The sequence below is a fragment of the Lynx rufus genome, unplaced genomic scaffold, assembly GCF_022079265.1.
Source record: "Lynx rufus isolate CCGP_SWC_20201006 ecotype Redwood Valley unplaced genomic scaffold, mLynRuf1.p SCAF_6, whole genome shotgun sequence".
Taxonomy (NCBI): Eukaryota; Metazoa; Chordata; class Mammalia; order Carnivora; family Felidae; genus Lynx; species Lynx rufus.
Genome location: NW_025814878.1, coordinates 134,427,010 through 134,499,098, shown reverse-complemented (window position 1 = coordinate 134,499,098; position 72,089 = coordinate 134,427,010). Strand labels below are relative to the sequence as shown.

At 43.5% G+C, this 72,089-nt stretch overlaps 1 protein-coding gene and 1 long non-coding RNA gene across 5 annotated transcripts; both read right to left on the bottom strand.

Annotated features, from left to right (window-relative positions):
• Positions 1-1,214: 1,214 nt before the first annotated feature.
• On the bottom strand, positions 1,215-14,183 carry LOC124528981 (uncharacterized). Its single transcript, XR_006966261.1, has 2 exons — positions 13,544-14,183; positions 1,215-1,465 (listed from the first exon to the last, which is right to left on the bottom strand). It is a non-coding gene; the product is annotated as an uncharacterized LOC124528981 (long non-coding RNA).
• A 2,092-nt stretch (positions 14,184-16,275) lies between these two features.
• Positions 16,276-46,535, bottom strand: STMND1 (stathmin domain containing 1). Of its 4 annotated transcripts, XM_047102913.1 has the most exons (5): positions 46,455-46,535; positions 34,693-34,873; positions 30,097-30,248; positions 21,786-21,917; positions 19,875-20,890 (listed from the first exon to the last, which is right to left on the bottom strand). In XM_047102913.1, the coding sequence occupies exons 1-5, from the start codon at positions 46,533-46,535 to the stop codon at positions 20,603-20,605; spliced, it is 834 nt and encodes a 277-aa protein (XP_046958869.1). In that variant the 3' UTR covers positions 19,875-20,602. The 4 variants fall into 4 exon arrangements, 1 of the variants encoding a protein (XP_046958869.1); XR_006966268.1 differs by lacking the exons at positions 19,875-20,890; positions 30,097-30,248; positions 34,693-34,873; positions 46,455-46,535 and adding an exon at positions 16,276-16,393 and having other exon boundaries at positions 21,786-23,326; XR_006966269.1 differs by lacking the exons at positions 19,875-20,890; positions 21,786-21,917; positions 30,097-30,248; positions 34,693-34,873; positions 46,455-46,535 and adding exons at positions 16,276-16,393; positions 18,958-19,383.
• Positions 46,536-72,089: the final 25,554 nt, after the last annotated feature.

Sequence of the window (72,089 nt, the reverse complement as noted above, 5' to 3'; positions counted from 1 at the left end):
TGCTTCGGGACGTCTCTCTCCCCTCGGCATCGCAGGCTCAGGCACAGCAAACATTTCCGTGTTCCGCCGCCCTGCCTGGTACTTTCACACGTTCAGGCTTTGCATATCCTTTCCTCTGCCTGAAGTCTTTCCCTCCTGCTTCTATATTCGGTGGACTCCCACTCATCAGTCAAGATTCTGCCTAAATGTCACTTTCTCCACGAAACCATCGCAGAGCCCGTCAGGAATACACTGCCTCTCCTCTCTCGTCTGTGCTCTGATTTGGAATCATCACCTCGCATTTTGATGATCTATTTGCACATCTCTCTAATGCCTTGTGAGCCCCTAGGAATAAAGCTCAATTTATTCTCTTTATCTTCATCTTAAGACCTAGCACAGCGGCCAGCACAAAATATACGCTAAGTGAACATTTGCCACAGGAAACGCTGACTAGTCAAAGACAAACTATATAGCAAAGAGGCGGGTGACTTTTCCCTTAAGGCCTAAAAATACTAAAAATGAAAAGACAGATTCACTCATGAGATGGGGGGGGGGGGTGGGCGTATCAGAAGGACCCGGAAAATGTTTTCAAGGCTGGACGTTATGGAAAACATGTAGAGTTCCTGAAAGAATTTCCTGAGACCATTGTCTTCTCTACCCGGGAATTAATGCCACTTTCCTTAATCCTTACTCCGCACTTCCAGAAAGGTGTTAGCATTTCAAGTCTCATCAGTACTAAAGAGAGTTTGGGTGTGGTCTCACTCTTCTGAGCAAATATAACTGCAATTATCTCAGTGACAAAAAGTGAGAGAAACGACTTGGTAACACCCTTCACATTTGAAATGTAGGACACACTGCCATTTGTAGGATAGAGATCCAAGGTTCTTCCTTTTATTAAGATTAATGCCAGTATCTTAGGGCTTAAAGACACTTAAGTGGCCACAGAAGAAATTTAGTGTCATTCAAACAAAATGAATTACAGTCATCTATTCTCAGGTTTCTAAAATACTGGCTGGGCTGCGGGGGGGTGGGGGGTGGGAACCCTGCATTTATAGATGATTGTAAGGATGAGGATATTTTTCTGTCGCTGGCTGGTATTTTATAAAACATGCCACTGTGTTCAGCTCTGCAGAATTTATGCCGTTAGGAGTTATGCCTTCAGACAATAGCTGGCCCCAGGAAAGGGAACTGTGGGCAGAGCATTTGTTGGGAAATGATTTACGAAGACATGTGAGTTGGTTTGTTCTGAGTTTTAATCTTTCCTTTCAGGAAAGCCTTGACCTTGAAAGGACTTGCAGATCCGCCTGAGCTTGTACTTCGGAAGGGCAAAGTACTGTCAGTCATGAGTGGTAGGTGGTATTTATTTGTGTGTCCAGACACATTCTGGGATTCGACCACTAATGTGATCCAGAATAATTATCTGTTCACTCGTCATTCAGCAAGCTTGTATGGAGGGCTGGTCCCGTGCCAGGTGCTCCTGTCGGCCCTGGGGAGACAACAGTGAACAAAGCAGACACAAGTCTCAGCCCACATGGACCTTACACTCTAGTTGGGGAGAGACAGGCAAGAAACCAGATGGGTATCTGTATGTGTATGGTGTGTGTGTGTGTGTGTGTGTGTGTGCTTAAATCATTATGGAGAAGAAGAAAGCTAGAAGCAGGCTAGAGAATTATGAGGGTAGCCAGCCTGTGATTTTCCACCACGGGTTCAGGGAAGACCTCATTGGTGGGGAGAGGGTGGCCGAGGGGCCCTGCCACTGCTGGGGGAGGATCCTTCTGGGCAGAGGAAACAGACACAACTGGTCTGAGATGGGACCAGGCCTGGGGTGCTGAAGAACTGAGAGGTGCTAGTGAGACTGGAGCAGAGTGAGTGGGGAACGTACTAGAAGATGAGGTCCAGAGAGCTTGGTGTAGGGTGGGGGCATCCTTGTATATGGCTTTGCAGGCCATTGTAATGACTTGGGCTTTTATTGGGTGTGAGATGGGAATTCTTGGCAATGTCAGTTAGGAAAAGGATGGGGGGGGGGTGATGTGCCTGGGTGGTCCGGTCTGTTAAGCGCCCAACTCGTGATTTCCTCTTGGGTCATGATCTCACAGTTCATGAGTTCGAGCCCACCTGGGGCTCTGTGCTGGCAGTGTAGAGCCTGCTTGGAATTCTCTGTCACCCTCTCTCTGTCCTACTTGTGTGTTCTCTCTCCCCAAAATAAATACACTTTATTAAAAAAAAGAAAAGAAAAAGGGTAGGATCTCTTTTATGTTTTAACAGAGTCACGCTGGCTGCTGTCTTCAGAATAGATGGGAAGGAGACAAGGCAGGGGCTGGGGGATGAATTGGAAGGTCATGACAGCCGTCCCCGTGAGAGGTGGCTCTGGCTTGGAGAGGGACGTGGTACACAGATGGTGAGAAGTGGTCATACCCTGGATATATTCTGAAAGAAGAGCCAACAGGATCCCATACAATATATTCTGTATGGGACAGAAAATGGGAGAGACAGAGAGAAGTCAAGCGTGACGTCAAGGTTTGGGGCCCAAGCCATGGAGGTGGAGATGCCATTCATTGAGAGGCGAAGGGCTGTGAGGGAAGCAGAGAGAAGCTCTTATTTGGAACATGTTAAGTTGAGATGCTGATGAGACACTCAGGTGGAGCCTGGTCTTAGAGAAGACATTGGTGTTGGATAGAAGGTCAACAGTCATCTGCATGTAAGTGGTATTTGAAGCCACTGGATTGGATATCACCAACCATGATGTAGGTAAGAAAGAAAAGAAGCCCAAAGGAAAACGTCCTAGGTTGTTAAAGGGAAGGGATCAAGGATACAAGGAAGTCAAGGAACTGAGAAGTCAAGATGTGGGAAGGGTATCCACGCAGATATTGAAATTGCCAAGAATTGGGGCAAAAAGAATGTTGGAAATCCAGGAGTGAAAGAGTCAAGGGATAGACTATCCAAGATTTTGATTATTATGCAATCAAGTAGAATAAGCCAAAATGCTCTAAAACCCAGTAGTTATTTAGGGTACTATTGAGAGGCATAATGGCTTCAATTAACTATCCTTCAGCGCCACCTGCTGGACACAGACCAAAGCAAATGGCTATAGGATGAAGCCTCTAAGGAAAGCCTTCCACGTGATTTTAATGTTTCATGACAGGTGCAGAAAAATGGAAAAGTCCTTCGGGCACTCTGATTAATTAGCTAATCACTTTGGCATTTCACCAGAGGTAATAAATTTCACAGAGTTTGGTTTCTGAAATATCTAGAGAAGAGATAAAAGAAAGAGGAAGGTCATACAAGGGAAGCCCAGGCACACAAAGGGATAAAAGAAAAGGAGGCAAGGATGAGACAGAAGTTGTCTATTCTACAATTTGGCCTTTGGGACGTGCAGTCGCCATTTTATTTTTTCACGTGTACATGTATTTCCCCCTACCCCACCCCACCCTAGTTTGTTAACATTTTCTGTAATCAGCAACCCCATTTTAAACATTACTGATGATATACCCACCCTGCCGTTGAGTCTAGTACAGGCCCAGGTGAAAAGTAAATGTTTAATATTCGCCAAAGATTGGAGTAAGTGGAACTCAAGAGTGAACATGCTTAACATATTAAGCTGTACCCTCAAAAATGTTGAGATAGTAAGGTTTATATTATGTGTGTGTGTTTACCACAATTAAAAATTTTAAAAATTAAGAGCAGTACAAAGGATGCTTGTGCTGACGGAAATATCCTCTATCTTGCCTGTATCAATGCCAATATTGTGGTTGTGCTAGCGTATAACAGTTTTGCAAGATACATCGATACATTTCTTTAGTGTTTAACATGGTGCTAGCTTGGATTTTTATAATTTTTAGTTGAAAGCATCCTAACTATGAAATGACTTGGCTAGGGGTTTACTCCAGGAGTGGGAGCATTGGTCGGTATTGGCAACGATGCTGGTATAGTTTGTTCCATTAGTAGGGCAGAGGAGAGAAACACCATATCCATTTTGGCATATATTAAAGAGGCGTTGGGGAAAAGTCAAACTACATTTGTGAGTGAGAGATTCTCTATCATCAAAGAATAAGAAAAAACGAATACAAAAATACAAGCTCTGTCAGAGGATGCAGAAACATTTGGGGAACAGAGCCACCTAACTGTGTTCATTTCTCTCCCTTTACTCCTACCCTCATGTCTATGGGTTTTCTAAGCCAAACAGCTATTGGAGTCTGTAGCAAGCTGGAGGAAGGCAAGGTCTTAGGTTTTGTTGGACTCTGGCAGAGAGAACTAGAATAAGACTGTCTCTCCCAAGGGCAGGACGATTGCCTGGAGACCAGGCATTTGACAGTGGTATATCCTGGGAAGGATGAAGCTTTTGGAGATAAAGGGAGCCAGTTGTGATGATCACCATCTGAGCTAAAAAGCATGCCTGGCTACTGGGGTTCTATAACGTTAAAAAGTTAATAGGATTATCTAATCCCTCTTTGCCCATGAGATTGGTAAGGTACACGGAGACCAGCATCAGGGAACTCTCCCCCATGTACATACAACATTGGGGGTTGTGGCCTGACTTGTATCCGTGAACTCCCTAGAATGGAAACTGGTTTTCTTCCCTCTTCCTGTCACTGCTGCCTCCCAGGGTATTTAAACAATCTTACCTGGGTGCTCCCATTGGACATCCAACAAGAGTGATGGCAACAACAAATCCCACCTAAGGATGGTCTGCAGTCAAAGACAGAATGACAAGTTGTAACAAATAGAATACATGCCCAAGGAAATGAAGCTGCTGGAGAAGACAGACAACAATTTAGTAGGGGGAAAATAACATCACATTGAGGGAATCATTCGCAACAGAGACAAGAAATGCTGAAGCTAAAAAAAAAACCCACATAATTTATCAATTAAGCAATTCTAAAGATAAATACAAACTTTCTGTTAAGACCCAAATTAGTGGCAAGTCCAAGAAATATCTCAATGACAAGGGGGAGGGGGATAGATAGATAGATAGATAGATAAGAGACTTGGAGGACAGGCCTAAACACCTAATTCTATAATGGAGCTCTAGAAAAAGAGGCAATACTTTAAAAAATAATAAAAGAACATTTCTGTAAGTTAAACAAATATTGGTGGCCTATAGACTGAAAGAGAATACTGATTTCTAGACTGTGTGTATGTAAAAAGACACACACCTAGCAAAATGCCAGTAAAATTCCTGAATTCAAAAAAGAAAGAAAATCATAAAATCTTCAGACAAAAAGACAAAATCACTTCCCAAAGGAAAAGAATCAGACTGGCCATGGACTTCTCATATGTCATGCTAGAAAATGAAAGACGGTAGGTTCAGATCTACAGACTTCTCAGAGAAAAGAACTACAAGCCACAATCCTATACCCGGCCAAGATATCCCATTTCACACATCAAAGAATCTTGAAGGTATGCATGAATTCAGAGACTGTATCACTTAAGTGGCCCCAAAGGAGGAATTTTCTCAAGCAAATGTTCTCATCAGATCACAAACCTAAAGAGACATGAAGGTAAGGCAAGAAGATGACAGGAAACCATCATGGGCAATGAAACTTGAGATATTTACATCTGTGATATATCTATATCTGAGAATCTGTATATAAGTATACAGATTCTGTATATTAAATCAAAAGTACTAAATTATCTCAAAACACACACACACACACACACACACACACACACAAAAAACAAAACAACCCTGGGAGTTAGAAGTGGTAACTAAAACCATTCTTAGACATTCAGCTTAAGAACAGATGAAGAACGGGAGAGGAGCCAAGATGGCGAAACAGCATGGAAGTTTTTTGTGTGTCTCACATCCATGAAATACAGCCAGACCAACACTAAACCATCCTACACACCTAGAAAGCTGATAGGAGGATTAACACAACAATCCGCACCACCTGAACCACAGAATTCAGCAGGTACGTGGCGCAGAGAGGTGAACTTGGGGAGCGAGAAGCCACGGAGGGCAGGGAGCTGCTTTTGCAGGCAGAGAGAGGATGGAGCCTGGGGGTGGGGGTAGAATACGGGAAAAGCACCCCTCCCCAAAAGCAGCTGGAGAGAAAGTGGAAAATTGGAAATAGCCGAAGGGACTAAACTAAAAAGGGAGAAAAGAGAAAGGAGAGGGTCTAAATTCCATTAAGACTGTAAACACGGAGAGCGCAAAGGCTGCAACTCCACAGCTCGATACCTGGCGGTGCTCTGGTGGGAAGAGCGAATCCCCAGGAACAGAGTGGGGTCCGGGAGGTTCTCAGGCCACACGGGGAAAAGCAATTCCACTGCTGGAAGGACATTTGGTAGAGACTGTTGAGGCCACCTGGTCCCAGCAGACCCCAGAAAAGAGCCACATTCGCTGGTGCTGGAACAAGGTCCTTAAGGGTGAAGCCTGGTGCCAGATGTGTGTTGTGATTTTCCATAATTCCTGAAAAGCTGCAGCTACACTATCTTGCAAACTTTTGCTGGGGCAGGCTGGCACCTGGCCGCAGTCTCGGGGCACCGGCTGCAGCAGGGTCCAGCAAGCGTTCCTGCATGCAGCCACCATTTGGCCATTGCTCGGTGAGACCCTCCCGCAGAGGGGCGGAACAGGTCAAAGCCGCAGGCCTTCAGAAGTAAGGGGCCGGAAAACAGCCCCATCTGAGACAAAACTCGGGAGAGAGGTGCTGCCCGGGGCCTGGTCACGGAGAGTGAGAAAGCGGGGAGTGGATGTGAGCTGAAGACAGAGGACGGGTGCGTGATTGCTGATCGGGGAGAACAGAGTTCCAATACTGGAGAGTGGGTAGCTGGGTGAACCCATTTTCACTGCTCCCGCCATGCACATACCCACCTATGAGCACCGCAACTATCCGCCCCAGTAGGCTAGTGGTGCCATCTAGTGGAGAATGGAGCCATTACACTGAACCCCGCCCAACTGGGCCAACCTCGCTCTTCAAGAACACAAGTCTCACCGCCAGCTTAGTTTATGGACTATAAAGCGCTACATAATCTGACTTCTAGGGGAAAACGAAGTAATTTCAGCCCTATTTCAATCTGTTAGCAGGTCCATCTATTCAATTTTCTTTCTTTTTTTCTTTTCTTTTACACTACTTTTCTTTTTCTTGAATACAGAAAGAGAAAACATTCATTTTTATTTTCAATTTTTATTAAAAATATTTTTATTTAATTTTTTACTATATTTTTTACTTTTGTGTAATTTTTTTTCAAATTCTTACTTCCATCATTTTATTTTAGTCTACTTCAGTGTATTCACATTTTCAAATTTTCAAACGATTTCTTTTTCTTTTTTCTCTTTTTCATTTCTTTTCTTTTGCTTGAATGCAGAAAGAGAAAAACTTCATTTTTACTTTCAATTTCTATTAAAATATTTTTATTTATTTTTTTCTATATTTTTTGCTTTTATGTAAATTTTTTCAAATTCTATTTTACTTCCATCATTTTATTTTAGTCTTCTACATTGTACTCACTTTTTCAAATTTTCAAGCGATTTCTTTTTTTTCTCTTTTTTTCTTTTTCATTTCTTTTCTTTTTCTTGAATACAGAAAGGGAAAACATCATTTTTATATTTAATTTTTATTAAAAATATTTTTCTTTAATTTTTTTCTACTATATTCTTTTGTGTAAATTTTCTCAAATTCTATTTTACTCCAATCATCTCATTTTAGTCTACTTCAGTGTATTCATTTTTTCAAATTCTCAAACAATTTCCTCCCCCCCTTTTTTTTTCTAATCTGTCAAGCCATTTTCAACACCCAGACCAGAAACACACCTAAGATCTAGCATCATTTATTAGATTTGTGTGTTTAATTTTTTAATTTTAATTTTTTAAAATTTTCATTCTTTTTTAATTTTAATTATTCTACCTCATCAATTCCTTTTCTCCCTTCAAAATAACAAAACGAAGGCGTTCACCCCAAAAGAAAGAGCACGAAGAAACGACAGCCAGGGATTTAAGCAACACAGATACAAGCAAGATGTCTGAACCAGAATTTAGAATCACAATAATAATACTAGCTCGAGTCGAAAATAGATTAGAATCCTTTTCTGCAGAGATAAAAGAAGGAAAAACTCGTCAGGGTGAATAAAAAATGCTCTAACTGAGCTGCAATCATGGATGGATGCAGTGGTGGCAAGGATGGATGAGGCAGAACAGAGAATCAGCGAGAGAGAGGACAAACTTATAGAGAATAATGAAGCGGAAAAAAAGAGGGAGATTAAGGCACAAGAGCATAATTTAAGAATTAGAGAAACCAGGGGCGCCTGAATGGCTCAGCCTGTTAAGCGTCCGACTTCAGCCCAGGTCACCACAATCTCATGGTTTGTGAGTTCAAGCCCTGAGTTTGAGCCCCGGGTCGGGGTCTGTGCCGACAGCTCAGAGCCTGGAGCCTGCTTTGGATTCTGTGTCTCCCTCTCTCTCTCTGCCCCTCCCCCACTCACGCTCTGTCTCTCTGTCAAAAATAAATAAACATTTAAAAAATTTAAGAATTAGAGAAATCAGTGACTCATTAAAAAGGAACAACATCAGAATCATAGGGGACCCAGAAGATAAAGAGAGAGAAAAAGGGGTAATAGGGTTATGTGGAAAACTTTCCTAACCCGGGGAAAGACAGAGACATCAAAATTCAGGAAGCACAGAGGACCCCCATTAGATTCAACAAAAACCGACCATCAACAAGGCATATCATAGTCAAATTCACAAAATACTCAAGCAAGGAGAGAATCATGAAAGCAGCAAGGGAAAAAAAGTCCCTAACATACAAGGGAATACAGATCAGGTTTGCAGCAGACCTATCCACAGAAACTTGGCAGGCCAGAAAGGAGTGGCAGGATATATTCAGTGTGCTGAATCAGAAAAATATGCAGCCAAGAATTCTTTATCCAGCAAGTCTGTCATTCAAAATAGAAGGAGAGATAAAGTTTCCCAGACAAACAAAAATTAAAGGAGTTTGTGACCACTAAAACAGCCCTGTAAGAAATTTTAAGGGGACTCTCTGAGGGGAGAAAAGACTAAAAAATATATATACATATATATACCAAAAGCAACAAAGATTAGAAAGGACCAGAGAACACCACCAGAAACTCCAACTCTATAAGCATCATAATGGCAATAAACTCATATCTTTCAGTACTCACTCTAAACATCAATGGACTCAATGCTCCAATCAAAAGACATAAGGTAACAGAATGGATAAGAAAACAAGATCCATCTATATGCTGTTTACAAGAGATCACTTTAGACCTACACAACTTCAGAATGAAAATAAGGGGATGGAGAACCATCTATCATGCTAATGGTCAACAAAAGAAAGCTGGAGTAGCCATACTTATATCAGACTCTAGACTTTAAAATAAAGACTGTATGAAGACATGCAGAAGGGCATTATATCATACTCAAGGGGTCTATCCACCAAGAAGATGTAACAATTGTAAACACTTATGTGCCATATGTGAGAGCACCCAAATATATAAATCAATTAATCACAAACATAAAGAAACTCATCAATAGTAATACCATAATAGGAGACTTCAACACCCCACTCACAACAATGGACAGATCATCTAATCAAAAAATCAAAAGGAAACAATGGCTTTGAATGACACACTGGACCAGATGGACTTAACAGATATATTCAGAACATTTCATCCTAAAGCAGTAGAATATACATTCTTCTCCAGTGCACATGGAATGTTCTCCAGGATAGACCATATACTGGGACACAAATCAGCCCAAAGTAAGTACAAAGAGATCGAGATCATACCATGCATATTTTCAGACCACAACGCTGTGAAACTCGAAATCAACCACAAGAAAAAATTTGGAAAGGTAACAAATACTTGGAGACTGAAGAGCGTTCTACTAAAGAATGAATGGGCTAACCAAGAAGTTAAAGAGGAAATTAAAAAGTATATGGAAGTCAATGAAAATGATAACACCACAACCCAAAACCTCTGGGACACAGCAAAGGCGGTGATAAGAGGAAAGTATATAGTGATCCAGGCCTTCCTAAAAAAGGAAGAAAGATCTCAGATACACAACCTACCCTTATGCCTTAAGGAGCTGGAAAAAGAACAGCAAATAAAACCCCAAACCAGCAGAAGACAGGAAATAATAAAAATTAGAGCAGAAATTAAATGCTATCAAAACCAAAAAAAAAAAAACCTGTAGAACAGATTAATGAAACCAGAAGCTGGTTCTTTGAAAGAATTAACAAAATGGATAAACCACTAGCCAGTTTGATCAAAAAGGAAAAGGAAAGGGCGCAAAGACATAAAATCTAGAATGAAAGAGGAGAGATCACAACCAACACAGGAGAAATAAAAACAATAATAAGAGAATATTATGAGCAATTACATGCCAATAAAATGGGCAATCTGGAAGAAATGGACAAATTCCTAGAAACATATACACTACCAAAACTGAAACAGGAAGAAATAGAAAACTTGAACAGACCCAAAACAGTAAGGAAATTGAATTAGTAATCAAAAATCTGCCAAAAAACAAGAGTCCAGAGCCAGATGGCTTTCCAGGGGAATTCTACCAAACATTTAAGGAAGAGTTAACACCTATTCTCTTGAAGATGTTCTAAAATATAGAAGTGGAAGGAAAACTTCCAAACTCTTTCTATGAAGCCAGCATTACCTTGATTCCAAAACCAGACAGAGACCCCACTAAAAAGGAGAACTATAGACCAATTTCCCTGATGAACATGGATGCAAAAATCCTCAACAAGATATTAGCCAACCGGATCCAACAATACATTAAAAAAATTATTCACCACGACCAAGTGGGATTTATATCTGGGATGCATGGCTGGTTCAATATCTGCAAAACAATTAACATGATTCATCACATCAATAAAAGAAAGGACAAGAACCATATGATTCTCTCAATAGATGCAGAGAAAGCATTTGACAAAATACAGCATCCTTTCTTGATAAAAACCCTCAAGAAAGTAGGAATAGAAGGAGCATACCTAGACATCATAAAAGCCATATATGAATGACCCAATGCTAATATCATCCTCAATGGGGAAAAACTGAGAGCTTTCCCCCTAAGGTCAGGAACAAAACAGGGATGTCCACTCTCGCCACCGTTATTCAACCTAGTATTGGGAGTCTTAGTCTCTGCAATCAGACAATACAAAGAAATAAAAGGCATCCAAATTGGCCAGGAGGAGGTCAAACCTTCACTCCTCGCAAATGACATGATACCGTATATGGAAAACCCAAAAGATTCCACCACCAAACTGCTGGAATTGATTCATGAATTCAGCAAAGTTGCAGGATATAAAATCAACGCACAGAAATTGGTTGCATTCCTATACACCAACAATGAAGCGACAGAAAAAGAAATCAAGGAATCGATCCCATTTACAGTTGCACCAAAACCCATAAAATACCTAGGAATAAATCTAACCAAAGAGGTGAAAAATCTATACACTGAAAACTATAGAAAGCTTATGAAAGAAATTGAAGAAGACCCAAAATGATGGAAAAAGATTCCATGCTCCTGGATAGGAAAAACAAATATTGTTAAAATGTCGATACTATCCAAAGCAATCTACATATTCAATGCAATCCCTATCAAAATAACACCAGAATTCTTCACAGAGCTAGAACAAATAATCCTAAAATTTGTATGGAACCAGAAAAGACCTTATTAGCCAAAGCAATCTTGAAAAAGAAAACCAAAGCAGGAGGCATCACAATCCCAGACTTCAAGCTATACTACAAAGCTGTAATCATCAAGACAGTATGGTCCTGGCACAAAAACAGACACTCAGATCAATGGAACAGAATAGAGAACCCAGAAATCGACCCACAGACATATGGCCAACTAATCTTTGACAACGCAGGAAAGAATATTCAATGGAATAAATACAGTCTCTTTAGCAAGTGGTGCTGGGAAAATGGCAGCGATATGCAGAAGAATGAACCTAGACCACTTTCTTACACCAGACACAAAAATAAACTCAAAATGGATGAAAGACCTCAATGTAAGACAGGAAGCCATCAAAATCCTCGAGGAGGAAGTAGGCAAAAACCTCTTTGATCTTGGCCGCAGCAACTTCTTACTCAACACATCTCTGGAGGCAAGGGAAACAAATGCAAAAATGAACTACTGGAACCTCATCAAAATAAAAATCTTCTGCACAGAAAAGGAAACAATCAGCAAAACTAAAAGGCAATTGACAGAATGGGAGGAGATATTAGAAAATGACATATCAGATAAAGGGTTAGGATCTAAAATCTATAAAGAACTTATCAAACTCAACACCCAAAAAACAAACAATCCAGTGAAGAAATGGGCAAAAGACATGAATAGACACTTCTCCAAAGAAGACATCCAGATGGCCAACCAGATGAAAAAATGCTCAACATCACTCATCATCAGGGAAATACCACCTCACAGTGGTCAGAGTGGCTAACATTAACAACTCAGGAAACAGCAGATGCTGGTGAGGATGTGGAGAAACGGGAACCCTCTTGCACTGTTGGTGGGAATGCAAACTGGTGCAGCCACTCTGGGAAACAGTGTGGAGGTTCCTCAAAAAACTAAAAATAAAACTACCCTATGACCCAGCAATTGCACTACTAGGCATTTAGCCAAGGGATACAGGTGTGGTGTTTCGAAGGGACACAGGCACCCCCATGTCTATAGCAGCACTGTCAACAATAGCCAAAGTATGGAAAGAGCCCAAATGTCCATCGATGGATGAATGGATAAAGAAGATGTGGTATATATACACAATAGAGTATTGCTTGGCAATCAAAAAGAATGAAATCTTGCCATTTGCAACTACGTGGATGGAACTGGAGGGTATTCTGCTAAGTGAACTTAGTCAGAGAAAGACAAAAATCATATGGCTTCACTCATATGAGGACTTTAAGAGACAAAACAGATGAACATAAGGGAAGGGAAACAAAAATGTAAAAACAGGGAGGGGGACAAAACAGAAGAGACTCATAAATATGGAGAACAAACTGAGGGTTATGGGAGTTGTGGGAGGGGGGATGGGCTAAATGGGTAAGGGGCATTAAAGAATCTACTCCTGAAATCATTGTTGCACCATATGCTAACTGATTTGGATGTAAATTTTAAAAAATAATTAAAAAAAAAGAACAGATGAAGAAGGAGGAAAAGCATATTGAAAAGTATTCACTGATCTTGTTGAGGTGATGTGGGGCTATACTGGAGATGTGGGAGGGCTCAAGCTGGCTGGTTGTTGGGAGGTTCCAGGGGGCACCATGAAGGTCCTGGTGTCCCCCACTGAGCTGGGAATATTGTGCACACCCTGCTATGCCCCTTGAGCATATGAAATAGCAGACTTTTATCAGGCTGAGCAGCATGAAATTGCCAATGAATGGACCATATTTAACCTCTGAGTTTTCTATTACAGACAGTGGAATGTAATGTTTCAGCCAAGCCAATACTCCAAGGCCATCTGCCCAGGGCTTCACTTTCTTCCTTTTCGCCCTACAGCACGTCACATTGGAGATGTTAGTCTTTCTAGCAACCGATTCGCAGGCCAGCAATTGTTCCCCATGGGCCGAGGACTCAAGTCCACACGAACTTCTCTACCTCGGCTGCTGCAGCTGGCGATCAATTCGATTGTTTTTTCTGGTCCAGATTTCCAGCATGTAAACCGCACAGGTCACAGCAATGTGGAGGGATAAAGGAATAAGTGTCCCTCCTAGGAGAGTTACCCAAATGGTTCCAAGCCATCTGAACTAATCAAGCACTCAGTCAGTGCCATGGTATTTCTGTCCAAATGGCAATTTCCTGCATCGCCAAGTTTTCTGCAATGGGAGACACAAGATGCAAAACAAACATTTCCATGTTATAGAGCTTAGGAGATAAAACTGAAGGCATTCAAGACTAGTTTCATAAACTAGCATTTGTATGTTGACTGCAGAATCATTCATAATAACCTATAAAAGTGAGAAATTGAAACTAACCCAAACCTCCTATAACAGGGATGAATTAATTAATTAATAGCAGTCTCTTCCAGCTTTTTTGGAAATGCAAATCCCCTTAAATATTTTCAGCAAAAATATTTTCAGCAATTTTGAATGGCATGCGAGAATGAACTGATTTTAAATAAAAAAACATTAAAAAAAGTTTTGATCCTAATTCCTTCAAAATGTAATAGATGTAGGGGTACCTGGGTGGCTCAGTTGGTTAAGTGTCTGACTCTTGATCTCAGCTCAGGTCATCATCTCCTGGTTCGTGAGTCCAAGCACCGCATCGGGCTCTGCACTGACAGTGTGGAGCCTGTTTTGGATTCTTTCCCTCTCTCTCTGCCCCTCCCCTGCTCCCCCCCCCCCCCCGCCAAAACAAATTTAAAAACTTAAAAAAATAAAATATAATAGATGCAGTCAGGTCTGAAAGATTATTAGTTAATAAAAAATAGTCAATTTGACAGAAAGTCTTAAGAAACAATGCATATATGCGGTAAGCAGTTTATTTTAACTTAAAACAGTTACATAAATTTTCATTGAAAATATTTTGGCATAACACCAACAAAGCATGATTGGAATTGTTAACATGAACCACACCTGTCATGCATTATCTAGAGCCCAAGTTTTAGGTGTTTTAATTGGAGGGTGAAATTTGTACATTTTATGAAATGATGTGAGCATAGAACCTTTGAAGTTTTTTTTTTACAATCTTATCTATTCCTTTACAGACCATTTTTATTTTTATTTATTTATTACAGACTATTTTTATTTAAAATAGAGAAGCTATTAAAAATTAAATATAATAACCAGTACAAACGGCATTAGTAGGTTTTAGAAGAAATATCACTGACTTGGTAAGTACTGTTTCTAAGTTTATTTATTTTGAGAGAGAGAGAGAGAGTACAAGTGGGAGAGGGCCAGAGAAAGAGGGAGAAAGAGAATCCCAAGCAAGCCCCACACTGACAGTGCGCAGCCCCACGTGGGGCTCAAACTCACCAACCGTGAGATCATGACCTGAGCGGAAACCAAGAGCCAGACGCTTCACTGACTGAGCCAGCCAGGCGCCCCTGACTTGTTAAGTATTTAACTCGATGCCAGAGGGTAGGGGTCCTTGAGCCTGCTGGAAAGTGGCCTGAACTGATGCCTACAAGGGAGTGAAAGAACAGGGCAGACTTCGGTGAGAATCAGAACTACCTGGAAGGCTTGAGCAAACCCAGAACGTTGGGCCCCACCATCTGATACAGAAGGGCTGGGGTGGGGCCTGAGAACTTGCCTTTATTACAAGGTGGGGAAGGGGCACACCCTGAAAATTGTTATGCCCAGAATTCGTGATCCCCAAAGACCACCAGGGAGCCGAGTCCGATGCAAAAGCAAAAGAGCCTTTATTCGAGCTAGCCCGAGCTCAGTCCCCTACCTGCACCGAGGCAGATACCAGGGAGAGAGAGCGAGTTGCAAAAGCACAAAGGTTTTATAGGGGTCTAGGGGCAGCCGATTGGCTGGGGAAGGGGCGTGGCCTCGGCCGATTGGCTGGGGAAGGGTCAGAGTCCTGCTAGGCAGGTCGCTGGGCGTGTTTTGATCAGGAAGTTTGAATGGGTGAGAGGGAGGTTACTCAAGGGGAGGAGGCGTGGTCTAGGTGAAGGACACAGAGCAAGATGGAGTCGGCCGGCGTAGGCCCGCCCTTTCAAAAATCACTGGCATAAACCAGTCTGGAGGGTTGGTGAACAAATCTCCCTGCCGTCTTTCTCCCACTTAGCATGTGAGCATTGCTGTTTGTTTTAAGCAAGGAAAAAGCATGAATTGTTTTCATATGCATTTTAGACGATACACTGTGTTTGCTTTAGGGATTGAGTTGTGTGACACAGAGAGAAAATTTATGTGTTAATTACTAGAAATTGGTAGGAATTGAAGTACAGCTTTCATGACCTTACTGTTTGGAATGAATGCATTCTGTGCTTAAAATAGCCAGTCGCTTTATTTTTAAGACTAATTTCTTGGTTCTGAATGATGAGAGAAAAAGTTTCAGACCCTTAGCTGCAAACACTCTTCTGTCCACAACACTTTGCAAATACAGCTCATCTTTATTCCTGATCCACGAAAAGCCAACTCGGATATAAGATGTAATTGTCAGTCTTGTTTTCTCTTTAGCACACGGGCTTTTGAAGCAGACTTGAGGTCTCCGTGTGCTGAACAGCGTCTGTGATGAGGCGAAGTCGGGAGTGGAGTCTGAAGGTGGGTCTGTAAAACTGGCTGCATCTGATCTTGTGTTCTTTTGCACTGACCATCCTGCGGCGAAGGGCGTGGAACAGAGCGCGAGCCAGGGAAACCAGCAGGGCAGTTTCTGCCCTGCAAGGTGTTCAGACTGTGTCGTCTTCACAGGGGAAATGTTCAAGATGTTTGACTTCTCCACCTTTTAAAAACAGAGACTGAGCATGCGTTCTTCCCGTCCTTAGCTACGGGAACCCTTAGAAACCTAAGAGGAAAACCATACAGTGTTGCATCATTAAGAACGACAGCGCGGAAGTAGATGTGTTTACGAATGAGAATGAGAAGTTGTTGAGTGAAAAAAAGCAAGCTGCAAAAGAGTTTATGTAGCACGAGTCCACTTTTGCCAGGAAAAACGTGTTGAAATACATACAGCAAAATGCTCCCAGCAGTTTCTTAGCTGGAGGGAAGCACTTTGGTTTCCTGGTGTTTTTTTTTTGTTTGTTTGTTTTGTTTTGTTTTTTTGCGTCTTAGCTTTTTCAGTGTTTGTAATTCCACATTGCTTAGGTAATTTAAAAGAAGGGGGGGGGAGGCAGCAAATAGAAGTGACACAGAGAGACCATAATGGTCATCTCCCGCAGTTTATTTTAAAATAATGCCCTTTCCTGACCCAAGATGCTCTAGAAAAAGGTGTGGTGTCTACAGGTTATGTGGGGGCAAAGCGATCTATCTGCTGACACCCCAAAGCACCGCACAGCTTTAAAATGCAGTATTTACCGTGTAATTACGACTTCAAATACTAGCTGTTTACTAGCAGTGGAGTAACACACAGAAATAGGCTCAGTCATAAATTACTGGTAGTCGCTATAGCAACACTGCGATAAGGTCTATTCTTGTTACTGTGATTGCACAATCACTTTTGATCTAACATAAATAAGAATCTTACAACGTGTAGTACTTTCAACATATGTGAAATATTTTAAACACACCTTTTATTTTTTAAACTTTTTTTTAATGTTTATCCATTTTTGAGAGAGAGAGAGGCAGAGCGCGAGCTGGGGAGGGGGCAGAGAGAGAGAGAGGGAGACACAGAATCCGAAGCGGGCTCCAGGCTCCGAGCTGTCAGCACAGAGCCCGATGTGGGGCTCGAACTCATGAACCACGAGATCACGACCTGAGCCGGAGTCGGATGCTTAACTGACTGAGCCACCCACACGCCCCTTAAATATACCTTTTAAATATTAGTTTAGGTATAAATTATCCATAAGGGTTTTTTCGTTCACCCCCCTAAACTGGAGGGTTTACTAAACATCAAGTTTACCTCCTATGAGACTGGACCAGACCATCTTTCACAAGGAAATCGATATAGGCGTTTTTCTGTTGCACCCAATTAAAATGGTTATAGGGACATTTACCTAAGTTTGTCTTCCTGACTCATAACTTCCTGAAGGTTGTAGCTGGATTTGAGTTGAAATACCCTGGCGGCTGTTCAAAACCTTCTGCTTCAGCAATGAGAAAACCAATTAGGTTATTCTCAACACATAAAATTAACGTGATCCCAGAGGCTATATTTTAGAAATCTCTTTCTTTTCTCTTACTCTTCAGTGTAAATCATCCTTTTAAATAAAAAAAAAAATGAAAACAAAAAGAGGATCATGGGAAAAAGTCACATTTACATTTGAAGTTAAAAAATAGTACGTTGCCGGGATGGGCGGACTGGTCTGGAGGCAGTGGGAGGACTCAAACCCCAGCCGGACCCCCTTGATGCCAGGGTTCGTGAAGGTGAAAAGTCCTTAGAGCCTCTGAGCCCGTTTCTTCGTCCGTAAAGCCTCGGTCTGTTTGGTGAGTAGTAATATGCTTAGAGCTTAAGAGCCGTTCCTTGTATCCAGGTGTCTATTTTCATCACCTCTCTTCCCACCCTGTTAAAGTGTTTCTTGCTAAGAAAATACATGGCTAGTCATTCTGGATGTGTTACTCCACTGTATTTAACTCTCTCTATGTAGAAAGCTTTCCAAGCCAGGGTATCAGCGATGATGTTCACATCTGTAGTGCATATATTTGAACTCAACAAATGTGTCACCCAAGCCACTATAGAAGTTCAAGAGAAAGTATTAGTGGGATATTTATCAAATTGGGGGATTTAATATACAACAATTACTATAAAGGCACCTGGGTGGCTCAGTTGGTTAAGCGTCCAACTCTTGATTTCGGCTCCGGTCATCATCTCAGGGCTTGGGATCCAAACTGAGAGTGGGGAGCCTGCTTGGGATTCTCTTTCTCTTCCTCTCTCTCTGCCCCTCCCCAACCCGCATATGTGCTTTCTCTCTCTCTCTCTCTCAAAATTAAAGACAAAAAACTTTAAAAACAAAACAAATCAATTACTACACATTTGCACTCCGTGTATATTTGGGCCATTTAAATTTTTTTATTTACAGAGATCTGAATGATACCTAAATCCTTTCGAAGTGGCCTACTGCAATCATTTCAGCTACTGTAATATTTTGTAAGATTATCACATGTCACCACAAGATAGCTGCCAGAAAAAATCTCAGGACAATATGGAAAACATCATGTTGGCCACCTGGGATTTTACATAAATCGTATTCTGTAATATTATGGCATATTCTAGTTTCCACAGTACTTTTAGAGCCATTATTTCATTTGGGTTGATGGAAGCGGTTATCCCAAACTAACATATAAGGTAATGGAGACACAGACTGCCCTGGACCAGGGCTCTGCAGCTCACATTGTAAGAAGGAGATCGTGGTTCTTAAAGGTTTGGGTTCCGGAATGGGTTTTGAAAGAAGTCCCTCCATCATACCACCATCATACCTGGCTACCGGATCCCGAATCCTACAATATCCCAAAGGGAATGCATAAGCAGCAGGTGCCTCGTGGTCCTCCGGTCAAATTGCACTGTCCCCAGCCACTGGTTCCCATCTTTGGGGGCTGTCCTGCTTCTCAGAGATGTGTGGGGACACCGACACATCCACTAACAAAATATTTACACGGCACTTATGATGTGCCGTTCACCTTCGGAGGGACAAAAAATGCAACTGTGAACAAGACACTCATCTCCTGCTCTGCTAAAACCGAAATATTTCGTGGTGGACCTGAAAACCTATCAGGCGATTTCAAGTGGGTGGCAAGTGCAGAGGTGAGTGGGCCAGGGTGCCGAAAGTCAACTGGAAGAGAGCGGCACCAACCCAGACCGGGAGCTTTGGACTAAGTGGTCTGAGTGGAGACACAAACAACAAGAAGGCATTAGTCGGCTCCAGCAGCGAGAGGGAGAGAGGGGAAGAGGGGAGCTGCACGTGCAAAGACCCTGAAGCGGAGGAGAAGCAGTGTGATGAGTCTGAGGGGCTCAAGTTCAGCACAAGTGAATTGTGAAAGCAGAGATCCTTACCAGTCACAGAAAGGGTTCTGGACTCTGCTTTGACCACGAAAGGCACCCAGGAAAGGGTTTTAACCAGAGGACTGTGGTATAGGGACCAAGGAAACTTTTGTAGAGATCCAGTTGAATGACAGGAGGGTGGTGTGAGGGGAAATGTGTGAAAATGGATGGGAGATCTTCAGGATGTAAACTCATCAGAGGCGCCCGGGTGGTTCAGTTGATTAAGTGCCGGGCTCTTGATTTCAGCTCAGGTCATGATCTCACGGTTCATGGGATTGAGCCCCACATGGGGCCTGGGAATCCTGCCTGGGATTCTCTCTCGCCCTCTCTCTCTCTCTCTCTGCAAGTCCCCTGCTTGCACACACGCTTTCTCTCTCAAAATAAATAAACAAATAAATAAATAAAAAAAAGAATGTAGACCCGTCAGACTCCCACGTGGGAGTTAGGCCCAGGGCCTCCTGTCAGTGTACCCCCCTCTGGGACATCCCCCACCCCTAGACCCTAGTGAAGTTTGTCTTTTTTCATACTTAATTCTCCGAATTGGATATTGCTTCCTTAAGCTGTATGGATGAAAGTGTAATTCAAACAGCTTCAAGATATTGCTTTCCATCTTTCACAACACAGAATGAGAATAACGAAACATACAGATAAGCATACAGATCATTCAAACACGTAATACAAATCTGTGCAATTTGTCTGAAGGGACCCTCAGAGGGTGAACATAGCCAACGGGCAGGAGCAAAAAAGAAGGGTTTCATCTGGCACAAACACATTAACGTAAGCTGGAAAGTATTCATAAAGATGTCTTCATAGCGTCTGAAGCCCCACTGGAAGAGAATGCCAACTTTATAATGTGGAAGCCAGTCAGATCTTCCTGGGGTTCCCCCCCCCCCCCTTTTGCTAGCTAGCATAGATATTGAATTGACTCAGCCAAGTTCAGCCCGTGCACATTATACAATCGTTCCTAAACCCATGGCAAATCCCAGTGGGGTGAGATCAGGCCTCCAGAAAAACACGAGACAGACTAAGATTGTCACAGTCAGGGAGAATGGATGTCTTTTCATGAAATCCACATAAGATGGCTTATTCAAATACATCATCTGCTTGGTTGTAAGACACATCTGACTCCACCAACCCAAATCCTTCATTACTGAAGTTTCTATCACTCGATGCCGTATGACTCTTCTTCCCTTTCAAAGGCTTTCCTCCCTGCGGGCCAGACGGCTCAAACTCAAACACAGCGGAACTCACAGCGTGAGGTCCTTTGGCAAACAGAACCTCAGCCCCGTCCGGCTCAGCCACATCTGAATGATTGGCTGGGGACAAAAGTCGGTCACTCCTTAGCCTTCTTCTTATTTCTTCTTCTTTAGTCTGAAAAGCGGTATTAAAGAATGAAAATGAGCCCCAATAACTTCCTCCGAGTTCTCATTAATATGCCCGAAGTTAACCTGTATGATTTTCCATTTCATTATTCAGTCACTTCACAAACGTGTGTTGAGGAACTACATAAAATCTTGGTTTGCGAGCATAATTCGTTCCGGAAAAAGGCTGGTAATCCACTTGTACATCAAAGCGAATTTCAGAACCACTGGCTCAGTTGTGATCGTGTGACGTTCAGGTACGACTCATATTGCAAGGCATGGCTTGTTTATAAGTTAAAGTTTATTAGAAACGTTTGCTCGTCTTGCGGAACGCTGGCAGAACAAGTTACTCGCAATCCAAGGTTTGACTGCACTATTAAAGACACACGCACACTCCCTACCCTAGTGGAGCTGAATGGGGAGTCCCTGCTCCCCGAGAGGCCGGGTAAAGGGATGGAGACAAGGACTGCCAGACCACAGCTGTGAAAGCTGCTTCCCGGCAGGATGGGGGACAGAGGGTGATGGGGACCCGGGGCGGTAATGGAACAGGTGTTGGTCTAATGGTCTGCACGGCCTCCTCTCGGCCTCTATCCTCCACCCCACGCCCCCCTCCCCTCCCCACCCCAAATGAAGCTTTTCTTCTTCCAATGAAGAAAGCTCCATACTTCATTCTGAGAATTGAACAATGCTTCCTTAGGCTATTCAGATGAGACAATACTTCAGCCAGCTTCAAGATGTTGCCTCCCTCCTTCACCACACAAAGAGAGTTAAAGTAAAATTAAGCATCCTGCCTAGGAAGCACAGATCACTAAGACACTGGATCTGAATCTTCAAGCTGCAGATAGGAAAGGCCTACGTGGGCTCATTTCAGCAGGTAGCACACAGTGACACAAGAGCTCAGGTACCTTCTTGTGCATCTCCACCGCTCGCACCTTCTCTTCTAGATCGTTCGTTGTGAAAGCCTTTGCTTCCTTTTTGAGCTGAAGTTTTTTCAGCCTGGCTGGAGGCTTTCTCAGAGGCCACTCGGTCACGTTTGCCTGGAGGAAGAAAAGGGAAAAAAACAACAAAAGGGAGAAACAGACATATTCACTGGTGGAGGAGAGAGATGGGAGAGGTAGAATCAACACAGTGTAAAAATGTCGATCCTAAAAATCTGAACAGATACGTTGGCAGATTTAAAAATCACGATGTGAACGCCGGTCCCCACAGAACTAATTCTTCGAAAAGAGAAACAAAGGTCTATTAGATGCCTAGAAGGAAAGACAGGGCTCTTTCTAAAACGCATTAAAGAACGCAACAACGTTCTGGAGCTGGAAGAAGGCTCACGAGAAGAAAACGTTCTGGAGAATGAACACAGGTGGGAAAAGGTGGCAGACGAGTGATGAGTGAATGCTTAGTTCAAGGTCAAAAGTGAAACCTGATAATTTTGTAATATGCCACAGCTGGAAACACCTTTCCCTTGGGATCGAGATGGGTTTTGAGTACTTTGGGTCTCATGCAGGAGAAAATTAACCCGAGCAGCAACCTTGGGCTGGCCTTTGCCGTCAGGACTCTGTGAATGTTTTCAGGATGGGAGGAAAAATCCCCAACTATTTCGTGTGACTGACTACCCTTTCCAAAGTTCAAAGCAGCGATAATGACTTTCTGATGACAACTTCTAGTTATAAAAAAGGAAAAGTGTCGTGAAGGGTTTATAAAGAAAGTTTTAATGTACATTTTCTTCTTTTTAAAAATTAGTTTTCTATAACGTACATCAGTTAGGAAAAAGTAACATGACACGTAAATAACTGCATAGTCTTCTGTTGAACCCCCTGGCCCCCAGTCCTACTCATCAGCATGAACTATGTGAAAGAATTTGGTATGTGTGTTTCCAGGCATTCTCTACGCACACATATTTATGGACATATGTATGTGCAGTACAACTGTAACGCTAAACCAAACGTAAATGAAATGATACCCTCTACAGGCTGTGCAATTTGCCTTCTTTACTTAATTTGCTACGGACATCTTTCTAGTTCTATGACATCTTTCCAGTTCATTATAAAGTAAACTGATTGTTCTAGGTAATTTCTCCAAAGACTTTTAAAGGCAAAGGAGCCACTGATATCCATTGTAATATCTGAAAGGGTCTCTTTACGATACAAGCCTGCTGGTCCCGAGAACACACATCAGAGAGGCAGTCTAGCATGTTAGAAAAAGATGCCAGGTCAGGACTCAGACAGACCTTGGTCTGAGTCCTGACTTGGCCAAGGTGTGCTTTGCGTGAGTGCTTACGCTCTGTGAACTCGCTTTTGTCACTTAAACGGTGGGTTTAATGATACTTATTTCACAGGATTTTCTTTTTTAAGGGACTGTACAGTAGTCACTCGGGAAATGGTAATTACATTTCATTCAATGAAAGGAGTGACTGTTTTAATGAAGTTTTTAATTTTAATTGCAGTTAACATACAGTGTAATGTTCCTTCCAGGTGTACAATATAGTGATTCAACCATTCCTTACATCACCTGGTGCTTATCACAAGTGCCCTCCTTAATCCCCATCACCTGTTTTTCCCATGCCCTCCCCTCCCTTCTGGTAACCATCAGTTTGTTCTCTATAGTTAAGAGTGTTTCTCGGCTTCTCTCTCTCTTTCCCCTTGCACATCTGTTTCGTTTCTTAAATTCCACACATGAGTAAAATCGTATGGTATTTGTCTTTCTCTGACTGACTTATTTTGCGTAGTATTATACTCTCTAGTTCCAACCATGTCATTGTAAATGGCAAGATTTCATTCTTTTTTATGGCTGTATAATATTCCCTATGTAACAATCCGTCTATATATATAATATTATATACCCTACCACTTTTTTTTTTAAGGGAATTTTTAAAAAAAATTTTTTTTTTAACGTTTATTTATTTTTGGGACAGAGAGAGACAGAGCATGAACGGGGGAGGGGCAGAGAGAGAGGGAGACACAGAATCGGAAGCAGGCTCCAGGCTCCGAGCCATCAGCCCAGAGCCCGACTCGGGGCTCGAACTCACGGACCGCGAGATCGTGACCTGAGCCGAAGTCGGACGCTTAACCGACTGAGCCACCCAGGCGCCCCTACCCTACCACTTTTTTATCCGTTCATCCATCAATGGACACTTGGGCTGCTTCCATAGTTTGGCTATTGTAGATAAAGCTGCTATAAACATAGGGGTGCATGGATCTCTTTGAATTAGTGTTTTAGCATTCTTTGAGTAAACACCCAGCAGTGTGATTACTGGATCATAGGGTAGTTCTATTTTTAACTTTTGGAGGAATCTCCATACTGCTTTCCCCAGTGGCCGCACCAGTTTGCATTCCCACCAATGGTGCAGGAGGGTTCCTTTTTCTCCACATCCTCACCAACACTTGTGGTTCCTTGTGCTTTTTATTGTGGCCATTCTGACAGGTGTGAGGTGATAGTTCATTGTGGTTTTGATCTGTATTTCCCTGATGATCAGTTATGTTGAGCATCTTGTCATGTGTCTGTTGGCCATCTGGATGTCTTTTTTTTGGAGAAATGTCTGTAAATGTCTTCAAGCAGTGATTTTTTTTTCTTTTCTTTTTTAATGTTTATTTATTTTTGAGAGAGAGACAGAGCACGAGCTGGGGAGGGGCAGAAAGAGAGAGAGGGAGACACAGAATCCGAAGCAGGCTCCGGGCTCTGAGCTGTCAGCACAGAGCCCGATGTGGGGCTCGAACTCATGAACCACGAGATCGTGACCTGAGCCGAAGTCAGATACTTAACCAACTGAGCCACCCAGGTGTCCCCAAGCAGTGACTTTTTTCAATGACAGCGCACAGAATCATCACCAAGATAGAGTATTTGTCCTGAAGGGCAGGAATGGGCCAGCAGGCGGCCTGGGCTTTAATCCGGGTTGACCTCTAATACCCATGGTGTCCCCTGAGGCAAGACACCTCTACTCTTCAGACTTCATGTTCTTACATGTAAAAATAGTGAGGGGGCTGAGGACCGCTAAGGTTCCCTCCAGGTTTAAGAACCATGCTTCTCAGAAAGCCGTTTAGAGGGAACCATTTGTTGAAGCTTTGGCTCACTTACAGCCATCAGACAGTTTTATGTGGTGAGAAGTTTTTCACTACACGAAAACCGTGGAATGTCTGTCAAAGCAAGTTCCCCTTCCCCCATCACTGTATTATTTATATGACAATTGGCTGTTAGGCTCCCTCCTGGCAAAAGCCATTTGCTGCAAAGAGGGACGTACTTGCTGGAGTGGCTCAACTAAAGATACTGTGAAATTAGTATGAAAACAGTTTTTTAGGGAAGTTCACTCACAGAAGGCTAAAAACGTGAAATGGCAATCCCAGATTCAGTGAAGAAAGGCTCCATGAGGCTTGACACAGGAGTCTGAATCTTAACTAAAGGAGTAGGTGAGTGGTTCTGAGAGACTTGGGATTTCCGGTCTGGGTGGACTCTTCCTGTGGCTTTAGCTCAAAATGATGCCTAGGAAATCAAGTACTTCCTCCCGCTTCCGGAAGTTAATCCAACCTGGGCAACCCTCATCCTTTCCCGAGTTTGACATTTGAAGGAAAAGCCTTGGAAGACCTGAGGGAAAATATCTGTACTCTTTCCCACTGGAGTTTATAAAGTCAGGCGTTACCAACTGTTGGCACTTAAAAATAAAAATACTTGCATGATGCTTAGAGAGGGTGCTCCCTATAAAAACCCTAAACCTGTAGAAGTTACTGGTTCAATTATTTCCTTTAAGAATACCATCAGAAGACTGTCACACCCAAAGATGCTTGTTTCTGGCCAACCTGGCTTGTATATATTACTTCCTGTGGCCACCATGTAGCCCTTGGAGTTTCCCTAATTAGCTGTTGATCCACAGGTAAACCTACCGTGGCTATGTTCCCTCCCCAAAGTCTTGTGCATAGAACGGGTCAAAGCTTCCAGGAGACCTGCCGTTCTTGCTCTAGCCCCGTGAGACCTCCCAGCAAGGTCACAGCGTCAGCTGACATTAGTCTTACCCAGCCCACTTCCTCCTCCTTAAAAAACTCCCCGTGAGGTTCAACGAGTAACGGTAGGGACTCTGATGCAAGAGAGACGAACTCCCTAACTGCACTGAAGGTTACCAAGGGCAAAAGTTGCCCAGAGAAGGGGGTACACTTTGGCCAGAGACAGAATGAGTCAACAGAGAAATCGGAGTCTTGTGTATGGAGGCCAAGGGGCAGGGAAAAAACGAGTCTGGGATAAAAGACACCTCAAGTGGATAATACCAATGTGGATAAATGAGAGCCAATTACACTTCTTGTAGAGATCTGTACCAATCCAGACACACAGCGACGTGTGCATATAAAGTCCATACACATTTATGATACAGCCACTTAAGTCTCTTTAGAATATTTAAAAATATACTAAAAAATTCATTTAGTCTGATACTTAGGTTAATATTATATCATTATATATTATAATTAATTATATCAATCTAATTCTTTCTGAGTTACTCGGAGTAAATTCTATTAGTATGACTCTGTTTGAAAGCATGTTACCCCAGGGGCACTGTGAAATTGTTGTAGTACTTGCCAAGAAGCAAATGATCACAATTAAGAAAAAAGACGGATGGGGGCCTGTGGATAGATACTTCCCTGGACCTCCAGGGAGAGACTGACCCACAGGGGGGTCCCCCAATTCAGCAGATGAATGGAGGACCTCACTTTTCAGCATCTTGTCTTATTTTTCACTCTACATGAGAACTAAATTAAAGAAGGGGACAGATCTGGGGCGCCCGGGTGGCCCTGTCGGTTAATTGTCTGATTTTCGCTCAGGTCATGATCTCACCATTCGTGAGTTTGAGCCCCGCATCGGGCTTAGCACTGCAGAGGCTGCGAAGGCAGAGCCTGCTTGGGATTCTCTCTCTCTTCCTCTCTCTCTGCCCCTCCCCTCCTCTCTCTCTCTCAAAACAAATAAACTTAAAAAAAAAAAAAAAAGAAGGGACAGATCTAGCATTCCCTGGTATTTATACTAATGGTATACGTTAGAAGTCTTGTTTTTAAAGTATTCTCACATTTATTGTTCTATTTTTCCCCCCCATAATATTTGATTTAAAAGATTTTGGGGGACCAATGAAGAAACCGTGTTACATGGCTTCATCACATTGTATAACTGCTGACATTACTAACATCCCTTTGGTTTGCATTTTTAGCCAATTTTATCATCTGTTGTTTTTTTCTAAAAAAATCATTAAATATTGGATAGGAAAAGCATTAACTATCCAATAATACTTCTGTTCTTAGTATGTTCCCTTTTCAGTATTCACTACTCATCTTTTCACATTGGCTCAAAACTTTTGCCAAAATATGAAGGCACCTGGTGTCTGATATATGCATGTTCTCAGCTACAGCTGAACTGTAAGAGACTTTACCTGTGACGCTAAGCAATTATACCTCTCCCTCATTTCCCTATGTTCCTGGGGATACTCTTTGTCCTCTGCCTGGAAGTATGTTACATTTTCAGGAATCTTTTAGAATTCTCACACAATGGGGGATTTCATTTCAAAAGATTTAACACTTTCCAGCTTTATAATGAATTTGAGGGCTTTGTGTATGTTGGTAGAAAAGTCAGGGCAGTGATTCTTGGCCTGGGCTGCCCACTAGAATAACCTGGGAGCTTTCGAAAGCACTGTGGCCAGAACCCATCCCCAGCCACTGGTCCCAGGGGGACCCAGGCACTGGGATTTTCTTTCTTTTCTTTTTTTTAAACATATTTTTTAAATGTTTATTTAATTTTGAGAGAGGGAGAGAGACAGAGCTCGAGGGAGGGAGGGGTAGAGAGAGGGAGACACAGAATCCAAAGCTGTCTCCAGGCTCTGAGCTGTCAACACAGAGCCCAATGTGGGGCTCGAACCCACGAACTGTGAGATCGTTACCTTGAGCCGAGGTGGGACGCTCAACCAACTGAGCCGCCTAGACACCCTGCGAATCCCAAGGAGGCTCCTCACTGTCAGCACAGAGCCCCATGTGGGGCTCAAACTCACAAACTGTGAGACCACGACCTGAGCCAAAACCAAGAGTCGGATGCTTGACCGACTGAGCCACCAAGGCGCCCCTGGGGTTTTCGAAAGCTTCCTAGGTGATTCGAATGTGCAGCCAGGTTAAGGACCACTGCTCTAGGTGATAAAACATACAGCTGTGTGTTACTGCGCTGGCTTTTTGCAAATCTAGATTATGCTGGGACATCGTGGCCCAAGTGCGGAGCAAAAAGCAAAAAACAAAAGCAAAGAGCTGTGTTATTCTTACCTACCTCTGCGGTCCTGTCACATTGAAATCCTTTTGAGAACAGTCCAACTAGGCTCCTGACAACTGTTCCATTTCTACAGAATATGAACACACTCATCATCTTTGGCTCACTTAATGATGTTACTGAAAGTCAAGCCTGTAGTTTTAATTTTTCAGATACATTTCTTTCACAAGGTGGCTTATGTTAATTCACCTTGTCGTGCCCTTGTAAGGTCTCAGTCTGGACTCCATCTCTGGAGTCTGAATCACTGGAAAATATTTTAATGCTATTCCCATTGCGGTTAGCATCAATTTTCTATAGCATTTCCCTGAAGAAGGCATCGCTTAGCGACTGAAAGTTTCCACAATTTATCCTCCTCCAAATTGTTCTCTTGTCTTTTTTTCTTTTGACACACCTTCCTTTTTTCTGACCCCCAGAGACTCACCTATAGCTGGAAAAGAAACTCTCCCCCTCCTTTTCCATGTTAAAGACCCATCTTCCAGTACTTTCAAATAAGATACTGTACTCTAAAGTGCTATGCATCTCACAGATGTGAACTGTCATTATGTTGGTATTATCTTTTCCACTATATAATCTATTTTTACCTTCCCCTGTCCCCTACACCCTCTGATTATTCGCAGCCTGATAACATCATTCGTGAGGTTTAGCGATTTCCTCTCTTTTCCCCAAATACCTTCTGCAGGATGTATTTTCTTCTTCAAGAGAAAATGCCACTTTGGTTTTTATTCATGAGTCTTAAGCAATTCCTACATGCAGAGAAGGAAATTACCTTTGTTCAAACACTTAAGTGACTTGGTCTAGGTGGCATACTTGATTTAAATAATGTGTCTCTTTGTCCGCAGTCGATTGTTTTCCCTACAAGACAAGGATGGGCGGCCATTGAGGAGCCTTCGATGTTATTTCTGGTCCCCATTTCCATCCTTTCTGTGTCTTCCTTGTCTTTCCCACTCATCTCTCCCTAGGCTTCTTTTCTCTGTTAATTCTTCTTTCCACCTTCGTTAGGCGATGGGGTTGCTTGGGAGCTTTGTTAACAAACGAACACCCGAGAAAGCAGAACAAACAACACCTGCCATCGTCTTTACAGGTTTAGACAGAACTTATTAAAAAATTAAGGACTCAAGACTTCGGCCACAACCAGTTAAAATCAGAGTAAAAATTCTGCTCACGCTAGGGAAACACTACAACCGATTAGTCAAGATGAATCAACAAAGAAAAAGAAGAGTGTGAGGAGTTTTATAACCGTATTCATTTCTTCCTGTTTGACCTTAGGGTCAATATCGAAATGTGCACATATAGGTGTATATATAAATGTGTAAGTATATCTGTTTTAGCTTTGGCATTTAGGCCTATTTTTTATTAGATAAATCAGAGTTCAGTTTTATATTCACAATACCTAGTCCACAGGCAATGCTTAATAAAAATTCTTCAAAGAACGAAGGCATGTTATTCAATGGGCTTACTGTCCCTCAATTTCAGTAAAACCGAAGATATGTTTTAGTGGATTCCTTTATCATCAATGATTAGGGCAGTTGCTGGATGCCTGGCTGGCTCAGTCCATAGACTATGCGGCCCTTACTCTCAGGGTCGTGGGTTTGAGCCGCACGTTAGGAGTAGAGATTGCTTAAATAAAGGAACTTCTCTTTTTAAAAATTTTCTATGAATTATTTATTTATTTTTTTAATTTACATCCAAGTTAGTTAGCAAATAAATAAGCTTAAAAAAATGATTAGGGCAATTCCCGAGTCCGTGGAAAAGGATGATGTGGAGATGGGTGAAAGAATTGATGGGAGAGAAACCTGGCTTAGATAAATGCTATAATCTGCATTGTGACTTTGGAAATCGTAACTCATGATCAATCATGTTCTATTACTATTTTAAACTATTACTATTACTTTCAAACTAAACTATAACTATTAGCTTATAGCTAATGTTTAATTAAGGAATACTTGCCATGACATCATACGATTCTCCATTTCTAAGTACTTTGCTGTGGCTTTGTATTATTCCTTGACCAATTAATTCCTCCAGAATGTCTGATGACTTTTGTCGCTCTCGGGTCTCGGGGGCTTGGGGGTTATGGATTAATCCACCGGTCACTAGGTCTTCCAAAGGAAAAGAAAAAAGAAATAGGAATTTAAGCATGAACATTTTATCAATCGGATGCTAAATGGATGCCTCATAAATCATGTCGCTTCATTAAATCTTGGGTGAACACTCTTACCGACATATCTGTTTCTATTATAAATCTTTGAATCCTTTGAAGTTGAAAGTCGTCACGTTCTTTTAGAGGATACACATCGCCATAATATACGGTTTGCTTAGCAAGTCCCATATTAACATAACAAAAAGTCTTTCATGTGCTGCTATGTACTACTTTTTTTGTTGTAACAACACTTATACACTGGGGTAGGACTACATGGGTTCTCGACACTAATTACCGAGCTAGAGCACAGCAAGGAAGGAGATCTTCTTTCAGTGACTCTTGTGAGTTGCAGTTTGGTTTCTATGCTTTGTATACAAAGGATAAACAGTGCGGTGTTGCCAAGAGACTTCTAGTTCCGCAACCTTGAGCTTACAATTACGCCATCTGCTAAATCTATGTAAGTAAAAGTAATGCCTTTTTGAAAAGAGTCTTTGAACCAAATCAGAACTGAAGTGAAGTGATGTCAGCTAAATTTTTATTAATGATTCTAAAAATGGCACCGAAACGGTGTCTCCGGGAGCCTTTATAAACTGCACTAATGAGAGAGATCCCATCCCCCCATTACAAATCGCCCAGTGCTCCAAATAAGCAAGCATCTGTTTTTCCGGACTCACATCATGAAATAAAGGTGCAATGAGTCTTCAGAAATGAGCTATTTTCTATTTTGTAATCATCAAGAAGTGCTCACTGTAACCACGTTGATTCCGTCTAGTGGACGGAGTCTTTTAATGAAAATTTCTAACCTCGCTGGTTAACAAAGACAGTTTTTGTGAATTTGCAGTGGGAAGAGAGAAAAAATGCACACATACACACGAGCCAGATGTCTCTTACTTCAGAATATTTGCCTTCTTGTTACGAGAGACTTCTCTAATTGACCGCTGCAGGTAACTTCGACAAATTGCCTATACTCTCATTTCTTGTCCAGTGTTGTGTCTTCCTTCTACCTTCGCATGTGTCTGGAATAGACTCAATTCCCACTGTAAAGAGCTATATACAGATTTTGGTACAGAGTGGTAAAGCATGTCTTTGAAGTATGTAACCTAGAAGCTTGAAACCACAGAGAAAAGTTAAAGCTAGAGGTAAAGAATTAGATGGATTTTTTTTTTAGAAGGTGGATTTACCTGGAAGGGCCAAAATAATAACAATTACTATTTACTGAGCATTTATGTGCCTGGCACCATATTAGGTACTTTATAGACTTTATAACACTGTGAATTCTGTGAGAGAGGTACTGTTATCCTTATTGTACAAATAAACTATATGAGAGAGGCAAATTAACTTGCTTAAGGTGACATGGGTAGGAAGAGAATCAACTAGGGTTTGAACTCAAGAATATCCGACTTCCACATCTGTGTTCTCTGCCCCTCTGCCCCCCCCCCCCACTCCTTTCCCAAGGTCATGGAAGGAGGTCCACTGCATGATCCATTATTTTTCTGAATCCACCAAAGTATTTGGCTTGACATTGACAGTCGTTAGCCTACAAAGAGAACCCTGAGCTATCATGGTCATTTCAACTAGTTCTCATGATTTCTTGGGATGCTGAAGACGATTGGGGAAATGTGTGAAAATGACATTATGCTTTTTTCTGATCATGAAAGTGATACATGGTTACATAGGAAACTTGGATAGAAAAGAATGAAAAAAGAAAAGAAAAATGCCCATACTCTTAGCATTCAGAGATTACCACTGTTAATATATCAAATTTTACTTTTAAAAATCAGACACCATACTGAACACAGTTATGTTTCCTATGCAGTCAACATATACACTAGCATTTTTTCACGAGATCGGAAACTCTTCATAAGCGTAAGTGTCAAAAGCAAAGTCATACGAGAAAATGTAGGTGAATTCATCTTAAACTCTGGTGTAGGAAAAAACTTTCTAAACATGACTCAAAATCCAGATTCAATAAAAGAAAAGATTGAGAAATCTTTGATTTTAACTACATTAAAAAGTGTTTGCAAGGAAAAAAAAGCAATAAATGTCAAATATAGATACCATGTACCTTGTGATTTGATGTACAAATGGGGTACAATGTCATTTTTGGTATTTTTGCTAAAAATGCATAACCTGAAGTTAATCATGGGGAATTCTCAAACACAAACTGAGGAACTTTCTACAAAATCAATGGCTTATATCTCCGAAATATCAATCTGATAAAACACAAGGAAAACCTGAGGGACTGGCTCTGGATTAAAGGAGAAAAACACATTATGTCTAAATTAAACGTGTGATTCTGGATTAGATCTTGAACCAGAAATTTATTTACAAAGGACATTTGTGAGACAATTGATAAAATTTGAATATGCAGATGAGACGATGTACTGCCTAAGGGGTAATTTGCTGATTGTGATCCCTGTACCGTGATTATGCAAAGAATATCCTTGTTTTAGGAAACACATATTGTGCTTAGGAGTAAAGTGTCATTATGTCTGCGATTTGCTCTTAGAAACAATCTAGGGGTGTGTGTGTGTGTGTGTGTAAGAGAGAGAGTGTGTATGTGTGTTTACGTGAGAGAAAGAGTGTGTGTGAGAGAGAGTGTGCCAGAGAGGGTGTGTGAGTGTGTGTGAGAGAAAGAGTGTGTGTGAGAGACAGAGACAGAGAGCATGTGTGAGAGTGTGTGTGTGAGAGTATGTGAGTGTGTGTGTGTGTGGGGGGGGGGCTATGATAGGTGCAATTGTATCACATGCAAATGTGGTATAATGTTAGCATCTGGGAAATCTGGGGGAAAGAATATAGGCGTTCTTTGTTTTTGCAACTTTACTTAAATCTGAAATTATTTACAGTAAGTTTTTTTTTTTTTAAGAAGAAAGAAACTTAAGAAGTGTTAGAGTGAAACCTGAAGTTTTAATCGACTGCGTTCTGTAGCTGGGCAGGGCAAGGATGCAGAAAGGACACAGGAGGAACAGGGCAGAGGACAAATCTAAGCCTCGGGGCATTGGTTCTGCACTCTGGGGCAAGGTCTCTTCTGGAAACTAATCGACAACACATTTGGGGAACACTGCTTTGCTGGTTCACTCCCTCCCCAGGCTCGTGTCTCTTGGCTCCACCCTGCTGGCTGGACTGACGGGGAGGGTGCACCCAGGTGTCCCCTCCCGCCCAACAGTCTTCGGTCTGCTAGGGCCACAGACATTGAGCATTCACGGCACTCCCGTCCACGGAATCATCAGAGAGAGACACACAGAGAGAGGAGAGGCGCCCCCCACTCTATCCCCAGCCTCCTACCTCGTTCTCTGAGCTCACGAAGACCTCACATCAGAACCACAAGACGAAGGCTAATAGGCAAACTATCATAACTAGACTGTGCCGTCCAAGTCCAAGGAAAAGAATCTCACTTACTAACCCATCTCTTTTCCAGCTCTAACTTGTAGCTAGGGAAGAAACAACGGCCGCGAGGAATGACACACGAGGCGTCCCCCCAAATAAAACAGAACACTTTTGCTCGAGTTCTGTTGAACTCAATTGGTTTCAGAGGCTGATGAAATATAAACGGGAGCTCTCAAATCAACACCAGGGGGGGTAACTCAAGTAAAGCAGAAACAACTGTAGGAAAAATCAAAATAGTTTCCAAGGAGCACACCAGGTCATGATTACTTCTTTTATGATTTTGAAAGCTGTTTGTTTTGTATATTCACTGATGCTTTGGATGGGAGACACAGGGGAAACAGTTTGACATAGGTTTTATTTATTTTTTCAAATGTAGAACTTTCTCTTGGAAACATGTTAACAACAGTGGAAGTTTACAGGAATTTAACCAAAGCCTGTGTGACTCCTCCTAAGGCCTGTTCCCAACCACCAGTAAGGGCTCTTAGTTAAAAAAAGGGGGGGGGAGGGAGAGAAAAAAAAAAAGTAAGATAGTTTTAATTACTTGATCTACAAGAAGAGTAATGGTTAGCTTTATGTACGCACACAATGAAGGCTTAAGGCTACATCCTAATGTCTCAGAAATAGGGATTTTGCTATTTGGAGCACTGCTTCGCCCACAAAACTGTGATAAAGGGGTTGCTAGCATACATCATACTTTATATAACGTATATATGTGTTTTTAAAAAATATTTATTTATTTTGAGAGAGAAAGAGCACACGTGGGGGAGGGGCAGACGGATAAGGAGACCGAGAATCCCAAGCAAGCTCCCCACTGTCAGTGCAAAGCCTAATGTGGGGCTCGAACTCATGAACCGTGAGATCATGACCTGCGCGAACTCATGAACCGTGACATCATGACCTGCGTGGAAATCAAGAGTCAGACGCTTAACTGACTGAGCCCCCAGGCGCCCCTACATTTTACAATATATGTAGAGAGATAGTGTTTTGTAGAGATTAATATACATGGGGGCTGTTACCTGAATTTATTCTTCTGTTTCTTTCACTAAGAAATGGGGGACTTTCTGTTGTGGTTCCAGGTAAACTTCCCAACTGAGCCTGTATTTCCAGGCCCTCGGGGCTGCTCAAAGGGTCCTTGGGTAATTCAGCTCCAATCTGGGGCCCGAGGTTCTCCACGGAATAAGTCACACCGACATCAGCCTGTGAAGAGGGAATGGCTCCATGAGAGTCAGCATTTCTTAGAAAACAGTTTCTTGGAAAATGAAAACAATGTCACAAGGTCTGCTTGGCAAATATTTAGCCTACGAGTATCTGCGGCAGGCTCATTAGCCCCAGCCACCTGTACATGTTACCACGCATGCAGTGTGTGTTTATTTTTGAGAGAGAGAGAGACAGACAGAGAGACAGAGGGTGAGTCGGGGAGGGGCAGAGAGAGGGGGAGACAGAATCTGAAGCAGGCTCCAGGCTCTGAGCCATCAGCACAGAGCCCGATGCGGGGCTTAAACCCAGGAGCTGTGAAATCATGACTTGAGCCAAAGTCCGATACTTAAACGAATTGCCCAGCTGCCCCCAGATATGATTAATTTAAGGACCTTGAGATGGCATGATTATTCTGGATGATCAAGGTGACCTATGTGTAACCATGATTGTCCTTAAAAGATGGAGGCGGAGGGAGATGTGGCTACAGACGTGGAGAAGGTGATGCGCCAGGGAAGCAGAGACACATTCGAGGATGTTACCAGCAGCGGATGAGGGAGGGTCACCAGCCAAGGAATGAAAGGATGTAGCTCTAGAAGTCAGGATGGGCAAGGAAAGGGATTCTTTCCCCAAAGCTCATTCCTGAAGGCAACCCACCAACTTTATCCCCAGCGCAGCTGACTGTAGCCCAGTGGAACTGATTCTGGACTTCAGACCTCCAGAAGTGGAGGAGAATAAAATTGTGTGGTAGTGAGCCACCAAATTTGTGATCATTTGTTATAGCAGCAATAGAAGTTAATATAGTATCTACTAGGAATCTATCAGGTACAAGCTACTATGCTGAGCACCCCAGAGGACGCCAAGCTGAACATGTTCATCAAGTGTGAAGAGTAAAGATACTGCTGTGTAAGAATTTTTTTGTCTTTTGTGTGTGAGAGAGAGAGAGTGGGGGAGGGGCAGAGAGAGAATCCCAAGCAGGCTCTGCGCTGTCAGCACAGAGCCTGACATGGGGCTCAAACCCACGAACTATGAGATCACGACCTGAGCCAAAACAAAGAGCCACTTAACCAACGGAGCCACCCAGGCTCCCCTAAAAAAGTTTTCTTTAAATGAAACTGTCTTTATTGCTTATGCTGATTAAAGAAGCAATAGAGACTCATTGAAGAAATAAATAACATAAAAGGAAACTGTTGATCAGTTTTGTGTCAACTAAGCTATGGTATTGTTATCCGATCAAACATGAATCTAATCATTGCCGTGAAGGTATTTGGTAGATGTGGTTCAGGTCTACAATCTGTTGACCTTAAGTAAAAGAGATTATGCTCGATAATCTGGATGGGCCTCATCCAATCAATTGAAGGCCTTAAGAATAGAATTGATGTTTCCCTGAGGAAGAAGTTTTTTCTGTGGACTGTGCCTTCAGCTCCAGTATGGTCCTTTCTGACCACCTATGCTATCGTGGGAATTGTGGACTTGGCTAGCCAGCTCCCATAACTGCATAAGCCAATTCCTTCTAATACATCTATCTATCTACCTATCTATCTACCTCTCCATCCATCTGTCCATCTGTCCATCCATCCAGTCAACGATTATACTGGTTCTATTCTTTTGGTAGAACCCTGAATAATACAGGAACACAGTAAAAAATAAGTACCATACTCTACACTAATAACATCTTAGTATATTACTTCTTAGATGTGTTTGCTCAAAGAAATATAATCTTTAAAAACAAATTGGAATTGGCTAATTAGCACATGAAAAGATGCTCAATATCATTAGACATTAAGAAAATGCAAATCAAAACCAGAATGAGATACGACCTCACATTCATCAGGATGACTATAATGAAAAAAACCACACACACACAGAAAGTGTGAGCGGGGGTGTGGAGACATCGGAGCCCTCGTACAGTGGAGTGGGAATGTAAAATGGTACAGCCACTTTGGAAAACAGTTTGAGAATTTCTAAAAAAATCAAACAGAGCGTTAGCGTATGACCCGCAAATTCCACTTCTAGGTATATACGCCCACACAAAATGAAAGCATACATCCACACAAAAACTTGCACCCAAATGTTCAGAATTCACATTCAAAATATCTAAAAAGTAGAAACAACCCAGACACCCATCAACTGATGAATGGATAAATAAAATGTGATATGTCCAGACCAGGAAATTTTATCTGGCAATAAGAAGAAAGAAAGTACTATTGCATGCTGCTCAGAGATGACGTTTAACAACATTCTGCTGAGTCAAAGATGCCAGACGCGAAGACTGTTCCAGTTACCACTCAGAATAGGCAAATTAATAGAAACGGAGTGTAGATTTAGTGGTTGCTTAGGAAGTAGGGGTTGGCCGCTAATGGGTAGTGGTTTCTTTTGTGGGCGGGATAAAAATGTTCTATTAGATTAGATTGTGGTGACAACTGTGAATTGTATAATATGTGGATTATATTTAAGAAAGCTATATATAAATAATATACATCAAGTTCTATATTAAATGGTATTTAATATTTCCATAACCTGTTTTTTCCATTAAGGATATGTCAGGGACATTTGCTTACGTCAATATATATAGGTCTACCTCATTCTAGTTAACGGTGGGGAGTAGTCATTTATTTGATGACTGTAGTGTAGTCTATTATATAATATACTATAATTTATTCAACCAATTCCTACTGACGGCCATCTTGGTTGTTTCTATATATGCTTCTATATGTGTTTCTGTATATGTCTGCAATATAATGAACTATGCTGGCATAATATATGTGCATATATATATCAGTGTGAATTCACCCCATCATTCCATGAGAATAAATCCCTACATCTAAAGATGTACACATTTTCTATTAATATGTGTTTCCAGAGGGTCCTCCATAAATCTTGCACTGGTTTACAATTCCACCCCTTCCTTTTATGAATCTCTATTCTTCCATACCAGTTCCACTGATTGTAAATACATCAATACACTGTAAAAAGGGTCCGTATGTGATTTAGTAAACCACTGACTCCAAAATGCTGGCCCATGTCAAATTTTTCATGGTCCCATAGCAAAAGAAGAAAAATAAGAAAAATGTAGTGAGTGTTCCAAAACGTTAAATTAATTCAATTTAAAGAGTTGGCATTTATTGGAGAGGCAGCGTGTTCTAAATATTGGTACGTTCAGGAAAAGTTTTCTCCAATCCTTGCTAACTCCCCTGCCCCCTTTCTCCTAGTGCTGGCCTTTCCTTCCTTGCTTGGGTTGATCAGCCAACCTCTTCTCCATCACACATACCAGTGAAGCCCCCTCAGTGTCCCCAGGAGACCTAAGCACATAAGCAACTTCTACAGAGTTTCGCCTTCCGGTTATTCTTCTCATGTCTATTGATTTCATGTTTGTTGCTCCAAGGGGTGCTTTTCTTCTCCCCTGAGTATTAGAAGGTCCCCAGGACTGTACCTCCAAGGCCCCATGGTTCCCAGTAATTCCCTGGTACACTTGTACCAGGTTGTAGCTTCTTGGGGCAGCAGAAGGTGTTCAAGAAGATGCTTGAATTGGCTCTTGATGAATGAGTTTCCAGTGGGCAAGGAGAAATTGTCATTGTAGACAGAGAGGTTAAGCACACACAAAGACGGGTACGAAACAATATTGTGAGCACATGAACTTGAATTATTCCAGGGGAGCAGAAAGATGGAGACAGAACGGGGTAGATGCTGAGTGGGAAAGGGAAGTCTTTTGTGATGAGTAAAGGGGCTTGATTTTATTTTGAATGCAACAGGAATCCTTTGTAGGGTTTTTGTGTATGGAAGTAAAATAAAATGATCAGTCATGTGTTTTAGAAAGATCACTGGGGTTCATTTAAATGAGGGGGGCGGAAGGAAACAAGGAAGGGACAGAGCAGGGCGGCCAATTACAATGATTGCAATTGTCCAGGTGAGCTCTGATTGAACGTGACCTAGGACAGTGGCAGTGAAACTGGGGGAAAGAGATGGAAGAAACATTAGAAAGGAAGACAGCAGACACCCTCTCCCCCCCAGCTCTTCCATTTAAAGGAGGGACAAATAGGACATCAGCATTAAACCCTTGGTAATCTCACAATAAAAATCACACAGATTTTAAAACACCTAAGCACGTTTGTTCACTTTCTGAAAGCTCTCCAAAGAGCTGTGAAATCCATCAGAGGCTAAGTAGAAACCACAGTAGCCAGGTCCTGGCAGCTCCAACACCCACCCTCAGGTTCCTGTCATTCAATGACGATTTCTCGAGTGTTCGAATGTTCATGGGGAGACTCACGTAGCTCCTTATCACTGTGTTTACATAACATGCTGGCTGCAGCTAATCAACATCAGTTCATTGTGCTGGGGGTTAATTAGCTCTGTGCTTCAGGGCTGCATGGGAAAGTACGAAAACTCGACCAACTGAACAAACAAGTCGGCCAACAAAAAGTCGACAGATCTGAAATACCAATGGCCTACGGAGAAAGTATCAGAGCTCTTATGTGCTCTTTCTATCTCTCTCCATTTGTCTTTCTTCATAGACACAGTTACTGCCATGTAGTCCCTGTACCGTAAGCCGACCCAGGAAAAGTCTTTATGTATATTACGTGCTATTATTTTATTATATAATAATAATCTTACTATTATTATAGTTACTATATCAGACAGGGTCTCTCTCACGTGCACACACACATTTACAGATATATAAAATATATATTGTTATTTTATATATATAAATATATAATATATAAAAATATATGTTGTTACATACAACAAAGGACAAGGAGACTCTGATGGTTTTTTTTCAGGTGCTCATAGTCCATGCTGATGGGAAAGAGCAAAGATCACGGGGCCCCCGGTGGCTTAGCTGGTTAAGGGTCCGACTGTGGCTCAGGTCGTGATCTCGCGGTTCATGAGCCTGAGCCCCGCATCTGGTTCACTGCTGTCAGTGCAGAGTGGCCTTCAGATTGTCTCCTTCTCTCTCTGCCCCTCCACCACTCGCACTTTCTCAAAAATAAAGAAACTTTTTTTTTTTTTAAAAAGAACAAAGATCACGTTAGGTATTCTTGACCTCCTTTCCAAATAAACTATTGAAAACCAATATCTGCAATGGCGGTGAAGCAGGCAATTTCACAAGCTCATTGTGTCTTGCAGGCCTTCGTTTTTTGAACATAGCAGGGCACTGAGTTACACATAGGGACGAGTTTTGCCATCTAACGTTTCCCATCAGAGACCTTGGAAAATTTAGCAACAACAAACAAAAACACGTCCATATTGGAGCTGAGAGCACACACGAATATTCTCAATCTAAAAGGCGGCTTTTCACAAAGATATTCTGTCATCTACAAACCAGAAAAATAGATTTAATTTTTTAAATTTTTATTTATTTTTGAGAGAGAGAGAGAGAGAGCATGAGCACACGCGCTAGGGGGGAGGGGCAGCGAGAGAGGGGGACAGAGGACCCAAAGCAGGCTCTTCGCTGATAGCAGCCCAAAGTGGGGCTTGAACTCACGAGCCCTGAGATCATGACCTGAGCTGAAGTCAGACACTCAAACGACTGAGCCACCCAGGCACCCCACAAGTCAGAATATATTTAAATTCCACATTTAATTATGTGACCCTCATTGGTTTCATCAAAGTGAGGAATCCAGGCCTTACCAAGAATCTTAACCCCTTTATTCTGACTTAGATCCCGTCTGCCTTCAAGCTCTGTTAGTGACCAAAGCTTAAATAGCAGCAAATGAAGCACAATCTTTGGGCATAAGATAACATACACCAGGCTTCAGTTTCCAGAGCAGAAATGTAAGGTTTTTCTCTCTGAAAAACTAAGCATGTCTTTCAAATATCTTATCTATGTGCAACACATTCTGGAAATTTTAACCCAATTTCATAATCTAGACTTGAGAACAGACACAGTTCAGAGGCCAGAAATATTGACAAATTAATTATACCTATGCCTCTCGGGGGCATCGCAAAAACAGTTTTCTTATTCTTTCTATGCATGCAGGGTTTTTATTTTCACACCAATGAGAAGTCTATCTGCCGTGGAGGGGATCAGGAGGTGGGTGGGAGGTTTGGCTTTGTTTCCTGGAGATGAAGTTGTGCAAATGTACAGATTTGAAGGGCATCTGGGTGGCTCAGTCGATTAAACATCCAGCTTCAGCTCAGGTCACCATCTCGCGGTTCGTGAGTTCGAGCCCCACGTCGGGCTCGGTGCTGACAGCTCAGAGCCTGGAGCCTGCTTTGGATTCTGTGTCTCCCTCTCTCTCTGCCCCTCCCCTGCTTGTGCTGTGTCTCCCTCTCTCAAAAATAAATAAGCATTAAAAAAAAGAAGTAGAGATTTGATATGTTTATATTTTGTCTCAATTCTATTTTATGCTTCATTGTCTTGGGGATACAATCTTATTAGTTTTAGAATTGAAAAGCTGTGAATTCTAAGCTAACAGTTATGCATGGGAATCATCAGCATTCCAAAAAAGGTATTATTTTAAATTACAGACAGGGCTGTTTTTTGTTTGTGTTTCATATATTTGTTTTCGGTCTGGAAGTGTTATAGGTTCTGTTCTAAAGCTTTTGGGAAACACATTAGCCAAATAGTTTGGAGGGAGTCATCTGTCATGTCTCCCTTGGACTGAAACCTTAATCACATTATTGGCAGGTGTATTTTATAAATATATTTGTCTGTAGACATATAGGAAAAAAATGCATTCTTCAGCATTTGATTTTCTAGTTTGTGTCTAACGAATATTGTAACAACTAGCAACCTTCCAAAAACACTCAAAAATACCCTGTTTTAAAAATTAGGACTTGGGGCGCCTGGGTGGCGCAGTCGGTTAAGCGTCCGACTTCAGCCAGGTCACGATCTTGCGGTCCGTGAGTTTGAGCCCCGCGTCGGGCTCTGGGCTGATGGCCCAGAGCCTGGAGCCTGTTTCCGATTCTGTGTCTCCCTCTCTCTCTGCCCCTCCCCCGTTCATGCTCTGTCTCTCTCTGTCCCAAAAATAAATAAACGTTGAAAAAAAAATTAAAAAAAAATAAAAAATAAAAAAATAAAAATTAGGACTTGAAGAAGTCATTTAGTCCCTTTTGCTGATGATAAGCCAGAACTTTCTTGTCAAAGGTTAGGGGGAAACTGTGAGGGGTCCTTAGGGATTGTCTATTCCAATCTAGTCTGTTCCCTTTCATCATAAGACAGAAACTCAGAGTTCATCATACAGAACATTTCCCTCATTGAGAAAAGTTCCCCATGCTTTTCTTATTATGCATTATTTTATTATCATGTCTACCTGCCATGTTAGACTAGGGTAAAAGTGAAGACAAAGTCAGTAGTCTTGACAAGTTTGATTCGGAATATTTTAAAAGTTGTGCCACTAAGACACATAAATATTTCATGCACGCAAACCTGTACATCTCATTTTAAAGACACTGGTGAACCACTGAACGTTCAGCCTGTACATTTAGGAAGTTAGCAAAAATAGCACTGTCTGGTAGCTAGAGAGCGTTTCATTAGTGATTACGCCTTGGCTGGATCAGATTTCCAAAGTCTACCACTTGGGGTGGGGAAGGAGGTACATGCGTGAATCGACCCTGAGTCTATTTTCAGGCTATTTATTTTAATAATTTTTTTTAAGTTTTATTTAAAAAAATTTTTTTTTCTGAGAGACAGAGAGACAGAGAGAGAGAGAGAGAGAGGGAGAGAGAGAGCGTGAGCAGGGGAGGAGCAGAGAGAGAAGGAGAGAGAGAGAAACCCAAGCAGGTTCTGTACAGTCAGCACGGAGCCTGGTATGGGGCTTGAGCTGAGATCACCCCCTGAGCCGAAGTCAAGAGTCAGATGCTGAACCACCCAGACTCCCCTATTTTCAGGTGATTTTAATACTGAATTTACTCCTTGCTGACTGTCGTTGGTCTAGTTCTGCAACTAGGAGACAAGAAGATACCAAGGATCGGAGGGAGTGGGAGGGACACCGGGTCCCTCAAGAAATGGTCATTAGTGCCTGGTCTTTATCGGGCGCTGTAGTAAGCAGGGGGGATTGCAGAGACAAAGAACAGTTTCTGTCCTCAAGAAGATAATAACAACTCAGGATGGGAAGCAAACACAGACATGAATAAATACAATACGATGTTTTGAAATATGGTAGGAGAAGGTATAAGTTCTGCCAGTGTGGTAGCCTAGTGGGGTGGGGAACAGGGTCAGGAAAGTGGTCTTGAGTTGTCTTCAAAGATGGGTACGTATCTGCATGTGGCCCAGCACGGAGGAGGACGGGGAAAGGTCTGAAAGGAGGGAAGACAGCAGGTGCAAAAGCATGGAGATAGAAACGGAATGGATTTGGGGAGCCACGAGTAGTGAGGTTTGACCAGCAATGAGTGTGGGAAGAGATGAAGCTGGAGAATTTGCCGGGAGGCAGCTCAAAGATGGCTGGTAAGGGGCGCCTGGGTGGCTCAGTCGGTGAAGCGTCCGACTTCAGCTCAGGTCATGATCTCGCGGTCCGTGAGTTCGAGCCCCCGGTCGGGCTCTGTGCTGACAGCTCAGAGCCTGGAGCCTGCTTTCCCTTCTGTGTCTCCCTCTCTCTCTGCCCCTCCCCCGTCCATGCTCTGTCTCTTTCTGTCTCAAAAACAAATAAACGTTTAAAAATTTTTTTTAAAAAAAAGATGGCTGGTAAGATGTGCTAAGGAGTCAGGACTTTATCTTACATAAATCACTGTAATAACAATTGTACTGACTCATATTGAGCACTTATTCTGTGCCAGGCATTGATCCGATCATTTTACGTGAATTGAATTCATCAATCTTTGTGACAACTCTGTAACATAACTATTATTCTTATTATTGCCCTCATTTTACAGATAAGGAAATCAAAGCACAGAGATGTTAAATAACTTGACCAAAGTCACACAGCTGAAACAAACAGTGAACCCAGAAATCATAACTGAGGTAGTCACATTCTTTGACCCCTGGTGTGTGTGCCTACCTAATGATTTGGGAACTGTTTTTTTTTTAGCAGAGGATGACATTACCAGATTTTAGAACAATGGCTCTGGAGGTCATGCGAAGCCCGGACCTGGAGCACAGGTGGAGGTGGGCAGAGGAGGAAGGACCCAGGGAGACCAGTAGGAGACTTGTCAAAACCCCAGGAGATGGGGTGCCTGGGTGGCTCAGTCGGTTAAGCGTCCGACTTCGGCTCAGGTCATTATCTCGCGGTTCGTGAGTTCAAGCCCCGCATCGGGCTCTGTGCTGACAGCTCAGAACCTGGAGCCTGTTTCAGATTCTGTGTCTCCCTCTCTCTCTCTGACCCTCCCCCGTTCATGCTCTGTCTCTCTCTGTCTCAAAAATAAATAAACGTTAAAAAAAAAATTAAAAAAAAAACAACAACCCAGGAGAGAGGCGATGACTTTCATGCCCAGGGAATTCAGGAAGAGACCCAGAAACCCTCCCAAACCCAGGGAAGCTTGGCTTCCAGGGACCCAGCATATCTGACACTCAGAGAGGATTGCTTTTCATCACTGTCTCCTGCTCTGTGCAACAGTCATTTTCAGTAATAACCTTGAAATGAAACAAATGATAATGGCCAGATAAGAAACACAAATGGTGAAAATGTCCTTCTCTGGAAGTCGCATGTGTAATCGCGCCAGTCAAGTAAATAAAAAAGATTTTTTTCGCGCAAAAAAGAGAAAAGCGCAATGGGTTAACATTTTAAATCATATTCATACAGTTTTTGGAGAAAGGGAGAAAAATGTATTCCTAAATATTAATCAAAGCAGAAGTAATGAGCAAGTAAGAGGACCAAGTTGTTTCCAAGAAGCCCGTAAATCTATGAGGGAGGAGGAGCTTTAAATACACACTTGCTGTGTGAGAAGCGAGTGGTACAGCGGTGGTGTTTGGGCTCAGTGCTGAAGGACAAGCAGGAATTGCATCAGGGGACCTGGGAATGGGGCCTGAGGAGGGCATTCCAGGAGGATGGAATGGCATGGGGAACAGCACGGACTGTGTCGGTGACTGGTGGGACCGAACCCTGCAGATTCTCGGGTTGGCAGACCCAAGAGTCCTCTAGTGTGCAGGGCTGGACAGGACGACATTACAAAGCCTGGTGGGACTGCGGGTAGAGGGTTTTGCGTGCTCTGGAGAATTTTTTCTTAGGAAGACAGATGGCAGTGTGGGAGGCAGAGAGTACCCTGTGCTCACGGGGGAGGCATGAAGACCCAGTAAGAGGGAATAGGGCCCGGAACTCAGACAGAGGTGGCTGGAACAGAAAGCAGGAAACAGGGGCACCAGGTGGCTCGGTGGGTTAAGCATCTGCTCAGGTCACGATCTCACGGTTCGTGAGTGTGAGCCCCTCTTCGGGCTCTGTGCTGGCGGTGCTGAGCCTGCTTGGGATTCTCTCTCTCTCTCCCTCTCTCTCTGTTCCTCCCCTGCTTGTGCTCTCTCTCTCAAAGTAAGTAAGCAAACAACAACAACAACAAAAGCAGAAAACAGTGCCAAGATGGGTAGGCACCTGGGCACAGGCATCCACAAAGGCGCCAGGTCCTAAGCCTGAGTTTCAGCCTTTACCAGCTTCCAGTTTGTTTTTTGATGTACTCCAAGAGCCCAGCAGGTGTGCTGTGGGGGTGTGTGTGTGCATGCACCCCCCCAACACACGGTAGGTGCTGTAAGTGGCACCAAATGGCACCTTGCACATTGTCTGCTAAAAAAAAAGGTGTGCTCTTGAGACAGTAGCTCCAAAAATGCCCTTTAGGAAGGGTGACCGTAAATCCTGGTTTTCTGCCAACAATATGGGCTTAAATCAGACCAGGCAAATTTATTAATAGCGTTCCTTTTCGCTCCTAAAAGTATTCTGCTTTTGGTGATCAGTTATATGGTATTCCTACCTTTGGGTGACCCCTCTCCAAGGGGTACCGTTGTGCCTTCCCAGCTCGGTTTGTGGAATACTGACCGTGGTGAGCATGGGACGAAATTCTGGACCTCATTTCTGTCTGGACGAACCTATCCCTCCATGCCCCACCCTGGAAAAAATTCCCCTTCAGGCCTGCAGAAGAATTACCGGGATGGCAACCTTGAGAGAGGGAGCAGAGAGAGTACTGGAATGAGACTCTGAAAATTAGATTCTATCTCTAGCTCTGCCCCCAAACAAGCTGTGCGGCCTCAGGCAAGGCGTCCTCGTCTCTGGGCCCCAGGGTCCTCAGGTGGGAAGTAAGAGGGCTCAGCCAGATGGAAGGCCTCTACCGTGTCTTTGAGCCCTTAAGTAATTCTCAAAGGGCCCACTTTCCGGAAGCGGGTAATAGAAGGCACCTCCCAGGATCTCCCACCCTCCCCTGAGAATCCCCGCCGGCCCCAGCTCTGTGCGGATCGCATGGCTCTACTTTTTAGTGCCCCGGGGTGTGACCAACTTCGCAGCTTCCTGACACACAAAAGGCTCTCAAAGCTAGTCCTACAGCAGCGGGGCCCTGGACACAACAGCAGTGAAACACAGACCGGTACAGCTGCTCCCATCCCGCCCACCCTTGCCCACCCACCGGGAGGGCTGCGAGGCCCCTGCGGACCCAGCTCCAGCCCACTCCAGTCGCTCCCCCGCCAAACTTGGCAAAAGGCCTTGTGCCTGCTTGTCTGTTTTGTTGGTTTTACCTTAAATCCCTCATCCCAGCCCTTCTTGGGCGCGGGGACGCGTGTCTGGTCCTCGGCAGCCTGGGAAGGTCCGCAGCCCATGCCGCGCGCTCCACCTCCGGCCGGGCTTCCAGGTGCGCCCCCGCGGGTCGCTCCCTGCCTCGCCCCTGAACCTCACCCCGACGCCCCCTCCCCTGCGCCCCGCGTCCTGCACCGTGCCCCTGCGCCCTGCGCCCCTGCACCCTGCGCCCCAGCACCCTGCGCCCCAGCACTCTCCGCCTCTCCCACCTGCCGCACTGAAAGCCTGGGCTGGAGGCGCTCGGCGTCTGGGCAGTTGCCGGGAACTGTTGCCACAATAAACCGCATCAGCGGACCTGGGACTTTTGTAACTGGAAACTGGAAGGCCGGAGGCGTCTAAATCACACCTGGGACGCAACTTGCAGCCCTCTCCGTTGAGAAGCGAAGGGTGAGGGGCGCTCACTGCCGGGCGATTAGTCTTTAGAGAACCGTAGTCTTAAGCATCCTGCGGGACCTGTTATTTGTCCCTTTCTAAGGCACCGTGGGACCCTCCTGCTTCTGTGCTGCGGAGGCTGGGGACTGTGTGGCCGGCCGCTGCTGAGCGAAGGGGGGCCGTGGAGCTGGCCGGACAGCCCCAGACGACAGTGTCACGGGCCCACCTCGGGGAGGACGGTCACACAAACAGAAACCCGCGCAGTGAAGAAAAGCGGGCGTTAGGACCCTCACAGCTCCGCGGCCCCGAAATGGGTCATGCAAATCATTTTTATGGAAGCCACATTTTGTGAGCTGCTACATGGTAAGGAAGTGCGTTCTCAGAGAACTAAATAAAAAATGCCGCAACCCACCAGACAAGGCGGACCAGGAGGACTGCCGCACTGAGCAACAGGTCCTTTCCTGGATTTTCCCACCCCCCCCCGCTTTTGTCCTATTTTTGATTATTTTTTCAGTTTTCAAAAATTAAAAAAAAAGTGAGAGGGATCTTAGACATCATCTACCAACTCCCTAGTTTACAGGCTGTAAACCTAGGCTGGGAGAGGCTGAGCGGTTCAGATCGGGGTGGGGAGGCTAGTCAACGAGGGATCTGGAACGAGGAACCAGGTAGCCTGGTGGCAGGATTCTGACACAGGGAGTCGGGACACGGAGGCCTTTCTTTCCAGGAAGCAACTTTATTTGAGCCAGCACCGCTCGGTTGGGTTCCTACCCTGAGAACTGAGCCCCCAACAGCCAGGTGGCCTAGTTTTTTTAATAGATTTTTTACTTCTTTGTCTCCCACATACGGTAACACACAAATATGTAGTCTGATTAAGTGGTCTCATGTTACAGGGTCGTGATGGATGTTGTCACATATGCGTATAACCAGGTTGCCTTGAGGTCTTTTTTTTTTTTTTTTTAGTTTCCTTAGGGAGGGTTCCCTACAACAGCCTGACTCAGTCCCATGAATCAGCAACACCAGGAAAATCCTAGTAAGAATTTTTGGAAATGTAAAAATCCTGGATCCTTCCAGGGAAATTACTGGTCCGTTCTGTTATAGGCGTTGATTCTTTGGGTTATAGCGTTTAAACTCCTTTCACTGCCTCTCTTTACTGGTTGGACGACGTTGCCCATCAATTTTCCTTTTGCTAACATTGAGAAAAAAGAGGAAATATGGGATGAAAATCAAGTCCAAGCCTTAGGATTATTGAGCAAGGAGCATTACAGATTTGTGAATGAAGAGTTGAAACAAGGCTCAGATGGCATTTGGTTCTTTCTCTGAAAGAATGAACTCATGGGTGTAACAAGTCACATGAAACGTTCCAGCTGGAAACTGAAAAACTCTCAACCAGAATAAGCCAACACAAGACACCAAAGAAATGTTCTCGAGAAAGTTTAGTGAAAGTTTACAGGATGAGCTGTGTGAGTTTTTTTTTTTTCTTTTAAGGCAACCTGTGAACAGAGACTTGATAGGACATGGGTGTGAATAAATGGGGTGGAACCCACATGTGTTGTGCAAGTGTGTCTGGAAGCGTCCTCTAACTGCGGTCCACAGTTGTGAAAATTCTCTTTTTCTAGCAACGTGCGAGAGCTTGCGTGTACTGCCTCATGAGAGCTGATTGTCAGGAATATTTGGGCCTAGCTGTTAAAATACGATCATTATTAAAAATGAAGTTATGGGGGCGCCTGGGTGGCGCAGTCGGTTAAGCGTCCGACTTCAGCCAGGTCACGATCTCGCGGTCCGTGAGTTCGAGCCCAGCGTCGGGCTCTGGGCTGATGGCTCGGAGCCTGGAGCCTGTTTCCGATTCTGTGTCTCCCTCTCTCTCTGCCCCTCCCCCGTTCATGCTCTGTCTCTCTGTCCCCAAAATAAATAAACGTTGAAAAAATAAAATAAAAAAAAATAAAAATGAAGTTATGTGATACAATAATAATATGTAATGCATACAATTAAATTAGTTGTATTCAAAATGAAGGTAACGAACACAACTCACCAGTTCCTAATTATTTTACTACAGTTTACTCTCGGGCGCCTGGCTGGCTCAGTTGGTTAAGCGTCCCACTTTGGCACAGGTCATGATTTCACGGCTCGTGAGTTCAAGCCCTATGTTGGGCTCTGTGCTGATGGTGGGGAGCCTGCTTGGAGTTCTCTCTCTCCCTCTCTCTCTCAAAAAAATAAATAGACTTAAAAAAAAAAATAAAACAGGGGCACCTGGATGGCTCAGTCAGTTGAGCATCGGATTTCGGCTGAGATCATGATCTCGCTGATCATTAGTGAGTTGGAGCCCCGTGTCAGGCTCTGTGCTGTCAGCTCAGAGCTTAGAGCCTGCTTTGGATTCTGTGTCTCCCTCTCTCTCTGCCCCTCACTCACGTTCTGTGTCTCTCTCCTTCAAAAATATATGAACATTAAAAAATTAAAAAAAAACAATTTACTCTTACGCTTCTGAATATATTTGTCATATCTGTGTGCTGTGCTACTGTGGGTCTCTTTCCAACTCCACGTCCGGTGACATCACTTCGTAGTTTGAAATCAGTCAAGGTGGGAATACAGACCCCGTGAAAACTGATAAAAGCTACCAATCAGGGCTTTCTGCCTCCCCACCTCTGGCCCCTGGAGTTGGCTATTAAACATCTATCAGCACACCACTGCCTTTTCCCTTATATTCCAGAACACCAAGGAATAGCTCTGCTCTGCTTATCCTTCCCTGATTTCTGCAGTGAAGTGACCTCGGTCACCCCCAGCCCCAGCCACGGGAGGTATGTGGATATCATTTCTCCGTCCCCCTTCACCTTGGAGCTCTGCACTGAGGCTCTGTGCTGCTGGCCCATAATGATCATTCTCTGGTCTTGGATAACTTGTTTCCACTTTGAAGGCTGCCCGTGTGAGAAAGCCTTTGATTTTCAACAAAACAGGGCCATATCGCTTGCCCAGTTTTTTAAAGTAAGCTCTACCCCCAAGGTGGGTCTTGAACTTACCATCCGAGATCAAGAGCCACGTGCCCCACAGACTGAGGCAGCCAGGTGCCCCATCACGTGCCCATTTTAAAGTTTGAGCACCAGCCTTGGTTTTCCTCTTCAGTTTTGAATAATCTGAAGACGGCCGGCTTTCCATTTCCCTACGGAATTTAAGCCTGAGGTTTGACCTGAGCTCGCTCTTCTCTGGGGTGTTGAGGATATTGGAAGGACTGGTTGAGGATATGGGAAGGACTGGTGCCTCTCAAACTATAATGTGCACACCCTGGAGACCTTGTCAAAAATGCAGATTCCTATTCGGTAGGTTTAGGGCAGGGCCCAAAGACCGCTTTTCTAACAAGCTTCCAGGACACTGTTGATGGAGGGTCGCGCTTGGAGTAGGAAAGGTATAGAACACATGTGGATGTTGAGCCATTACTTCAGAAGACAGAAAGGAAAAATGGAAGGAGGGAGAAAGAATTGAAGAGGAAAAGGATGGAGGCAGTGACAATGAAGTCCATAGTTCATTTTACTCCCATGTGGGAAGGACCTTTACACATAAAGTTACAAACTAGGAACACGACCAGCTTCTTTTGTCTGTGAGTAACTGGGTTATGGTGAGGAAGAAAAGAAAATCCTTACTTGCTGTCACCCAAGCTCTGGAGTTAGATTTTTTTCCTCTTCTGTTCGTTCTGAGATGGTTACCTTTCCAGGGATGGTGGGTAAACCAGACGGGAGCGTTAGGTGTCTCTCTGTGGCACTCAGAGCATTAGTGCATGAGGGCAGGGTCGGTACCAGGCAGATGCAAGGTTTCAGGTTGCAGCGACTAGAAAAATTATGTGCGGACCTTCATTCCCAAACATGTCCCAAAGACTGATTAGTATAACCATAGCTGGCATTAAAAAATTTTGTTTTAATGTGTATTTACTTTTGAGCGATAGAGAGACAGAGTGTGAGCAGGGAAGGGGCAGAGAGAGGGAGACACAGAATCCGAAGCAGGCTCCAGGCTCCGAGCTGTCCGCATAGAGCCTGATGTGGGGTTCAAACCCATGAACCGTGAGATCGTGACCGGAGCTGAAGTTGGCCACTTAACTGACTGAGCTACCCAGGCGCTGCTGACATTTTTAAAAAAGATTTATTTATTTATTTTTGAGAGAGAGAGAGAGAGAGAGAGAGAGAAAGTGGAGGAGGGGCAGAGAGAGAATCCCAAGCCAGCTTCACATGGTCAGCGCAGGGTCCCACATGGGGCTCGAACCCATGAACCATGAGATCACGACCTGAGCTGAAAGTCGGATGCTTAACCAACTGAGCCACCCAGGAGCCCCATGGTTGACATTTTTGAGTGCTTGCTAAGAATTAGGTAAGACAGGGAAGCTGATGGCTCTGTTGGTATTTCTATTTTATTGCTATTTTATTTGTCAGTTATTGGCTTAAAGTATGGATTGGAAAACTATGACCCACAGTCCAGATCTTGATAAAGACAGACACGCCTGTCTTTATCAGACATATGAGCTAAGAATGGCTTTTATACTTTTAAACAGTGGAAAAAAATATGGGAAACAATTTTTAAAAAGAAGAACATTAATTAGTAATTTGTGACAATTATATGAAGCTCAGATTTCAGTGGCCATAAATAAAGTTTTATTGGAACATAATCAGCCCCACTTGTTTACACATTATCTAGGGCTGCCTTTGTGCCATGAGTGACAAAGACCATACGGCCTGCGAAGCTGAAAATATTTATTATCTAGCCTTTAATGGAAAATGTTTGCTGGTCTATGATTTAAAATGATAAAGTAATTCCCACAAGGGTCTGAAATAACTGTGTGGGACCCTAATGGCCTGGAAGACTTTGTATCCCTTCCAGAAGGACAAAAATCTCCCGGGGGAGTAGATGCCACACAGGGGAAATTTATCTCATTAGCTAACAGAACTCCCAGGCCTCTAAACCATTTTGTTAAGTGGCTTCATTGGGCCGCTAACCCCCGCTCCCCCACCCCCCATGCTTCGCCCGGAGCTCCCTGTTCAACAGGAAGGCTGTGAGGTGGGGAACACCACCTCGCTGTGTTGACGTGCTGTTTTGTATCCTGGGACGCAGTACAGGGAGCGTTGCGGCTTCTGGAAAAAGAAAAGAGAGCACCAGATTGTCAGAAACGAGGGGCGGCATTTTGAGCATATTCTGGAATGTAAAGACCTAATTCAAAAACCCCATATCGGTCTGATTTTGCGGACTCCTTTGTCAGACACTCCAACCCAAACCCTGTGTATCTGGAAAACAGTCCCCTCTTGTACACACACACCGTGTCGCTCAGAGGTGAGGGGCCTCTGAAGTTCGTACCTCTGGCATCCGCTGGGACGGGTTGCCTCAGTAACAGTACCAAGCACATTTAGAAACCTCACGAACCTGTCTATGAACAGTTGTGTGATAAAGAAAACCACCACTAGGAAAGGAGAAAGAATTGGACCAGAAGAGCGTCACACACAAAAAAGACACAGCAACACATTTGCATAATCAAGATTTTTGCTACCTGTGTACCGATGCTTGTAATAACACCAGCAATGAACGAACGGAGTCGCCCCAAAGTGCCGAAGACAGGCACATCTTAGGGATCCTTTAAAGGACTTGATGTGAGGGGCAGCACCTGGGTGGCTCAGTCGGTTAAGCGTCCGACTTCGGCTCAGGTCATGATCTCGTAGTTCGTGAGTTCGAGCCCCGCGTGCGGCTCTGTGCTGACGGCTCAGAGCCTGGAGCCTGCTTGGGACTCTGTGTCTCCCTCTCTCTTTGCCCTTCCCCTGCTCATGCTCTCTCTCTCAAAAATAAACATTAAAAACAAATAAAGGACTTGGTATGACAGGCTCTTGCAGAGTGCATGCAGAAATAAATAAATAAGCCCCCAAACAGGGGAAGAATTGTTTGCCAAACTTTGACATGAAGCCAACGATCCTGACGTTTGCTCGTTCAACACAAACTGGGTAAAAACAGAGAGAAAACACCAATCTCAGGGTACTAGCTCAGAGGACGGCCCCTTAACAGTAAATTTAGCAGTAATAACCTCATAGAATTATAAGACGTCCATTTACATCCACCTTAAGAACCAGGTCTGGAGCACATTTAGGTATTATGTGGATCTAATACGGGGCTGAGAGCTTAACGGGGATGTGTAAAAGTAGAAACAATACTCACTGAATGGCAGTTGGAAAGGAGAGCTTGCTTTTTAGAAAGCTGTAACAACTCCTGAGGTTACCCGTGACAATTTTCACACACTGATATTCTCACAAGTAAAGAAAAGTAATATTTAAATGATTTTCACTGCTTCCAACTTTGGCAGGACGTGGGCACAGAGCCCTGAGATTTCTCGGATTGGCGGTGTGATTTTTCCGTGCTGGCCTTGAACGTATTGTTTGACGCTCCAGGGGAGTTCGGCTGCTGGCAGACTAGGCGGAGAACAAAGCTTGCTGAGAGACTTGGATTTATTTTCTCCACTGGAATGCGGTGGAAAGAATGCTGGGCGGGCTGGCTCCGTTCTGACCCAGGTCCCTCTCCGGGCTGGTGGACCACCCTCCAGGAAGTTATTTCATTGTTGGCGGGAGTGGGGTGGGGGGGCTCTCACTCTCCTAATAAAGGGGCCGGACCAGGAGATGCTGAGTAGTTGCCTGGAGCCCTGGTTCTCAAAGTGAGGTACCGTAGCACCTGTCTCAGAATGCAGGCTGCTGCCCGGTCATCGATGCAGATTCCCGGCGACAGGGACACCTGCACAGGATCAGAAATCTCCGAAGAGGCTGCCCCGGAATCTGTATCTTCAGGAATCTTCTTGGGTTGTTCACGTGTACGGGAAGGCTTCCCACCCCGCGAGGGCAAGAGGAGCCTGGGCTCTGGAGAGACCGACCTCTGACCTTTGGGAAATTATTTCTCACCTTTAAAATAGGAGAGAGCAATGGTACCTACCTCCGTAAGTTTTTCCTGGGAAAAAATAATCCTGAGGAAAAAAAGGCATGGGAAGTACTTCATGTACTTGCCGTGATTGTGCAGTAAATGGGAGCAAAGAGGACTTTGGCGACATTTTAGTAGTTAAGGTTGACCTATTTTTTTTAATGTTTATTTATTTTTGAGAGAGAGAGAGAGACAGAGCACGAGCGGGGGAGGAACAGAGAGGGAGACACAGAATCCGAAGCAGGCTCCAGGCTCTGAGCTGTCAGTACAGAGCCCGACGCGGGGCTCGAACCCACAGATGGTGAGATCATGACCTGAGCTGACGTCAGATACTCAACCGACGGAGCCACCCAGGCGCCCCTGATTTTTTTGTTTTTTTTAACCACGCGTTTGATTCCATCTCATTTTGACACCAGTGAGGACAGTTCAGCCGGCCTTCACCTGACGCATCAGGCCCCCAAAGCTCTAGAAAAACTAAACAAAGAGTACAAGTGTCACGTGCCACCTACCACGAGCCAGATGCAAGCATGGCTGCTGTGGATGTCGCCCGCGCTCTTTCCTGTGGCGAAGGCCCTTCTGAGCATGGACAGAGGGGGTTCACGTGAGTCCCACGATTCCCGGCTTCGCCTTCCCGCCCTCTGTCTTCCTTTCGACAGGCTCTGCAATTAGAGCCGCTACAGCAAGCTGCCTGTTCTCTGTTCTCTTACAGAGAGAGGGCGAGGGCCTCGCGGAATCACTTGGAGCGAAATTACAGCTCTTCTCCCCGAGGAGTCTGCTGAGGCTTGCCAGGAGAACCATCCCGGGGAGGCTGCTGTGGATTTCTCTCTCTTGCTGTGAAGACTTGAGACTCATGCACAAGCACAGTCGTTGGCCGTTGGGGACGGGAGAGGGAGGGAGGGAGACGGAGACGGAGAGAGAAACAGGGAGAGGGATCGTTGAGCCTGTTTGTAAAGGCACAGCTCTCCCAGACAGACGAGGTGCTGGGTGTGCTCCCGGCCGGCCTCCCCTGGGAAAAGGGGGACTCAGTGCCTCGACTTCCCTGGGCCTGAACGGGTTTCGTCCAGGAGGGCACCTGCGTCATCGCTTGCCGAAATGGCTCGATTTCCTGGACTGGGGACCTGTGAAGGGTGAGGCGCTCTGCAGGGCCCATGGTTGGCCTGTGGAAACGTCGGTGTCAGGCCTCACCTCTTGGCTGTGCATTGCAGGTGGAGTTCTCATAGTCCCGACTGTTAGAAAAGAGGACGCGGGCAGAGGCCGTGGACCTAATGACAACATGGGCATTCTTTGGAAAGTCTGTGTTAGAAATGCCAGCGTGGAAGGGGAATGTGCTAATGCCAAACTCTAGCTTGGGTTTGTAAGTCGTCCCGAGGGGCGGCTGATAGCTTTTGATTAGCTATGTGACTTGTCACCATGCTTCCGGGTGCTATATTGGCTAACCATGTGGGTCACAGAAAGGCGGTGCGGGCCCCCTCTCTGGGAAGCCGACAGCAGCCCGCTGCGGGCCGCTTCGCGGTATCTGCAGTTGAGGCTCTGTTCTTCCAGCAGCTTTTGTTTCTAATTCCATTTTTTCCCAATGTTTATTTCTTTCTTTATTTATTTGAGAGAGAGAGAGACAGAGTGTGAGCGGGGGAGGGACAAAGAGACAGAATCTGAAGCAGGTGTCAGGCTCTGAGCTGTCAGCACAGGGCCCCACACGGGGCTCGAACTCGTGAACCCCGAGATCATGACCTGAGCCGAAGTCGGCCACTTAACTGATTGAACCACCCAGGAGTCTCTAATTCTTTTTTCTTTTTATGTTTATTCATTTTATTTTTGAGAGAGAGAGAGAGAGAGAGAGAGAGACAGAGAGAGAGGAGGGAAAGAATTGCAAGCAGGCTCTGTGCTGACTCACAAACTCGAGAGATCATGACCTGAGTGGAAACCAAGGGGGGGCCGCCGAACCAGCTGAAGGCTTGTTTCTAATCCTTTCTTTCGGGAGATTTTCAGGCCCCACCTGCCCCATTGTTATGGATCCTCCCTCATCACCTTCCTAGATTGCTATCTAGATATGCCCCTCCCCCCATACCCACGGATCCCTATAATATCTCCAATTGCCTGTCGTCTCACATTTTAATTTATGGCCAACATCGCTTGCTACTTTGGTCTAGTCAAGCCAATTTTCCAAAGATCCACTCACACTAGTTAGCCTGGTTCTGTTCTAAATGCTTGCATATTTATTCCTTCAACAAACATTTATTGGGCATCAGGCACTGTCCCACGTGCCAGGGATAAGGAAGAGACCAAAACAAAGTCCCTGCCTTCATGGAGCTTACAGAGGGTCAGCAGAACAAACAGATAAGTAGATATAGACCACAGGAGGTGGTGGAAAGTGCTATGCAGAAAAAAACCTCAAACTTGGAAAGAAATAGAAACCACCTGGAAAGGTAGAGCAGAAATGACCCTTAGGGATGTAGGTGGGTAGAGAGGGAACAGGAAACAAAAATGCTCTGTGCTGAAGCATCCTTGGAACGCATGGAGGAGAGGGTGTGGGCTGGTGTGGTTGCCGAGGAGACAAGAGAGGGACAAGGTCAGAGAGGCACCTAATGTCAGCAGCATTGCTCTTTGGACTGGGTGGCACCCTCTGAGAGGCATGCACCCTAGTTTTTGTTCTAGAGGTGGTTGTGTATTATTGCACCCATTGTATGGAGTGCTTGAGGGTCAGAAAGGGGGACAATATTTTTTTAAATTTTTTATGTTTTAAACAAAATCTTTAAATTTGAGAGGGAGAGAGAGAGAGAGAGAGAGAGAGAGAGAGAGAGAGAGAAGGAACACGAGCCAGGGAGAGGGGCAGAAGGAGATAGAGAGGGAGAGAGAATCCCAAGCAAGATCCATGCTCAGCATGGAGCCCAGTGTGGGGCTTGATCCCATGGCCCTGGGATCATGCCCTGAGCTGAAATCAAGAGTTGGATGCTCAACCGACTCAGCCACCCAGGTGCCCCAGAAAGGGAGATAATTTTTGGAGCTACAGGCCCAGGATGTGGTGGCCTTCAGGGCTTCCAAGTCTGCCTTGCCTACGTGGATCTTGCCGTTTCTTATTCCCTTCGTAGAGTTTCCCTGGCACTCAACGGAGGATGATATTGTATTTCAGGGCAAATGGCACACCCAGCATGCTGCTCAGACAGGCATGTGCCCCAGCAAACATTGCAGCAGGGAGCATTCTTCTCCCCTGACAGGTTTTACAGCTAACAGCACCATCGGCCCCTTTGAGCACAGTGTCTGAAGACCAAAAAGGAGGAATTGAACAGCCATCCATGGTGGGCAGGCCTAAAACCTTCCCAGTGAGCTTATTCTTGTTCGCCTCTAGAGTTAATCCTAACTGACTATTAATTGGACTGAGTATTTACCAGCTAAGTGCTGAACAGTCCACAGTGAGAGAGATATTTGGTGACATTAGCAAAGATACACTTTTTTTTAAAGCTTACTTATTTATTTTGAGAGGGGGAGAGAGTGTGAATGGAGGAGTGGCAGAGAGAGAGGGAGAGAGAGAGAAAATCCCAAGCAGGTTCCATGCTGTCAGCACAGAGCCCAAGGCGGGGCTTAAATTCACAAACCACAAGATCATGACCTGAGCCAAAATCAAGACTCGGATGCTTGCCAGACTGAGTCACCCAGGCGTCCCAGGAGAATCGTACTTTTAAAGGACACTAAGCAACGTAGTCAAATTGCACTTTCAATTATTCGGAATAGATGTGATATCACTGAATACCGCTAGAAGGAATTTTTCAGCTTGTTATTCTCTTATCATTTTGGCGCTGGTTGAATTAAATTAAGCAACAATTTAAAAATTCTTTTAGTTTCTGTTCTGTTAGAGAAAAAAAAAAGGAAAGAATGTTTTAAAGTTGCCATAAAAGAAAAAAAAAGAGGAATCTCACCTGTCCTCTTTCCTCAATCTGTTCTATAAAAGGAAACAGAGTGAGACACAGAAAAATGGTATGATTATCCTATACCTAGATAGCTTTAAGAATTTCTGGAAAATGATATCTATCACCATCTTCCCTTTTTCCTGATGTAACATCGTCCTGGGAGACTCTGTTTCTGGTCACAATGAATGGTTACAGGATACATAAAACTACCCAGGACCCAACAAGGCAAAACTGATAATACCAGACATCTAATAATAATAATAATAATAATAATAATAATAATAAACTTACCAGGCATGCAAAGAAACAGGAAAATATGATCCACAATTACAAGAAAAATAAATCAGTCCACACTGACTTAAAATGAATGCAGATGTTAGAATTAGCAGACAAGGACATTACAATTTAGGGTTGCTGCATTCTGTGTGTTCAAAGAGCTAGAAGAAAGATAGCATATTAAGTGGAGACATGAAAGTTATTAAAAAGACCCAAATTACACTTTTGGAAACAAAACTATAATGTCTGAGAGGTTTTTAAAAAAATTTTTTAATGTTTATTTTTGAGAGAGAGAGAGAGCATGCATGGGGAAGGGGGAAGAGAGGGGGAGACACACAGAATCCAAAGCAGGCTCCAGGCTCTGAACTGTTAGCACGGAGCCTGACGTGGGGCTTGAATTCACGAACTGTGAGATCATGACCTGAGCTGAAGTCGGACACTTAACCGGCTGAGCCACCCAGGGTCCCCTGAGAGGTTTTTTTTTTTAATGAACTGAATGCGGTTACTGCTAGGACTAGTCTGTTCAGGCTGCTGTAACAAACCATCACGGGCTGCATGACTTAAGAACAGGAGGCTTGTTTCTCGTGGTTTTAGAGGCTAGAAGTCTGACCTCAGTGTGCCCACGTAGTTGGGTTTTGGTGAGAGTGCTCTTGTGGGTTGCAGACTTCTTGCTGTGTCCTCTCTGTGGAAAGATGGTGAGAGGGCTTTCTGGGTCCCTTGTATAGGGGACTAATCCCACTCACAAGGCTTGACCCTCATGACCTGATCACCTCCCAAATGCTCCACCTCCTAAAACCATCCCATCGTGGGGTTAGGGTTTCAAGATATGAATTTGGGGCAGGCGGTGGGTGGGAGAGGGGAATGTCAGCACTCAGTCTATTGCAATGGGCAATTAGACATTGCAGAAGAAAAGACTGGTGAACTTGAAGACAAGCACTCAGTCTATTGCAATGGGCAATTAGATATTGCAGAAGAAAAGACTGGTGAACTTGAAGACAAGCACTCAGTCTATTGCAATGGGCAATTAGACATTGCAGAAGAAAAGACTGGTGAACTTGAAGACAAGCATTCAGTCTCCTGCAATGGGCAATTAGACATTGCAGAAGAAAAGACTAGTGAACTTGAAGACATAGCAATAGAAACTATCCCAAATGAAACATACAGAGAAAAAAGACTAAAAAATAAACAGAGCATCAGAGACAACCTCATATAACCTAAAATACCTGTAATTGCAGTTTCCAAAGGAGAGGAAAGAGAAAGGGGTAGGGGAAGATAGGAAGGATATTTGAAAAAATAATGACTGAAGAAATTCCAAATTAGATGAAAACTATAAACCCACACATCCGAGAGGCTCAAAGAAACTGGCACAAGAAACATAAAACTACCCTCAAGTATGTTATAATCAACTGCTTAAAACCAGTGATAAAGAGGGGGCACCTGGCTGGCTCGGTTGGTGGAGCATAGGACTCCTGATCTCAGGGTTGTGGGTTTAAGCCCTGCATTGGGTGTGGAGGTTACTTAAAAAATAAAATCTTTAAAAAAGCAGTGATAAAGAGAAAATCTTAATAGCAGATGGAGAAAGAAAACCTACTATGTGCAGAGGAACTTTTAAAGTATATTGGAAGTACTTTTATTTTTTATTTTTTATTTTTTTTAAATTTTTTTTTTTCAACGTTTATTTATTTTTGGGACAGAGAGAGACAGAGCATGAACGGGGGAGGGGCAGAGAGAGAGGGAGACACAGAATCAGAAACAGGCTCCAGAGAGCCCGACGCGGGGCTCGAACTCCCGGACCGCGAGATCGTGACCTGGCTGAAGTCGGACGCTTAACCGACTGCGCCACCCAGGCGCCCCTTGGAAGTACTTTTAAAGCATCTGAAAATATTGCAAGCAAAAGTGGTGACCTATAATTTTATACCCTGTGAAAATATCCATCAAAAACAAAGGCATGGGACGCCTGTGTGGCTCATTCGGTCCAGTGTCTGACTCTTGACTTCAGCTCAGGTCATTGTCTTATGGCTCATGGGTTCGGGCCCTGTGTCAGGCTCTGCGCTGCTGACAGCGTGGAATCTGCTAGGGAGTCGCTCTTTCTCTCTGCCCCCCTTGATTTGTGTTCTCTCCCTTTCAAAATAAATAAAGAAGAAAACAAAAATGGAGGCAAAACAAAGACCTTTCAGGTGTACAAAAGTTGAAAGAATTCATCATCAGCAGACCCCTTTGTAGAAATGTTGCAGGAAGTCCTGAAGGAAGAAGGCAAATGAAACCCAATGGAAATATGCATCTACACAAAGGAAATGGTAACTACATGCATAAACAGGTAAGAGATTTTATTACTGTTTACATTTCTTTAAGGTATAATTGAGTGTTTAAGCAAAAATAATAACAATGCCGTGTGGGGTTTATGTTGTATGTAAAAGTACCATGTATGACAGCAATAATAGCCCAAAGGCCAGGAGGGGAGAAATGGAAATATATTGGGCGCATTTGGGAAAAACTGATAATATGGTCTCTGGATAAGCCCCCAGATATTTGGAAACTAAATAACATTCTTCTAAGTAATCCCTGAGTCAAAGAGGCAACCAAAGAACTAAAGGAAAGATGCTTGACATCTGGTTTCTTTACCCAGTTCTTTGGGAAATTAAAACATCAGTGAGTATCATGATAGTATTTTGGGCAAGTAATTATTAACAGTAATTGGGGAGTGTGTTAGTTTTTCATGGCTCTGTAACTGATCTCCGCAAATTTAGTGGTTTTAAATAACACATATTTGTTATCTCACAGTCTCCATGGGTCAGGAGTCCATGCATGCCTTAGCTAGATCTGCTGTTTAGGATCTCACAAACTGTAATTAAGGTATTGGCTGAGGTCTCACCTGGGACTCAGGATTCTCTCCCAAACTCATGTGGTTATTGGCAGAATTCACTTCCTGGCAGCTGTGGAACTCATTTCACCTTGCTTCTTCAAGGCTAACAGGAAAGACTGTGCTGCTACGTCTATCTCTGACCCATAGACCCTCCTTTAAACGGCTCACCTGATTTGGTCAGGCCCACCCAGGATAATTCCTGTTCTGAGGAGCTCAAAATCAACCAATGTGGAACCTTAATTATATCCTCAAATGCCTTCACCTTTGTCGTATTACATAACTGAATCATGACCTCGACACCCCATCATAATCACAGAGCCCACCACATTCAAGGAGAAGGGATGATATGAGGGGTATCCACCAGAGTCCTGGGATTTTAGGGGCCATCTTAGAGTTCTGCCTGCCCCACTGAGGGGCAGCATAGGAAAGGATATGATTTGTCAATCGTTTGTTACTCATAATCTCTTGTAAGTGACTGAATATTGTTCCTGGATGCAAAGAATTAGCTTTGATTGGCTTCATATTATTGTCTTCCTCGAGACCATTCAGAAGGTTTTGAATAATCTTAAGAATAATTATAGTAACAATAACAGCGACCATTTCTTGAATGCTTAAGTGTGACATTTTGCACAGTATTTTACACACAATATCACATTAGATCTTCACAACAAGCATATGAGGTAGGTGTTATCATACCCATCTTACAGATAAAGAGAAGATTTTGAAGTTTAGAAGTCTTATATAACTTGCCGAAAGTAACACAGCTAGTAAGGGAGGAGTCAAGATTTGGACCCAGAGCTGCCAGATTCCTTTTTTTTTTAAGTTTATTTAGTTATTTTGACAGAGAGACCAAGCAGGGGAGGGGCAGAGAGAGAGGGAGAAAGAGAATCCCAAGCAGGCTCCGCACTGTCAGCACAAAGCCCACCACGGGGCTTGAACTCATGAACCCGGGAGATCATGATCTGAGCCGAAACCAAGAGTTGGATGCTTAACCAACTGAGCCACCCAGGCGCCTCAGACTCAGAGCTAATTCTAAATCCAGTGCTTTGGAGGAAAAAAAATGGGAAGGCAGATATCAGCAGAATCTGTGTTTCCACTGCTAATTCTGCTTTTTGAACAGCTTGTCATTTCTTATTGAATTGTTTCCATTAAGGATAAATGCAGCCGTCTTCAGCTTTTGGGAAATGCTCTCGTTGGAAAGAACATATAGCAAAAACTGGTATATCTACCAGTGTGTAAGTGTGTGTGTATACGTGTGTGTATGTCTATTCCAACTCTGCCAACCGTTTTCTATCAATTGGAAACATTATTCCCCATACCCACCTCTCCCCTACTTTGTCTTAAAGGCTGGAACCAGGTTGCATAGTTGTGAGCGGTTGGATTGTGTTTCATGAGTAAGTTTCTGATTTGGGGAGTGAAAATGCACGGAGACATGAAAACGTGTACAGGTGACATGCCTTAGCATGCAATTATTATATGCAATGGATGTACCTAACTTCATGTCTGATTGTCAGCAGTGGTATACTTTTATACATTTGACAAATTTTTGTTCCTGAATGTCTAAGACCCTGAATATTGCACAGATATTCTCTAAAATGGGGGTCCCCTTTGTTCTTTGAGACCAAATGGTTTCATGGCTCTGGTGGTTGCCTTCCTAAGACGGGACAAAATGTCTCCTAAGGGATGGGGAGCAAAACGAGTAGATTGGTAGGTCCTAAAAAGAGGTGTGGGTGGAGTCAACACAGAAGTTTTTATCAAGAACATACTCTGATGCTTTCGTCTCTAGTTTAACTTGGAGAGAAATAAATACCAGCATCTCCAGGAAAATCTGTGCACCTCTCTTAAACAGCAGCTTCTTCAAACATACACAGCTATGTAATTATCATCACCACCAGGGGGCAATAACACCACAGCGATGCTGGAATAGTATTAAACTTGGCATTGTTGTGTCCAAATCATCAAGAATAGTCTTAGGTGAATGGATTATATGCTACTCATGGTCTTGGATACAATTAAGTACTGCTATACTAATTACATTTCTGCTTTAAAGAAACAATAATTGGGACGCCTGGGTGGCTCAGTCTGTTGAGTCTCCAACTTCAGCTCAGGTCGTGATCTCATAATTGGTGGGTTCGAGCCCTGCCACAGGCTCTGTGCTGACAGCTCAGAGCCTGCAGCCTGCTTTGGATTCTGTCTCCCCTCTCTCTTTGCCCCTCCCCTGATTGCTCTCTCTCTCTCTCTCTCTCTCTCTCTCTCTCAAAAATAAAATAAACATTAAAAAACAATGAAGTAACAATAATAATCAGCCTTTGCAACGTGTATAGCTGGGCAGGCTCTTTTGGGGGAAAGCTTTTATTCCTCTCTGCTGCCTTCCCCCTTAGAAAGAGATCTTAGCTTTAAAAGAGATTATAGTGTGAATCATGGGGTGGAGCGGGGGGCTGTAATGGACGAGAGTAGGGAAGCTTCCAGATGATGAAAACGAGGGCCAGAGGCATGAGAGAGTGAATCGTCCAACATCAGCCTCCTAGAAACACGATCAGGGCCCCCAGAGATCATGAGTCACATCCACTGGGAACCCCACAAGGCTATGCAGCCTTCTCAGTGAGGAAAGGGGCATCATTTCCTCCATGGGCCCTCAGCATTTACCATGGGCTTATTGAGTTCCTAGTATGGGCAAGGCACTGTGCTTGGCCTGGGCTGTCCTGAGGGGAATAATAATAATAACAATAATAATAGTAATGGCACCAACGTACATATAATAATAGACATAATCCCTGCTCCCAGGAACTCAGGGTCTGGTGGGAATATAGATAATGAGTTAGTGCTCAAACAAACATCTAATCTCAAAATGCGTTAGATGATGTAAAGGAAAGTATATTAGTGTGAGATCATGTAATGGGGGTAGGGTGTCAGAAATTAGACACTTATCCTGAGAAGTGAGGGAAGAAAACACAAACCACAAACCTGGAGAAGAGTATTCCAGGCTGACTCTAAGGTACACTGGATTATATATAGAGAGAGGTGGGGGCCATTTCATGCCAAGTACCCTGTCGACCACGTCCAGGGATTGGGATTTCATCCTGAGGACGATAATAAGTGTTGAAAGCTTTCGTACAGAGGATTAACATGGATCCAATTACATTTTTGTAAGAACAGTCTGGCTTCCATTTGGAGAAATAAGTTGAAAGAGAACAAGAGTTAAAGCAGACAGAATTGTTAGGGGGCCATTACAGTCATCTGTGATAAATAGTAAATGCCTAATAGTGACAATACAGAGAAGCAAACAGATTCCAGGTGTGAGACTAGGTAAGACTTGTTGCCTTGGATGTCAGGGTGAAGGGAGAAGGATGGGTCAAGGATGAACCCTCAGACAGGTGGCGTATGACAGGGCAGATAGGTGACATTTACTGAATTGGGGAAGGCAGGATGAGGAACAGAAGGCCAACTTTCAGCTTTAGATGTGATACCTTGGACTGCCATGGAGATATCCAAATGGGGATATAAGGTTGGAGCTCAGGAGGAAGACGTAGGCTTGGGATCATCAGCATAAAGCCCCGAGAGTAGACGAGACTGCATAGGAAAACAGGGTTGAGAGAGGCAAAAGCCAGGAGGAGTCCCAGGAGGATGCCAACATTTAGAGGTGAGGCAGGAAATGGATTCATGCCAAAGCGAGTGTTGGATACGTTGAAGAAAAATGAGGAGGATGTGGTATCATGGAAGCCAAGGCAAGAAGATTTTCCAAGAAGGAAGGAGTAATTCACTGGGTCATATGCTATTGAGTGATTACTAAGTAACATAAGGCCTGTAAAGGAGAATTGGATTAAGCAATATGGAAGCCATCAGTTACCTTCCCTAGAGCACGTTTCAGTTGAGTGATGGAAATGGAAGCCAGATCAGAGTATTTGAAGAAATGGGCACACACAGTACTCCAGAGTAAACTATAGATGGTTTGGAGACTTAAATGTGAAAGGAGAAACTAAAAACTTTGAGAAGAGAATGTGGAGGAATTATTTTCATGATTCTAGAATGAGAAACAACTTCTCCAATGATAAACAAAAAAGCACAAACCATAAAAGTTACCACTGACAAATTTGGCTACTCTAATGTTAATTGAACATTAAGAACTCTGCTTCGTAAAGAATACAAAAATTCAAGTTGCATATCTCATGATCCTCCCGTGTTCCATATTTAGGAATGTGGAGAAAATCTTGCCCATGGGCCCAGAGAAATGTTTAAGAATGTGCACGGTAACATCGTCCATAGAGCAAAAACCCAGAAACAGTTCTGATGACCAATCTCAAAAGAAAGGATATGTACACTTGTGGTATATTTATTGAACAAAATGTTACACATCACAACATGTAATGAAAATGATTGCAAATACATGGGTGTCTCTCACACATGTAACAAAGAGCCAAACATTCGATGTGCAGAAGATTATGTACTGGGTCCAGTGAGACCAAGTGTAAGAAAATTATTTAGAAATATGAATATCAATATCCAAAGAAAAAGCAAAAAGCATTGAAGGTATTTGTCCTTTCTCAGCAGACTTGAGTGTAGAGAGTAGTGCAGAAGATTACATTTTCAATATACTTGGTAATATTTGAATTTTTGAAACTATGTACATGTATTATTTTAATTAAAAAGTGTAAAGGCAAGTGTAAAAGTCAAGGAGAGGTGAGAAAATGGAGTTTCTATGAGGGACAGCTCTGAACAACTTTGGATCCGAATGGAAATATGGAGAGGGTAGTTGGCTGACACAGCAGATGGGGTCAAGGGAGGGTTGTTTGTTTTGATGGCTTTTTAAATTATTTTTGTTTTTTTAAGTTTATTTATTTTGAGAGAGAGGGAGAAAGAGAGTGCGTGAGCATGCACGAGTAGGGAGGGGCAGAGAGAGAGAGAGGGAGAGAGAATCCCAAGCAGGCTTTGCACTCTCAGTACCGAGCCTGACACGGGGCTCAGTCTCACAAACTGTGAGATCATGACCTAAGTCAAGGCCAAGTTGGATGCCTAGCCAAATGAGCCAACCAGGTGCCCGTTGACTGCTTTTTAAAATGAAATATATTTGGTACTGTAGGGGCCAAGGGCAGGCCACCCTCAAATGTGCCACCTTGGTATACTTATTATTTCAAATAAAAGTTACTTAAGCACAACAGTGCAAGAAAGACACTCAGACTCTTCTCTGTCCCCTTGAGAACAGGAAATAAATCTCCCATATGATACTCTCCCTGTACTAAGAAGTAAAAAGACATCCTTACCACCGGGATAGGAAATTTAAAGCCGAGAAAGCTGTAGAAACAAGTTTTGCTACTTTTTTTTTTTTTTAATCTGCTACCTCAACCCAAATTCCACTTCGAATTCCTTACTAAATGAAGCTCCTAAACATCTGTTTTCTTTATCCTATTAATTCCTCACAAATTTGATGTCTTTGTCTAAAAGGTATGACAACTTCCTGCCTTCTCTGGTCATTTCCTTGGGTCTCAATTTCAATACTAGGCCTCCCTATGTATGTAATAAAAATGTGTTTTATTCTACTGTGAACCTGTCTTATGTAAATCATATTCTTAGTCCAACTGAAAGATCTTGAAGGGTAGAGAAGAATGTTTCCTTCCCTGCAGTATGGAAGAACCCATTCAAGATGGGGAGGTCAAGGATGCAGAAGATTAGGGAGATGATAACCTTGAGTATGGTCCTTGAGAAGGCAAGAGGAAGTAGGGTCCATACCATTTCAACAGGAGGACAAACACTTTGTATATGATGACAAGAAGGAGGAAGGAGGGACTGAGATAGATACAAGTAGCTGGGTGAGTTGCATAGAGAAACTATGAGGAAGTTCCTTTCTGATGGGTTCACTTTCCTTCTTTTGAGTGAGAAAGGATCATTTGTTCAGAAGGATGGTTGGGTGGGGGGTGGTCAGAGCTCGAGAGTGGGGCCGTGATGGATTTGTCATTGTACACTTGGCGGAGACGAGTGTCCACTTAAAGATGAGGATCATGAATTTATAGTGATATCAATTCTGTCATTTATATAGTCACTTTGACCAGAATTAAAATCAGGGAGTGTGTACTCCCTCATACCGACCCTGAGATATATGGTAACGTGCCAATGGCTACTCAAGGTTGAAGGATGAGCACGGTATACTTTCTGGAAGGTAAATTTTACATGATAATAATTCATTTAGAATATTTTTGTTTAACATCCAAGAACACATATAATGTGATTTATATGTGTAACCTATAATGTGATTATTAGAACACAAAGTTCAAATAGATTTTAACAGTTAATCAAAATGTTTAAAAAATTTTTTAATGTTTATTTATTTTTAAGAGAGAGAGAGATTGAGTCAGAGCACAAGCAGGAGATGGACAGAAAGAGAGAGGGAGACGCAGAATCTAAGGCAGGCTCCAGGCTCCAGGCTCTGAGCTGTCAGCGCAGAGCCTGACGCGGGGCTTGAACTCACAAGCCATGAGATCATGACCTGAGCCGAAGTCAGACACTAAACAGACGGAGCTACTAGGGTGCCTCCAGAATGTTTTCAATGGGATGTTATGATTGTAAGAGATGGCTCTCCCTCAAATTCCTGGGCAAGCGACTTGTTTGCTCCCTTTTGCAGATGGGGTACCTGGGTCAAAGTTTGAGAACTAATGACTTAGGCTGTAGTGATTAAGGAAGTCGCACAGAAGCCAAGCAGAGATTAGGAACCATATTTTTGGACTCAGAAGCGTGTGATTTTTCTACCTTGCCACACAACATCTAAAGATTGTTCTTTAAGGTTGCTCATGTCTGCATTAGAATCTTCTCTGAGACTGCATTCTAGATGATGCATACAATAATCTTGTATTTCTTTTATTTAATGGACAATTGTGAATGTGGCTCCAGGATTCCGGCTGTAAACAGAATGGTATTAAAACCCATGTCAATCTCTGCCTGTCACTTGGCTGGTGGACTACCTGACTATTTTGGGTCTTTCTTTGGGTAGAATTCAGAGCTGTACAAATTGGGTTCCAAATTGTACTAATTCTGGACTCTGTTTAGGGAAATACATTTGCATCTATATCGTCCTTGCTGTTTGACAGATGAGTAAAAGGAGTCACAGAGGTGTTGCTTGCTCGAGATCCTAAAACTCACAAGCAGAAGCTGCTAGTTTCCTATTCTGTCAGAGTAAATGGTGCTGCTATTTTTGGTTCGGTGTTCTTTTCCATTTCTGGTTATCGTGATCAGAGAGAGACAAATTCTACTTTGTTTCTAAGATACTCTCTGATCTCTTTCAGGCAACTCACAAGCCGAGCATTGTTGCCGAGGCTGTTACATAGTAAGGTCCTCGGGTGGTGGTGGCTGGTGGGAGATTATATGACAAAGCTCGTGGAACAAAATAAATATATTACCTCAAACTTTGTGCCAGGAATTACAATGAAATTGGTGGACTTAACCCTTCCTTAATAACTTGTCAAAACCTGTTATCTCCTTAATGCTATGTCCTTTGAAAAGAGCCAGAGGTGAATAAATCTCTCCAGTATTGAGTACCATGCATTAAAAGAAAAAGCATTTGAATAGTGTTTAAGGGGGTAAAATTATCTTAAGCATTTAGGAAAACTCCAAATTCTATCTATATGCTAAAAAGGATAATATGATAATGGAGTCTAATGATATAGTAGTAATCAGATTAGGGAGAAATTTGCCATTGACAGGAAATAAGGGACTGGGATCTGGTGCCATTGTCATCCCGGGAAGGGGCTTGGTTTCGTGGGTACGGGGGAGGTGCACCAATTCCCTGCAGTGACTGAGAAGATGGGGAAAGAAAAGCAAATCAGGAGAATGTTACAGATACAGCCAGAATTTTCCATCATGATTTTTCACTGGGGGGTTATTTTACCATGCAGGCATATGGGCTGAAAGTGTCTGAAGTCCTGCCTTCCCCACCACTTACCACTGGCCTGTTTCTGGCTCTCCTAAGCGGGAATGAAAGGAAAATGGTGGTAATGAGTACGACTCTCCAAATGCCATCTTAGATCATACATGGAACTGTCTGTCTGTGGCACATAGACTCTAAGATGCCCCTGCCCCCCAGTCCCCTCCTTCTAGTATACATGTCTTCGTGTACTCTTGTCTTGAGTGTGGGCTGGCCTAGTCAATGGGATCCATCAAGAGGATGTGTGTCACTTCTGTATTAAACCACATAACTTAACTTCCAAGTTGCTAGCACACCCTCTCCGTTGCAGGCTGCTGTGTTGGAGAGACCCACAGGGCAAGGGATGGCCTTTGGCCAGCTGTCAGCAAGAAACCGAGACCCTCAGTCTGCCAGCCTGCAAGGAATTTCATTCTGCCAACAATCTCATGAGCCTAGGAGTGGATCCTTCTCCGGTCGAGCCTTAAAGTCAGACCCCCACCCCCCCCCACCCCCCCCCCCCCGCCGGCCAACATCTCTGACGGCAGTCTCGTCAGAGACCCTGAAGCAGAGAACCCAATTAAATAGTGCGTATGCTCCTGCCCCATAAAACCATATGATAACAAATGTGTGCTGTTTAAGCTGGGGGGAAGAAAACGGGGAGCCAGAGAATATTACCATCTTATAATTGCATGGATTCAATATGCTCTCTCATACTTCCATACTTTTGTGCAGCTGTGCCCTCTTCCTTCTCCTCTTCTATCTGGCAGACTCTGATCCTTCTTGCACAAGTCAGCCATGGTACCTCCTCCCTGAAACCTTCTTAAATCGTCAGGCTCTTCCCCGCCGTGCCCTGGTGGCACCTAGTACCCTCTCCAGTCACACTTGCTATATTGCCATTGATCACATATGACTGTGAGATCCCTGCGGGCAGGAGCCATGCCTCTCCGATTACTTCCCCAGTGTTCTCCAGAATGTCTGCCCCCAGAGCGCTTATAGTATTAATACCTGCTACTTGGATAAAGAAGAACTACCCTGCACAGTATTTCTCACAGCCCTTCTGTCTAGGAGAGCTTTCTGCTGGTTCTTCCTGTGGCAATACCAACCGGCCTCGCAATGGCGTCCTGGGGCGTTGCCTTAGAGCTTGGACATTAAGTGCATGGGCTCCAGTTAGACTATCTTGAATCAGATTCACAGCTTCCCTTCACTGGCACATAGGCAAGCTGTTTCTCTATGTTTCAGCTTCTTTATCAGTAAAACAGGGCAACAATAGTAGCACTTACCACATAGAATTGTTTCAAGGGGATTAAGTGTATTGATATGTCTCTAAAGCTCTTGAAATAGCTCCTGGCACTATAGAACTTGCTCTTGTTGAAGACTCCAAAGTTTGCCAAATAATAAGAAATGTGGGGAAAGAGATACACATGCTACATTCTGGCCGAGACAATGCTAGAGGAGTCCCACACAGGAAACATTCAATATTGTGCCATTGTGCCGTTCAGTATTGGGCAAGTCTAGGTACATCAAAGGGTACAATTGTTCACGTTTTGACGCCGATTTCTGACTGTCTTGCCTTCTCTTTTTGGTTAAGTTGATGTTGTCCTTCCTTCAGATATCTCTGCATCCTGGCACCTTGGCAATGATCCCTTCTTACTATAAGACAGGACAAATGTTACCTCCATTTTCTCGACAGTGAAAACCAAGGCAGTAAAAGATACAATATGAACTGATGGATACACGTTAGCCCACACGTATCTAAAATGCTTCTCGGTGCCAGCTTTCCCATCACACTCTACACTAAATGATGGCAGTCTACATTAATTTCTCCTTTTCCTAAAGCCTATAACATGCTCATTGCTCAATTATACACTTTGTCTTTGTTGTTTTGTTTCATGCCCAGTAGTTATGTTTCAGCAAAGGGACTGAAAGCTTACTAAGGCCAGGGACTATACCTGGAGGGTTCGCTTTCAATCCTCACATGAAACACCTGACGTTGCGTTCCAAGAAACAGGTGCTCGGGGTATGGAAAGTAATGGATGGAAGAAAACCCAGGAATCCATACTCGTCTCCGGGATGAGAGGAGCGCCTGTGTGCCAGGAGCTAGGTGGCTTTTCCTAGGACGTGCTACCAATTGAACGTGATTGGCTTCGACCTCTTTGGACCCTAGTAAGTTTTAGTATGGAAGTTAACAGTGACCCCACCAAGAGACACACAGCTCCCCACAGACCAGGCAGGTCTGTTCTTTGATCACTCCCGGTCCACATAATTATTGCTCATCTGTGGCCAATGGAAACCTGCTTTTTCCTCCCAAGAAAGTTTTGGTGTTCCATGCTGAAAAAATACATTATTGCTCTACATCACCCTGGCTCAATAAAAGGGAAGCTAAATCTTAAAAAAAAGTTTGCACGATTATATTCCAGAATTATAGTATCAACCTAATGAACATTCAATGTAGTTGGAACTGGATATGCCTGCGAGCAATGTATTAGCATGTTTTCTTTCCTAACTTCTGATTTGTCCAGCAACACAAACCCTTACCTACTCATGCCTGCCAATGATTCATAAGTGCCTTAATTCTTATGGAATGTACTCGGTTTATTTGGCTAATTACAGTGTTTCGTGGTACACAGTGCTTTGCTTTTACTTCATCTGACAATTTATACTTGTTTTGCAACGTAAGTCAAATTTACTTGTAAATTTCCATTTTCACCTAGGTCACGGTGAACTGAAGCCCATTATATATTCATGTCAACTTCCCTTTTTCATAACTCATTTTTGCCTTGTTGACTCTCACTTCAACTTTCCCTTCCCACATGAATGTCACATTTTTAGAACAGATGATTTCTATATTTAGCAACCTCTGGTCTTCACATTGTCCTGAGGTCATGGACTGTGGGGTGCAAGAATGAAATTTCAGGTGTTTGACACTGGTTTCAGATCGTGTCTCCACTGCTACCTGCCTCGGAGCAAGTGTTTTCTTCCCCTTTAGGTTTCATTTGCTTCCTCTGTAAACAGGTGATACTATTTCCCTTACAGGGTCGTCTTGAGGATTGAAAGGATTAACCCATTTCCAGCCCTTAGCACAGTGCCTGGGGCATAGCAAGTGTTCAGTAAGTGTCACTGGTGATTATCTACCCTTCCTCTTACCTCTGGCAGCTCTGCTCTCTGCATCTAAGGACTCCTCCGTCTTCCTAACAACATAACCTAACGGCGTATCACCAAAGTAGCTTCGTACTGGAGAAAATGTAATGCTAATCGAAGACCCGTGCATTGTTTGTTGGTGATGTTTGTGTCATAGATGACATTAGTCCACATCTGTGTCCAACATGCCCCGTGTCCACTTCCTCAGGGTGCTCTGAAC

Excerpts from the sequence above, each read along its gene's own strand:
- STMND1 (XM_047102913.1), bottom strand. The coding sequence starts at position 46,535 with ATGGGCTGCGGACCTTCCCAGGCTGCCGAGGACCAGACACGCGTCCCC. Across the intron at positions 30,249-34,692 it reads AAACAGAAGAATAAATTCAG|ACCTAGTGACCGGTGGATTA; the intron begins GTAACAGCCCCC and ends TTCCTTTGGAAG. Across the intron at positions 20,891-21,785 it reads CGGTGGAGATGCACAAGAAG|ACTAAAGAAGAAGAAATAAG; the intron begins GTACCTGAGCTC and ends ACCGCTTTTCAG.